The 69840-nt window shown below is 35.7% G+C and overlaps 7 protein-coding genes across 9 annotated transcripts; 5 read left to right on the top strand and 2 right to left on the bottom strand.

Annotated features, from left to right (window-relative positions):
- The first annotated feature begins 6000 nt into the window (after nt 1–6000).
- LOC144543731 (RNA-binding (RRM/RBD/RNP motifs) family protein) lies at nt 6001–12376 on the top strand. 2 transcript variants are annotated; one of them, XM_078292105.1, is made up of 14 exons: nt 6001–6437; nt 6712–6819; nt 7018–7181; nt 7292–7672; nt 7948–8037; nt 8125–8364; nt 8957–9178; nt 9259–9664; nt 10064–10431; nt 10577–10680; nt 10769–10875; nt 11018–11094; nt 11190–11265; nt 12051–12376. In XM_078292105.1, the coding sequence occupies exons 1-13, from the start codon at nt 6248–6250 to the stop codon at nt 11262–11264; spliced, it is 2532 nt and encodes an 843-aa protein (XP_078148231.1). In that variant the 5' UTR covers nt 6001–6247; the 3' UTR covers nt 11265; nt 12051–12376. The 2 variants fall into 2 exon arrangements, with proteins under 2 accessions (XP_078148231.1, XP_078148232.1); XM_078292106.1 differs by having other exon boundaries at nt 11024–11094.
- A 3028-nt stretch (nt 12377–15404) lies between these two features.
- LOC144543733 (translation elongation factor Ts (EF-Ts)) lies at nt 15405–46607 on the top strand. Of its 2 annotated transcripts, XM_078292108.1 has the most exons (9): nt 39884–40015; nt 40279–40543; nt 41247–41419; nt 42008–42091; nt 42273–42447; nt 44265–44449; nt 45363–45488; nt 45891–45979; nt 46292–46607. In XM_078292108.1, exons 2-9 carry the CDS (start codon nt 40297–40299, stop codon nt 46305–46307), a joined length of 1095 nt encoding a protein of 364 aa, XP_078148234.1. In that variant the 5' UTR covers nt 39884–40015; nt 40279–40296; the 3' UTR covers nt 46308–46607. The 2 variants fall into 2 exon arrangements, with proteins under 2 accessions (XP_078148235.1, XP_078148234.1); XM_078292109.1 differs by lacking the exons at nt 39884–40015; nt 40279–40543 and adding an exon at nt 15405–15622.
- LOC144543732 (DNA repair metallo-beta-lactamase family protein) lies at nt 17142–19269 on the bottom strand. Its single transcript, XM_078292107.1, has 5 exons — nt 18942–19269; nt 18129–18337; nt 17945–18052; nt 17568–17859; nt 17142–17462 (listed from the first exon to the last, which is right to left on the bottom strand). Exons 1-5 carry the CDS (start codon nt 19252–19254, stop codon nt 17278–17280), a joined length of 1107 nt encoding a protein of 368 aa, XP_078148233.1. The 5' UTR covers nt 19255–19269; the 3' UTR covers nt 17142–17277.
- LOC144543932 (SAC3 family protein B-like) lies at nt 27478–34974 on the top strand. Its single transcript, XM_078292379.1, has 13 exons — nt 27478–27556; nt 28111–28292; nt 29237–29376; nt 29596–29768; nt 30157–30257; nt 30732–30947; nt 31263–31478; nt 31878–31969; nt 32355–32448; nt 33005–33097; nt 33231–33844; nt 34194–34311; nt 34627–34974. The coding sequence occupies exons 2-13, from the start codon at nt 28161–28163 to the stop codon at nt 34771–34773; spliced, it is 2136 nt and encodes a 711-aa protein (XP_078148505.1). The 5' UTR covers nt 27478–27556; nt 28111–28160; the 3' UTR covers nt 34774–34974.
- Nucleotides 46608–48091: 1484 nt separating the features above from the next.
- On the top strand, nt 48092–52182 carry LOC144543734 (U6 snRNA phosphodiesterase-like protein). Its single transcript, XM_078292110.1, has 6 exons — nt 48092–48337; nt 48418–48501; nt 50106–50355; nt 50946–51042; nt 51151–51216; nt 51928–52182. Exons 1-6 carry the CDS (start codon nt 48166–48168, stop codon nt 52114–52116), a joined length of 858 nt encoding a protein of 285 aa, XP_078148236.1. The 5' UTR covers nt 48092–48165; the 3' UTR covers nt 52117–52182.
- Nucleotides 52183–52815: 633 nt separating this feature from the next.
- UGLYAH (ureidoglycine aminohydrolase) lies at nt 52816–57523 on the bottom strand. Its single transcript, XM_078292111.1, has 13 exons — nt 57375–57523; nt 56309–56431; nt 56073–56160; nt 55883–55959; nt 55068–55107; nt 54673–54733; nt 54379–54464; nt 54101–54182; nt 53848–53904; nt 53671–53709; nt 53488–53558; nt 53311–53364; nt 52816–53078 (listed from the first exon to the last, which is right to left on the bottom strand). Exons 1-13 carry the CDS (start codon nt 57418–57420, stop codon nt 53009–53011), a joined length of 894 nt encoding a protein of 297 aa, XP_078148237.1. The 5' UTR covers nt 57421–57523; the 3' UTR covers nt 52816–53008.
- A 5338-nt stretch (nt 57524–62861) lies between these two features.
- Nucleotides 62862–65951, top strand: LOC144543620 (Mitochondrial import inner membrane translocase subunit Tim17/Tim22/Tim23 family protein). The gene is made up of 8 exons (XM_078291949.1): nt 62862–63321; nt 63452–63591; nt 63857–63956; nt 64178–64285; nt 64399–64749; nt 64863–64955; nt 65056–65262; nt 65476–65951. The coding sequence occupies exons 1-8, from the start codon at nt 62968–62970 to the stop codon at nt 65764–65766; spliced, it is 1644 nt and encodes a 547-aa protein (XP_078148075.1). The 5' UTR covers nt 62862–62967; the 3' UTR covers nt 65767–65951.
- Nucleotides 65952–69840: the final 3889 nt, after the last annotated feature.

Here is a 69840-nt window from a genome sequence, read left to right on the forward strand (position 1 = left end):
TATAATTGTTATTTATTTTATTGATCAAAATTCAGATTTAAAATTAGTTAGTTAGTTCATATTTTTCCAACAACATACACATATTATTCTATTAACATACAAATATTATCATGTCAACATACACATATTATCCTGTGAACATATACATATTATCCTGTGAACATGCAAATATTATTATGTGAACATACATATTGTACTTTAAATTATGGCAGTTTAAAGCGCGTCGTTGCCGGTTATGGCAGTTGAAAGCGCGTGGCCAAAAAAGTACTTCTTCCGTTACCGGCGGTTGAAAGCGCATCGGAACTAAGCTAAAAAGAAAATATTTCTATACGCAAGGATTTTCGGAAGACTATAGCCCGGAAGACGTTACCTTTTCTCAAAAATAAAACGTGGGTAATAAATGAGATTCATCCTTCACCCATCTTTAGCCGTAGCCAAAACGGATCAAATGCTCTCTCCTCGTAGGAAAAGATGTTAAGCATCATCTATAAATTAATAATTGTTTAATTTTATTCTTTAAAACTGTTAATGTTTACAAAAAAATATACTATTAAACCCCTATTAAAATAAATTTACATAATACTTATTTATCCAACCTCTCTCTTATTTCAATTATCTGATTATGTCCCGAATTGTAACCTTCTAATTCGATTTGACTTTAGTATGATTTCCTGCCATCTCGACTTTTAACTTCTGATTGATTAATTATTTTCGGATTCATAAACTTTCTGCAAAATTCATTTCTAAATAATTGTTATTGCCTTGGAAATTTATGGATACCGTATTATACATAAATCTTAATGACAATATATTTTTTTACAACAGGACAGCCTGATCGAAATAATTATTAATATAAACAATACAGTCATTGTACGATACGATTATTTAAAAAAAAAAAAAATGGAACACGACATGGCCTTATCCACAAGACCACAACTATGTAACTCAACTTAATAATTTAATTGTACAGTGACTTTTTCATTAATACAGCTGTTTAGTGTGTTCTTTGTCCCCTAACCTTCAAAGAAATATAATTTTCTTGTACAGCTGGGCCCAATTGTATGTGCTCTTGGTTACCTTAATTATTTCAAAAAAAATTCAAAAGATATATAGGACGGAACTGAAAAAAATTAATTGGAGCGCTTAAATATAAAATGCATAATACGTACGTAAGTGTAACAATTAGAATTTAAATTCAACTCTAAATTTTAACTATTAAATTACGAGTACGTATTTAATATTTTATGAGTGGTTTAAACTATATAAACACTTTAAAAAAATATTCAATTGAGTTTTAATACATAATTAAAAAAAATTTAATTATAGATGGCTTAGTACTTCTAACCTTGCAGTAGACCGAAATTTTTAAATATACCATCATCCCAAAAAAGATAAACCCAAACACCTCGGTTTTAAAAAATTTCGAATTTTGACATGGCCGCATCTAGGGGCAGCGGCCCTTTTTTTTTTTTTTTTTTTTTTTGCTTTTTTCTCATGTGACTTTGAACTGAAAACAGGGTGGCCGCTCCCTCGGAATGCGGCTGTGTCAAAATTCGAAATTTTTCAAAAAAAGAGTGTTTGGGTTTATCTTTTTTTGAACCATGGTATATTTAAAAATTTCGGTGCAGTAGATCCGTGCTCTTGCTTCTCGGTTTGTAGTGCGAGACGCGAGTCCAGTTGACATATTTTTGGCATATTTATTTTCGTGCTCCTTGTTCAAAGTGCATGTTGTGCAGATTTGTGATGTGAAATTTCAAGTGTTTTGAGATTGAATTGGTGCGGATCCTGAAAAACAACGGATCGGAGCTTTTTATAATTGATTTTTTTTTTTTTTGGATCTTTATAATTGATATTGTCTGTACTCTGTAGTGACTCAAAACAAATCCGGACTGTTCAATTTTATATTTGACGTGAATATTAAAGATGTCCCGTAAATTACAGATGTGAGACAAATTGATTCAAATTTTGATTGAACTGACATTTTAATGCCATGATCAAGTTAATACAAGACATTTACTCAACTTTCTATGTGAGAGAATTTAAATTTTCTGGTTCGAAACACGCTTTCTCCTATTCTTTTTAGTATTTGTGTCGAAGTTTGCCTCAAAGTTCAAAATGTGCCCACTTACATGTTCTAACAGTTGGGATAAATTTTGAAAATAATTCGAATTGTTAAATAAATTAATAAGTCAAATTAAAATAATAGTAAAAATAATGGTTAACTGGATCCCATGTGAGATGTTGCTCTTAAGGGTATTCCATCTCTATTATATAAAATATAGAACCGTAACTAAGATAATTTGAGATTCTCTTCTAAGACACGTATATAAAAGCGACAAACAATAACTATACAATATCCAACCATTGATTGAAATTAATCGAATCAGAGATAAAATAATAAGTGAGAAATCAATCGTATTGATTGAATTTTTGGGGAGCCAGAAAAAGGGATTTTAATTATTTTTTTTATGTATTCTTAAATATCAAAGGTTCAACCAACATCACTTGATATCACTGCTTCATTCTTATCAAAATGAACAAGTAAGAAGTCACATTAACTTACAATGCCGGATACGCTGAGACTGCATTTTCTCAGAACTTTAACAAAGGAAGGATTCCCGATTTGAACTTCACTTGTTAGTTGATGAAATCTCTTCTTTTGTTCTGCACCCATTACTAATCTTGGCATATATAATGATTTGTCACCATGTGGCAAGCACTTCTTTATTTTTGAGTGGGAACTTGGACCGACTTTTTTTACTTGTAACATTAACATAGAATAAAAGAAGAAAACTCTAGCTGCCGTTCACATCCAACTTCTCTTCGCCTTGTTTCATTCCTCTTTTCAGTCTGTCACCTCTTTTTCTCTGTCTTCGCTCTATCACCTCTGTCAGCAATTCATCTTTTGTCTTCGCTCTACAATATAACATCATGGATGTGGTCATGAAGGCACAAGACACTGGATAGCAAAAGCATTAACTCAAGATTAAGGATAACATATATGTAAGATTGGTAAAATAAGCTTGAGATTGACTTAAGTGAGGCCTACCGTTGTCACGGTCCAGTGACCATGATAATGGAATAAATAAATCTTGTACAAATCCCGTGACGCATAAAATAGGTTTTAGCGTCACCTAACGCTAATTCTTCCAGAGGATTTTCGTGGTGGGAACCGTTGTAATGGTCATCTACCGTTATCAACAGTGACCGCCGTTACACTCCAAACCACTTTGATTGACCTACCGTTGTGATGGTCCTGTTACAACGGTCAGCACCACTTACTTCCTTTTTATCAGCTCTCTATAAATATAAGCTATACCAAGGTTTGAAGTATCACTCTAGCCGCCTCCAACTTCAATATTTCGTATTTACAGATCTAGAGAAAGTCGTTGTTGCTTTTGCACTCCAACTTCAGTATACACAATAAATCTCAAACTTATTCAATCAATCAACCAACTCCTAGAGTGATCCTGGGTGATCGAATCATTTACTACTTCGAGCCTTGTGCTCATCTTGCAATCCTTGAAGTCCTTGCGACTCGGATTGTCCTGTTAGGACTGTGTGACTTCCCAGAAGAATTGTAAGGGCTCACCGGTTCCACCTTGTACTCCTTTCTCATTGGGTAAAGAAAGGCGCGCCATCAAGAAGGTCGCGAGCCCCAGAGACGTAGGCATTAGTGTTGAATTCCGTAAACAACTCTCGTGTCAAGTGTCTCTAAACTCTACTATTTACTTTACATTTAGTTAGGACAAAGTTATTCTAGTTTCCGCCAATAATAACTTATAGACACGCTAGAATATTATTACTTAGACCAAAAATATAAAAATGCCTATTCACCCCCCCCCCCCTCCTCTAGGTGCCTTTGGGACCAACAATGTTAAATTAAGATGGTTCGTACCTTATTCCACACTCAAGACCTCTCAGTGAGCTATATTTTTGATGATGAGGGTTCAAAAGCACCATTTGTTTGTGCTTCAATATGCTCTATGTTATTTATCTCTATTTTCATAGTTCGAACAGTCGATCTGAACTGCTCAACATGATCTTCATAATAAAATATGCTTAGAGACCAAATTATATATTTTTTAGAATTTTTTTACTATTTTTTAGATAGGTACAGTGTGACTTTATCGAATGGTCCAAAATCTCCTTAAAAAGTGATCATGTATCTATCTTAAAAAATAGTAAAAAATTTCTAAAAAATATAAAATTTGGTCTCCAAGCATTATTTTATTATGAAGATCATGTTGAACGAATCAGATCGACTGTTCGAACTTTGAAAATGAAGATAAGTGATGTAGAGCATATTGGAGCACCAGTGCATTTGAACCCTCCTCATTTTTGATATACACTCTCGGGGTATCATGTTTTTTTTTCTAGCTAGTATAATAGTAACTGACAAAAATACTCCTTTAAATTTCAAATTTATGTTTTAGTTATTAAAAGTTAAGTTAAGACAACACATAAAAATTTATATAGTTGCTAGTTATTTTATAAAAAATAAATAAATTGTGGTTGTGCATCCCTCTTTTTTGAACGCTTCAAAACATGTTAAATTTGTCAATATTAATTATTATCGTATTTTAGGCTGATAAGATTCAACTTATTTAATTAATAATTAAATATATAGTAGCGACAACAAATGTAATGTATTATGTATATATATATATTAATTTGGAATGGAACATATCTTGAATAAAATATAACCATGTTTACTTAAATGAGATCATTAAATGACAAATAACATTCCTTAAATGATATAAAAAAATGGAATGAAATGAAGACATGGCAAACAATTATCAATCAATATTTTTTTTCTTAAATGATATTTAAAAAATAAAAATAAATCAAGACTGATCTGAAAATCGAGTATTTGACAATCAAATAAGCGAAACGAACACGTGTCTAAATAAATTTATTCTATGCATAAAAAAATGAAAAGGAACATCAAAAATAGTTTATTATTTTTTAATATCAGTCCAACATTTAACCTGCTAAAAATTGGGAGATCCTCAATTAAGTTTGATACTTTATAAAATTTAGACTTCTATGGGTAAAAAAAATAAAAGGGAACATCAAAAATAGTTTATTATTTTTAATATCAGTCCAACATTTAACCTGCTAAAAATTGAGAGATCGTTAATTAAGTTTGATACTTTATAAAATGGGGGAGAAAAAACCTTAAAATAATAAGTAAAGCGATTATTTTTGCTGTCCTTCTTTCGTTTCTATTCATCTTCTAAAATTAAAATTAAAAAATTAGATGTCCTTTTTTTTTTTTTCATTCAGGCATTCACCTCGTTTTACAAAATTAGAAGCAGACCATAATAGATCTCAAATCAGCATCAAGTAATTAATAATATTCTAAATATATATTTAATTGTTTATTGGATTTGAAGTTGCGTTCATTAAATTATATAAAAAAAATCCAAGTTAAGTGGCTCTAATTAAAGAAATAAATCAAAGTTCAACTATTACATGTCTATGTTGGACAAAATTCAGCGACCTCTAAAAATAATTACCATAGGCATAACAAATAGCATTCCTTAAATAACATACTAATTTTTTTATTTTATTTTTTACCTTCAATATCAAGATTGTCAAGATATGCAAGGGCACAGGTTTACGAATTCGCGTCCTCTGAGATATCTCATATTTTGCGTGACCTTTTGGAAAATCTAAACCGTTCAAATACGTTCTACACGAATCTCGAAGCTCAAATAATACTGGCCCCTTGGCTACCCCCGAATAGGCACCGGACACGTCGGTCACGCAAAAGTTGAGATATCTCAGAGAATACGCACTCCAGGTTTCCCATGATAAAATCATCCCTGCGCTGGCGGTGCTCCAAGAGCAGACAAAATATAAATCCGGCATCCCCACTCCTCGTGGTTTCATATCCAATACCTGGCCGTTTAGAATTAAATCATAACCGTTCATTTTATTATGCACGAATCTTCAAGGAACTCTCCAATAATCCCGATAGTCTTCAAGATAATTTTGACTCGGCTGGGAGCATTCTACGCTGCGGTACCGCAGAGATGCTTTCTCCTCTCTATGTCCGTACAAAAATAGCAAAGTACTAGTTAAAAAGGCACAGTTTTCTCCTCTCTTTACAAACAAACCCTAGGTAGCAAGTCTCGTCCTTGTTCTCTACACAAAACGGGGTTTTACATAATTTCGGGATAGCAGTTATCGCCTCTGTGTTCTCTTTCTTGCATTCTGAAGTCGGTTTACAAAATTCGTGATGCCACCGAAATCGGCGAGGAAGTCAACGTCTGGTCCTGGGAGAAAAGGAACGAGAAGACTTGTTCGCCCGGCGGAGGTCAACGGCGAGAAATTGAAATTGGATGATGAGATGAAGGACGAGAAGCTGCCTTACGAGGAAACTGTCTCACCCAAGGATGCTACTGCTAGCACGCCTGAGAAATCTTCAGGTTGTTTAAACTTTTGTTATTTATCCCTTTTGATTTATAATTAAAAAGGCTGTCATTTTGTTTGTCTACACAAAGACTTGCGTTACTTTGTTTGAGTTGTAACAAACTTTTGGAATTTGGTCACCGCAACCTCCCAGTTGGTTGGATTTCTTGGAATTGTATTTTGGGAGATTGCTTTTATATGCAAATTTGTATGTATCTGTCATTCCATGCGATTTTCGTTCTTAATAAGTATTTATTTTGACTTTTTTATGTACTTCTTTTGTTTTGACAGTTGAGGTGAGATCAGATTCAAAAAAGGAGGCAATGAATGAGACAAATAAAGAGGAGAGGCACTCTGAAAAGTTCAATTCAACTGATAATGGATATTCGGAGGACTCAAGTATGATCTCTTCTCTAATCAAACCCCTTCTTTTTGAACTTACAGCTGGTGCTTAATAAATAAATAAAGTTGAATAAACAGAACATTGACTCTCAGGGGTATGCATGTTTCTGATTTGGAATCTGGTGTTGATGATCTCATATGGTTTATCTTAATTATTTTGGAAAATAATCCTACAAAATATTTTGCATCATATAGAGGAAAAAGAGAGAAAAGCTGAAACTGACGATGAGAAGGAAGAGCACAAAGAGGAGCAATTGGATTTAGAAGAAGAATACGAACCGGAAGAAGACTCAACTGCTGTTGACTACGAGCCTGAGGAGCTTCATGACAGTGAAGTCCTCATGGAAGAGGAGATTGAGGTATAGTACATACTTGCACTGTACTGGATCTAAATCCGATGCTTTCCATCTGTGCTTTACCTGGTCATTACCCCTTGATAATAGAAGGAAAAAAAAACTGCAAATCTCAGGTAGACGAAGGAGAAGAACATGAATTGTCAGAAGGAGAAGAAGAAGAAGTAGAACTGATCGAGGATGAAATCAGAGATGATGAACTAGATGATGGCAATGCGTCAGAGCCTGAAGATGATGAAGAAGAGGATGATCGAAAAGCACAACGTGAGGTGTTGAAGGAGCATCGGAAGAGGAAGGAGTTTGAGGTGTTTGTAGGTGGTTTGGATAAAGATGCAACTGAAAGTGATATCAGAAAGGTATTTTCTGAGGCTGGTGAATTGAAGGAGGTTAGGTTGTTGACTAACCCCATCACGAAAAAGAATAAGGGGTTTGCCTTTCTGAGGTTTGCCACTGTCGATCAGGCAAGACGGGTCGTCTCTGAGTTCAAGAACCCTCTGGTATGCTCACTATTTTGTTTATTTACTGCTAGTGTCATGGCTGGAAATTTTATGTTTGAACTCCATTAAGCCGGACACAATCCTTAAAACAGAGCCTCAAATGGGAAAAAAAATACTATGATCGATAATCACTGACTTTTTAATATTGATTTAAAGCTAAATAATAAAAAGCAGATGCCCTCGCAGTTGGTGTTTTGTTTTTCTCAGTATGCATTGGTTTTACCTGTGAAACCTGCTTGTTTTCTTCAATAATCTTTCTGTCATTTAATTAATAGATCTGCGGTAGAAGATGTGGTTTGGCACCGAGTCATGACAATGACACCCTTTTTGTGGGCAACATCTGCAAGACCTGGACCAAGGAACATGTAAGATTGCTTCTTCTACTTTAGTTTCTTTTGTGAATTTAGCTAGGTTTACTGTTCTTATTTAAAAACACTGCTATAAAAACGCAGTTGAAGGAAACTCTGAAGGGATTCGGGGTGGAAAATTTTGAAGATCTGAAGCTGGTAGAGGACCCACGCAATGAGGGCATGAACCGAGGCTTTGCTTTTTTAGAGTTCTCTTCCAGAAATGAGGCCATGGATGCACTTAAGCGCCTTCAGAAAAGAGATGTCAAACTCGGGTCTGATCGTGCCCCTAAAGTCGCCTTCTCGGACTCTTTCAGGGAGCTGGATGAAGAGATCATGGCTCAGGTCAGATTGTGTGTTCACTTTTGTTTGTGTATATGTTAGTCTGTACCTAATCTGACTTTGGTTTTGATATGCTTTTGAGTTATGGCACTTATTAAAGTTAAATACCTTAATTTGTAAATATGTTATCTATTGTTTAGACAGGCCATGTGTTAAATTTGGTTCAATCTGGGAACCAATTGGTCATCCATTGTGTGATTTGGAAAATTAACGTCTCAGTTTTATCGGCACTTGATCAGTGTTTAATTGCTTCCCAAATTGCATCAAATTTGATTCATTGTCTTTCTAAATGATAAGGAACAAGTCTATAATTTTACTTTTCAATTTTGATAAATTTTGGTTCTGGTTGTCACAGTTTTATAATAAATTTGGTTGTCAATATTCCTCCTCGTCACAACTATTATCATAGTTCATTGAAGTTGCAAATCAAAAAACAGAAAGAGGAAATCTTGCACAAAATTTATATTGGACTTATCTTGATTATATATAGAAATAGTTTCCTTTCCCACCTGAACTCAAAAAATCAGGGAGTTACCATTTTGGTACCAGCAATGTACCATCTTTCATATTTTATATAAATTTTTGTCAATATCAGGTGACCACGCTTTTCATTGATCATCTTCCCCCTGCATGGGACGAAGACAAGATCCGTAAGTACCTCAGACATTACGGGTCTATTGAGAAAATTGAACTTGCACGCAACATGCCTGGTGCTAAGAGAAGGGATTTTGGTTTTGTGACATTTGACACACATGATAATGCTCTAGCATGTGTTGATGGAATTAATGATGTTGAGCTCACTGACGGCGATAAAAAGGTAATTGTTTCTCCATATTTAGTATTTTGTTTGGATGTATGGTTTCAAATGTGTTAATTAAAATGTAACAAAAATGCCAGGTAAAGTTGAGGGCAAGACTGTCAAGGCCAACAAAGAAAGAATCGAGACCAAGACGAAGCAGTAGCTCTATGTCTATGTTGCACATGAACCCCAGAGTCCGTCCCATGCTGTCTCGTATGGATCGAGTGCGGCTAGCCCCACGCGCACTGCCTCCCCCGCCACGTAGAATACCCCTCCGCCCGACAAGACCCATGGGGATGCGTGCACCTTTCCGTGTGGCCCCACTGCCTAGTAGTAGCTCTTCAAGGGTAATTAGAAGAGTCGTGAGTAGTGGCCGGGACAGACGTCCTCTGGTTACCGTGTCAGAGAGACCTAGAGTTCGGCCTCTACCACCACCACCTCCACCTAGGCCTAGGCATGAGCGGTTGCCCCCCCCACCTCCACTTCCTCCAGTCAGGAGACCTGGTACTCTTTTCTTTCTATCTTTGTTGGTAGAAATACTAGGAATGTGTACTATTCTATAAGAATGAACTAACGAGTAACGATCTCTACTATGACCTGCTTTTTTACTGGTACAACTATGAAAGTACTGGTATCAAGGAATAGGTTGGTCCTGTTATTCTGCTTTTTTTTAGACAATATAAGGATCGTCGTTTATTAGGGATTTTCATTGAAGTTTATACACCAGGATGTAACCTCAATTATCCTAATTCAATCATGAAACTATTATCTTCTTTATTCTTGTTGTACTTCATTGTCCTTGTTCTTGCTAATGTTGTTAGTCTACAATTTTTAAAATACTGCAATCCCTCATTGATCAATTAGTTCCTTCATTAATCAGTTAATTCTTTTTGTTTATCACAGCACCAGTGCATCCTAAGAGCTCATTAAAGAGGGAGAGGGAAAGAGATCGAGAAAGGGACTACTCAAGGCATGAATTACCTCCTCCACCTCCACCACCTCCTAGAAGGGAAAGAGCCCCAGACTACCCCAGCTCGCGGGTCCTACCTTCCAGGCGTCCTTCCTACGAGGATGACTACCGTGCACCCCCTCCCAGTTCTTATGCAGATATGGCACCTCGTGGCTCTTCCCGTGGTGGCTCCGAAAGGAGACCTTATTTGGATGATGATTACAGGAAGCACGAAGAAAGGCCTGTTGAGCGTGGCCCACCTGCACGAGGCGGCCGGGATTATGATTCTGTTTATGGGAGCAAGCGCCCTTATTCTGACATTGTAATTTTTTTTTCTTTCACATGAATGTTTGCACTTAACTTTGGCTAATTGCAACTATGCATTGACAAAATGAAAAATGACTCTGGGACTGTATTGTTGGGTTTAAACATTCAGTTATTAACTATTTTTTGTTTATTTTACGAAGGATGATGCACCACGCAATGGAGATGCAGGACGTAATTCAAGAACTCGCTTGGACTATGCACCAGGTTCCACGTCCAATCACTATGCGGATTCTTACAGTGACAGGTATATATTCTGAAACAAACTGAGTTTTCCTGATTCAACTTTTTTTTTTCTTTTGCTTTAGTTTTCTAAATTGTTTTTATTGGTCAAGGCTTGGAAGGGGACCCACAGGATATGGAGCTGGTTCGGGAAGCAGCCGCACAGCAATGTCTGGTAGTTTATATGGTGGGAGAAATCAAGGCTTGAGCTATCCTGGAGGTACACTAATTGTGTCTTGTCATTTTTTTCCAGCTTTAATATGGATCATGTTTGTGCCAATGCTGTTCCAGTACACCTTACTGTTTATTGCTCTAGGTTTTAGTTTTCCTAATAAATTCAGACTGCACTGATCTTGATGTAGGGTCAGCTCGGGGCAATGATGTTGGTGGTATGTACTCGTCAGGCTTAGCTGGAGAGTACCTGTCTCGGGGTTCTGATGTAAGTTTTTCTATGTGCACTCCCCCCTACCCTTTCGAGATGTATGTATCATCTAATACTGTTGGTTACTTATCTTTAACTCATTTCTCTGGTAGGCTTCTGGCAACTCGTACCCTTCCTTTTATCCTAGCCGAGGTTTAGGTGGTGCTGGCTCTGGTTCATACTACTGAGGTATGTAATCACACGTCTTTTATGTAAGGCATATTCTATTCGCAACCTGGTATAGTTGATATTATGAAAGCACCATGTATTTTACTGGCAACAAATTGCATTTTACTGCATTTTGACGACCAAGACTTAGTTCTCCTAGGCAAGGATTGCTGTACGAGCTTGTTCTTACATCCTTTTCAACATTGGAAAGTAAAAATTCATTCGGTAAGATGCTGTTGGCGACAAAGCCAGTTAAGCAATCTGAAAGCGAGCCCAGTTATCCAAAATTCAGAGGCAAATCAGCAATTTGAATAAGGAGAAGGGGAATTAGTGGTCCCACTGGTGATTAGAAGAGTTTCAAATGGAGAAGAAAGGCTTTACAATAGAGATGAAGAAAGGGTTTACAATACATGGTTTTAACCATTACACGAGGGATTGGGGTTTCTTGGTTGTAATTTTGCAGTTTATTTCTGACCAAAACCCCTTGAATTTGAAATGAATTGTAACTGAGGATTTCAATTTTGTGTTACCAGACTCTTACCGCTCACTGTACTGCAATCCTTGCATAACCAAATTCAATTTTTTAGTACTTGGTGTTTTTGTAATATTGTTGAACTATAGGATGGGGAGAGTAAAGCTAGTGCCTCATTAGCCAGTTTTTTGGGTTGTTATTATCTGTGTTATGTTTGAATTAAATTTGGTTATTGGGAGATTTGAAATCTTCAGGCGGGTATTAAGCCGCCATTTCATGGTTTCTACACTATTGCCCCTCCGTGATCATATGGGATCTATCTTCTATTACACAGATACAAGGAGGCAGATATAGGCCGTATGGGATCTCTATCTTCTATTACACAGATACAAGGAGGCTGATATAGGCTGTGAGAAGCAACTGCATGGTTATCAAAGAAGTTAATTGTTGGAGAGAGTTACTTCTCATTGGTTGGTTTAAAATAACATTTTGTATTATTGGATAAAGAAGCAAGAAGGGTCTTTTCATCTATCTATGGTGTGCTATATTATTGGGATCTTATTTAGATAAGTTGTTTATTAGATACCCCCTACAACAGGGTTTATCAGATGCTTTTGGACAATGTTTAGTTGAAATATAAAATATGTTGGTGCTTTCAGTAAACTTGGCTGATTTGAGAGCATGGTAACATGAAACAAAGGGAGATTTGTACACCATGTATCTACAAGGAAATTCTACATGTCTGCACTGGTAATTTCTAATTTTTTATTACTCGATGATTAACTCGGCTATGTTGTTAGCCCATTAAATGGAAGGATATTGAGAAAGTGGTAGGGAGTGAACATATGGTGTTTGCTTTACTTGCTTTTCTGGGAAATGGTGAGTTGGTAAATTGTGGGACAATCAACAAATCAAGGGGTATATTTCTATAATTTAGGAGATGCATTCTATGCAATACAAGCTACAACTAACATGTGCACATGTAGGGGCTCCATATTGAACACCCCCCCCCCCCCCCCCCCCCCCCCCCCGCCCCCCTCTTCCAAACCCCACACAATACACATAAGGTGATAGGCATAGACTGTTTACTTGCTTTGTTTAGTCACGAGTTCAAAGGTTGGGGGAATTTGCTAGGTTTTTTAGTTCCAACTGACCTTGGGTAGTACCCGAGTTCAAAGGGCAGAGACTCATTTAGTTCTGTCTGACCATTATTTTGCTATCTATTTCCGATTCCAATTAACTTAATAATAACATATTCATTCACCTCTTCTAATCTGGGACTAGTGACATGGCATACAGTCCCTCAAGCTGGGCGCCACATCATAACTGTTGCTCAATACAGAGCTTTTAACTAAATATGAATTTGAATTTTCTAATCATACTGGTGTAATCAAATTGTTACTTCAGTGCCTGTTGCTGCCTCCCCTCTCCCCTCTCCCCTCTCCAATAGCCTTACAACAATTCCTAATTTGTGGAACAAGTGGATTCATTGGTTATCTTTGTAACATTTTGTAATCCTTTGACTTCTATCATAGATTCATAGGTGCTTACAGAGCTAACACTCCTCCCCTCGCACGTGTGCTGCAACCTATCTGTACAGGCAAAAATGCAAATATTTCCAATACTGTTGGATATGATTAGTATGGATGATCACTTTGAAAATTCATGAAAAATATATCACCTCGCATTTATGTCTACAATATATTAGTATCTTACTAATTTGGGGATGTAATCTACTGGAGCAACCTCTCAGCAATTGTCCAACTGCGTTTAAAATGATATATATGTTTTTATGTTTGATTTAACTGAGAGTTGGCAACAATGTCAATAAATGAAGTAGCCTCCATTACAACATTCTCAAATACGGATATATTCCAGCTTCTGTAGAATAATTGTTTATCATAATTTTTTGAATGAAATCTTAGCATTCCATATAATATCCATGGTGTATAAATGGGTTATGCACCCTGGAGCAAGGTATTAGTTGAGAAAAGGGAATCTTAGTTGCACTTGTGTGTAAAATTCATGGCTAATTGTGTATAAAGGGATCATGATTCTGTCAGGCTCTACCTGGACTTCAACTTGCACATATTTTTTACTTGAAATTCTATCTTAAAAGTCTCTCTGACCTGGGTTTATGCTTGGTCTGTTAGTGCATGCTTAAAATTTATATCTTTTGTCATCTTCTTATTAATTTATGTTTATGGGGTTTCGAAGTGAAGTTATGCTTAACAGTCTAGGTTTTACCAAATACATGATGGTACTGCATTCTTTGTACTTTACTAAATGCATGTTATGAGAAGACAATACAACATGATGGTATCCTACAATGCAAAATAAACCTTTTGTTGGTAAAAGCCTTTTGGCAAGGAAGAGTGACCCTTGTTAGCCTTTCTGATGGAAAACAATTTTTCTTCTTTTTTCTGGTCGTATACAATATGTACAGATAGTTTGTATGTAATGTTGATGTAATGCAATATTTGTTATTTTTAATAATCTTAATAATTACATTAATTCCCAAGAAAATATTACAAGGATTTGCAAAAGACATGTTTGACTAGTTATTCTGTAGGTGTGCAAACGGATCGGATATGGTTTTGGATAGTGGTAAAACCATATCCGATCCATTTGCACCCAAGTTATAGTGTGCTTTGGACAACAACAACAGGAGAATTTTTTCCATTTAGCAATAAAACCGAAGTCAGCATTTATTTTTCACAGAGCATAATTTTCTTGCAATCAAAGTATTTTTTTTTGTCCTGTGGAACATAACTGAACTAAATTATACCAAAAATAATTAGTTTGAATTAACCTATCCAATTCTTTAATTGTGGAATAAGCTGTGGCAGGACCTGGAAACAGGTTTTTTTTTTTACCTTGAGCTATAGTTTTCTCATTAAAAAGGTAAGTAATTTCGTAACCTTAAAAAAAAGGTCTAAATCCTAAACCCGAAACACGACTATGTATTTTTCTAATTAAAAAATATTGTATTAATAAGTCATGTCATGGACAAAATACAATTAATTATAAAATGCTAAAAGCCACAAGTGAAAATTTTTCAATGTTCGATGTTAATTGTAAAATAATTTATTTGTACAACATCAAACACGACTTCTGATAAATTTATACAAGTTTTCGTTTTTAACTTCTGAAATATATAATACATATGCTTAATTAATTTATTGTTAATATTAATTGAAAACAGTAAATAGAGATCCGAGAAAAAGAAATAATAGTCCATCTAAATGCCAAAATAAAAGTAACAGCTGGCCAATAAATTCTAATCGACAGACGACAGCCGAAAAGGTCAGCCTGTTTATAACCGGGAATTCATATCACCTGAAGTACCTCATTTTTTGAGTTTGAATCCAGTCCGTTCGTTATATACCAGCACGAATCCCAAAGTACCAACGTGCGTTTCAAGCTTGAATCAGATTGATCCGGAATTCTGATCTGACGGTTACGATCCAAACTCAAGTTACTCTAGGATCCGGACCCATCATCTTTCTCCTCTCAATCAGCGAAACCTACTTTAAGATCCGGCCGAAATCTCCCTGCGATCATCAACCGAATCCACCATTTTCCAATCAGTCGCAAAGAAGGGACGGCGTAACTCGGACAGGATGAGGTGTGTCTCTTCCGATTCAAGCGTTCTTTCGCCCAACAATCGCTCTTCTTCCAATAAGTAGATTTCCCAAAGACAGATTCCAAATGGCTATTCTCTCAAGTTCAGCGAATCGTTTCTGGCTAAAAGAACAGCTTCTTCAGACCTGGTTCAACTGAAAAGGTTTAGTGCTGAGGTGTCAGCTTCTGAGCAGATGAATCTTACAAGATAACTTAGAGAGAGAACAAGTGCTCCTATAAAGGATGTCAAATCCGCTCTTGTTGGATGCAATTGGGATATCGGTGCTTATATTTTCTCTTTTTCTTACATTGTAATGGTATAATTGTGCTTACTTTACGACTGAAGGAAAAATAATGGCATTTTTCTGTAACATGCTTTTGGTATGTCTAAATTCATTTTATTGGTTGATCAGGTAGTGTTATCATATTGTACTGCACCAATTTACTAGTTTGACCCATTGTGGCACTTAAATGGCTTTTCAGTTTGTTTTTTTACTGGTTTTTAGGTGTCCAATCATGGATAAATTGGGCATGACAGCAAAATGAGTGCTTAAACTGAAGTTGGTTGTAGAATTGAGAACCAACTGAGGTTTAATTGCCTTTAATTATTGCCAAAAAAAGGACAATACTATTAATAGTAGGTTCATTTTTTCTTTTGAGGAAGATAATTAGTAGGTTCCACAAGGTATCAATGAGAAAGTATAAGAATTAAGAGTGGGAAATGAGTGTCATTTTTGGGTTGATCTCTTCGCTCTCTCTCTCTCTCTCTTCACTACGCATCTCAGGGTACGTTTGGATGTACTTGAGAATAGCTAGAATAGCTACTATTCCTCGTAAAATAACAAATGTGTGATGTAATGAAAGAAAAAGAGGGCTCACTTTGCTAATTTCCTTAGTTACCCTTTTCCCGCGTGCGTCAGATCTACATTTTCGTTATCCCTCTGCTTTTGTTCTTCTCAGATCTTATTTCTCACACGGTGGTTCTTTATCTCTGTTTTTATGGTCTCCGTTGGTGGTATTTACTTTCCTGGCCGGGTAAGTTCTCAAGAAAACCATACACTGAGCAGTAGCAATGAGTTCTAAGTTTTCATATAATTTTCTATCGTCATATTAGTTTGTGGCTTTGTGCATACTAGCTAAAAAAAATAAGGCATCACTTAAATGCATACCGTTCCCCACAACATCCCTTGTTAACTTCATTAGATGCTAAAATACACGGTTCAATTTTTGTTTTAAGATTTGGGTTTCCATGAAGATCAGACATAATTATAACTCAGAGATAACGACCTCATCTCAATTTCATTCCATAACATAACAATGCATGAATCAAGTTGGAAGCATCTTAGATTGTACTATAACTTCCCAAATGTGTTTAATCTACATTTGTTTCTACAGAGATTGCTCAGACTTCGTATATCATTAGGGACATAGTTTAGATACTTAAAGATTTAACGAAATTGAGAGTTGAAGTTTTTTTTTTTCTTTGTAGTGTTGATTTATGAGTTTTTCAATTTGTAGTTTAGTTCAAAATGCACATTGTGTGTGTATAAGGATGCACATGTGGTGTTTGATGTAATGTCTTGGTTAGTATATAACTACATATGCAATATGTCATTAATTAGGAGCTAATTAGATATACATCCTTTTTGTAGAATTCATAATTAACATTTCAATTTAATATACTAATATTCTTATAGACTATCAAAGCCCCTTCAGTACCTACCACATCTGATATAACAATTAATTCTTTATCACTATTTTTATCTCCATTATCTGTTATGACATTGAGAAAAGCACACTAACTAAACACTATTATCCACAGATTTGCAAGTAAGAAATGTGTTAGACTGAAAACTTAGATAATGTTTCAATCAGTTACTATTTTAAGAAAAAGAAAAGGATCATTCAATTACTAAACACAAAAAGAACAATCAGTTTCATGAACTCCAATCGGACCCAATTTGGACCTCAAAATCGGATGTGCAAATCTCATCGCATTCCTCAATCTTCACACCCCTTCTCTCTTTTCTCACAATATTAACTCTACTCCTTCGCACACTTGCAAGCACCTTTCCTTTCCCTTCTTTCTTTCTCACCTTGAATCCATGTGAACCCTTCATCACTTTAAAATGCAGATTATGCCCTTTTGTTGAAGAACTGATAACATCACACATCTCCGCAAAATGATGCTTTGGATTAATAAGGCAAAAGGATGAAGAAACAATACCAATAACAATTGATGGTCTTATAATCTTCATGAATTCTTCTAATTCTGAGTAGCTGGAATGAGCAGTGTATCGCACAGTGTATGCACCCTTCTCAGGGGAATTTTGGGACCAAGGAAGGCCAGTTGGCATTATTGCAATTGTAGGGTACATTGTATTTAAAGATTCTAGGTTATTCTGTGTTATGCTGTATCGTGGAACGGCTCGAATTCGAGTTTGGCTTGTGTCAGTTGTAAATATTTCATCAAGTCCAAGAAGATCTAATATTTCTAAACGCTCTGGCCAGACCCAAATCTGTATGGAAGAGAAATGTGGGTAGAATGAAATTACAACAAGAACCGAGAAAGGAAAAAAAAAATGAGTTGACATAATATTTAACCTTGGTTTTGAGAGATTCTGATATGTGAAGCAAGAGATGTTCTTTGCCAAGTGAATCGATTCCAATTACAACCTCATGATGAGGGTGCTTTTGTATTATATCAACCACCTACATTATGGCATCACAGTTTAATTAGTAAGTGTTTGAGGTATGAAGGCTGTGCAAAATGAAAATAGTAATGAACCTGCTGAGCTGCATCTTTACGAGAGGGAAAGGAGAAGCATGGATTGCAGTAAGTGTTGTCCAAGTAGAGGATATCCACTTTCTCTCCATTGAGTGCATCAAGGAGCGTGCTCTTTGATAATTTTGCCCTCTCAGATGTCAGTTCCCAGCGAAAGTCACCTGTATAAAGTACACATCCTAACTCACCTTGAAACAGGTACATTACCGATCCTGTCCACACAAACATTCATTCCTTTCAAATAACTTTTATAAACTTGGAATAGTACAAATCAGCATCGCAACGTGTTAATACAATACGTAACATCTTCCTGTTTGTTTATTCATTTGAAAGAATCAATCAAGTATATTATCCTGATTTTCTGTACTAGGAAAAAGCAAAACATGTTTTCTCATCTTCAATATTTAAACAAAGAAAAAATATGTAACCATATTGCAATGTGTTGCTGTACTAATAATTAGTATGATGTTCCAAAATGTCGAAATAGAAGGTAAAGCTATAAATTGGTAATGTACCACAAGGTCTGGTCTGGTACAGTACTTGCTTTGGATAATTGGTACAACTGTAGAAGTAATATTATCAACTTTCTGATAATGAAATTATTTCTTGAATTTTTCAACTTGCTATTTTGAATCCTTATCAGGCAATTGCCAACATAGCTAAAACCCTGCCCCTTGAAATTAACAAAATAAGGAATTTTGCATGCTATTTGACGATAGAAGCTAAATCCATCTCGATCATGGTCAAGTTCCATAGTCTATAGCACACCCAAAGTGTTCGACGAAATGCCCAATTTGGGTGCGGTGCAATACGAACCTGGACAATGATTTGCATCGATTGGGGTGACACGAACCTCAACGTCACCACCATTGAGCGGAGAGATGAGAGAGAAAGTGTGAGTGGAGCCGACCTCGAGATCTCTGATGAGAGAGGCGTCAAAGCCTTTGAACTTGGAGAGGAGGAAGCGGGCGGTGATAGGAGAACAGAAAAGGGGGCCGCGTGACCAGTGAGCGGAGAGGCCTTGCGTGTGGTCCGAGTGTAGGTGGGTGAGGAAGTAAGCCTGGCTGGAATCGGTCCACCGGTCCACGGAGATTAACCCTTCCCCCACGGGAGAGGTAAAGCGAGACATGGAATGGTGTGTGTGTGTGTGGGGTGGGGGGGGGGGGGGGGGGGGGGGGGGGGGGAGGAGGAGGAGGGGCAAGGGCGGAGGCAGGATTTCTGCGGGGAATTGGATTCAATTAATTTATTAGATTCAAACCCATTAGCTAATAGGGTATAATTTAACATAACAAAAAAACATACCAATTATCATAGAGGAGGGTTCAAATGCACCCTATCCTTTTTCTCCGTTTTCAAAGTCCGAATAGTCAATCCGAACCGTTAGATACGATCTATGTATTAAGATGTGCTTGGAGACCAAATTTTACATTTTTTTGGAATTTTTTTACTATTTATTAAGCCACTTTGAAAAAACACTAATCCAATGGTCCAGAAAATGTAAAATCAGCGATTTCAAAGTGGCTTAATAAATAGTAAAAAAATTCCAAAAAATGTAAAATTTGGTCTCCAAGCACATCTTAATATATAGATCGCATCTAACGGTTCGGATTGACTATTCGGACTTTGAAAACGGAGAAAAAGGATTTGAAAGATAAGGTGCATTTGGGTGCACAAAAAATTGGGTGCATTTGAACCCTCCTCATTATCATAATTCAATGAATTCAAGTAAATTAGGGTTCAAGTCAATTTATCCTAATTTCACGAATAAATTAGGGATGAATTCAACGAATTCATGTAAATTAGATTTCAATAAATTAGGGTTGAATTAAATTTACCGTGAGATGCAAGAGAGGCTTGGTGCGCCGCTGGTCAGCTTTGAGTCAGAGAGAGAGAGAGAGGGCTCGGCCAGTTTCCCGAGTGAGAGAGAGAGAGGTCAAATTCGTTTTTGAAAAGGGGCTCCGCCTCAGCCAAAAGGGAGTCAGAGAGCGAGAGAGAGACCATCGCGAGTCAGTCAGTGAGAGAGAGAGAGAGACCATCGAGCGCGAGAGAGAGATCGCGAGTCAGAGCCATCGCGATTCAGCGATTCAGAGAGCGAGGGATGAAAATATTTTGAGCGCGCAGAAATTGTTTAGGTCTGGCGCCTGGCGGGCTTTTTCTAGTATATTTTCAGTTTCTGCATCGTTTCTGAATATAAATAACTAAATTTTAAATTTTAAAAGCAGGAGTTAATTCAGGATGTGTTCCCACTTCCCACTTCTCACTTCTCACTTCTCACTTCTCACTTCTCATACAAATACAATTCATTATTCTAGGCCTATCAAAATTCAACCTAAACTACAAACAAAAAATCATGATGGTCTATCTCGACCAAATAACCTACGAACCTCTACTTATTTACGACCATACCAACAATAACCATTTTACAATGTTTAACCAGTCTAAACTTCCTACTAACTTGTCAATAGATTTTATTCTTTATGACGCTTGGATTACAACATTATAATTGGACTTTAAAATTTATATATCATGTACGCACAAGTTCTTAAATTTGTACTAAATTTCGAAAAAAGAGGGATTCACTAAATTATAGTGATACAGCTTGATATTATATTTTTATGAGTACTTATGAAGGTGTCATTTTAAAAATAAAAGGAATCTAATTACATCATTTTATGGTGATACATCTTGATATTAAGTTGTGTATAAAATTGTTGTTTTCAGACAATTATGGACTATCGAAAAATAATAATTTTCAAAAATTCTAAATTGATAGTAATAAATTTAAAAAAAATGTAAAATTTGATCTCCAAGCACGTTTTAATATGAAAATCACGTTGAGCAGTTCGGATCAACTGTTTGGATTTTGAAATCACAAAAATAACTAATGAAAATACAGTGTTAAGATGTATCACTATAAATTTATAGTGTAATTGGATCCTCCTCTTTTCGAAAAGGCACCTCCATAAATTCATATATAAATTCCTATATTTGACATTATCGTATGCGTTTTTTTTATAACTTGTATCATTTTGAAAATTGTTGCTAACATTTAAAAACAATACATTCATCCAACGACTTAAGCTGATAAGTTAGACTTCTACCTTTCACTTCATCTGCCTTTGCTTAGTGGCGAATCCAATGCAATGCAGGGTAGGGCAACTGTCTTACTTTGAAAATCCAAAATCAGTTTTCAGATACTAATTTTTGTCTACCCTGGAAATCAATTTTTCCTACCTTAAACTCAAATCCAATCTCAAATGCAGTCAAGGAAAAAGAACTTTGTGCAAGCGCAACTCATTTGGTTTAGAAATTAAGTAAGACACAACTCATTTTGTTTAGAAATTAAGATGCAATCCACTTTGTTTAAAATTTGCATAGCTGAAAAAGAAAATCACACAACTCACTATCGCGATTTCCTTTCTCCTGACTCTGTTGAAAAATTCATTGAGAATAGTAGATGAGAATAGTGACTTTTGGAAGAGTGTGAGAATAGTGTTGATGTGATGCTATTCGGAATAGCGAAAATGTTGTTTGGATTGAACATTGAGAATAACAATGGAGGGAATGAATAGTATTATTAATTTATATATATTTTCTTTGCAACTAACTTATCTTTCTTATTTATTGTTCAAATAACTCATATTTTTACCATAATCACCGTCATAAATTTATAGCTTCCAATAAAAAAAAAATTAATCATCATTTAAGATTGTAATTTTAGAAATTGTTTGAAAGCAAAGTCCTACCATTGCAATAAAAATAGTTCAAAAAATATTTTCCAAAATATTTTCTCTTTCCATAATCCTACATTTTAAATAAATTAATTATTTTCATTTAATACCAGTACCTAAATCAATTATTCCATCAATTATTTTATCTACTAATACTCAAATTTGTTTTCTCAATTTATTTGACATGGATCAATTGCCTACTGAACTTTGGCACAAAATGTGCTTTTTTTTTAATTTACACAAAATAACGACAGAAGAAAGAAGAGCAAATATAAAATACAAAAAATAAATGAAATAGAAAAGAAACAATACAAAAATGGCGTTAATTAAAAGGGCAATTAAAAATATCTAACTAGTAATTAACCAAGTAAAAAGTACAATTAAAGAAAATATTTCAGTCATCGTTTAAGTTGTAGTAATGTATGAAAACAAAATCTAATCATTAGAACAAAAATAGTTTAATAAATCTGAAATAGTTAAGGTCTCTCTTATTCGTCAATAATTGCACCTCTTCACATGCATTCAGTAAGATGCGCGACTCGTCAATTTCCCAATTATCGTCTCTCTTCGAAGCTCCCACCTCACCTTCCATTAGGGAACTCCCTTTCTTCCCCTTTGCTTTGGAGGTTGTCCCGAAAGACTTAGAGCATCTACATCCCTGAAACTCTTGGAGTTTCTAATCTGATGTGGCAGTTTCTAAACCAGTTTCAGGGATGCAGATGAGTTTCTTATTTAGCAACTTTACTCCAAAGTTTCTTAATAAGAAACCGTTTATAAACTCTGACGTGACCAAATAATTCGCTAAAATTTTTCTCTCTTGTAATTTATTTGCTGATGTGGCAATTAAGAAACTCTAATTTTAGTTTTAGGGATGTGGAGGTTTAGAAATTTTCAGAGACAAAATTTCTAAAAATTAGTTAACAGTTATTTAGAAACTCCAATAATTTCACGGATGTAGATGCTCTTACGGATTCAATTTATGAAACTAGGGAGATTATTGAAGGTGGGCAAATAATCAACATGCTTGTACCAAACTTATATATCAAATTACATGACAATAGATCTGGTGATCAAATTACAAGGTCTTAATTAAATTACCATCACTACAAGTAATAAGAGTCAACTATCACAAAGAACTAATAATAAGAGAGTTCATATAATTACCTTAAATTTGCTCAAATTATCGCTTGATGATAGTCGATTTGGTCTAAAGCGGTGATCCGACTTTGCTTGCCTCTACCTCCTTTAGTGATCAAATCTGAATTGACCAAAAAAACCTCATAATCAGATCATATGAAACTATTAAAAAACAAATCATTTAGTAAATTTTTAATACTAAGAAGTATATGATTGTGGCAGATTTTTATTACACAAACAAATCGTTTTGTAAAAGGTGAATATAACCTTGATAGAGCACTTGACAATAGGGCTGCTAATGATTAAGATTCGGCTCAAACTCGACTCGGCTCGTCAATTGTAGCCCAATGATTCGGCTCTTAACTCGGCTCATTTTTGAAATAAAAAGCTCAGCTCGACTCGGCTCATGAAAGAAAAAGCTCGACTCGACTCGACTCGGCTCACGAGCCGACTCATATTTTTAATACATGTATATCTTCATTTGTTATGAGGCATACCTTCATGCTCATGTTTAATTAATTTACATGTAGAGACGAGTTTTTTCAAATTTGTAATACATGTATATCTTCATTTGCCATGAGGCATACCTTCCAATTTTTTCATATTTCAAATTTTTTTCAGATTTCAATTTTTTTTCAGATTTCAAATTTTTTCAGATTTCAAATTTTTTCAGATTTCAAAATTTTCAGATTTCAAATTTTTCAGATTTCAAATTTTTTCAAATTTCAAATTTTTTCAGATTTCAATTTTTTTTCAGATTTCAAATTTTTTCAGATTTCAAATTTTTCAGATTTCAAATTTTTCAAAATTTTTCATATTTCAATTTTTTTTTCAGATTTCAAATTTTTTCAGATTTCAAATTTTTTCTTTTTCAAATTTCAAAGTTTTCAACATGTAATATGAGCCGGCATTTTGAAATTATTTTAAAAAAATGATATTTTTTTCAAATTTCTTTAAAAAATAATCAAAGTTTTTCAACATGTAATTTAAAGTCACAAGAATATCTCTATCCCACTTTAATCATTTTTTTAAAATAATTAAATGATCATTTTTTTTAACATGTAATATGAGCCGGCTCACGAGCCGACTCGCGAGTCGAGTCGAGCCGAGCCGAGCCGAGTCGAGTTAGGACATTTTTTAGTTTCGAGTCCGATTCATTATGAAATATTGAGCCGCTCAACTCATTGATTCGCGAGCCGGCTCGACTCATTAGCAGCCCTACCTGACAACCCAACTTACGAGAAAAAAGTCCTTCCAATTCCAAACCAGAAGCCGGACAAATTTATTTAAATATAACATTATCAATACTCAGGATAACGCCTTGAGTTAACTACAGAGACATCAATCCAACCAAAACCCAAGTGTAATTAAATCCCAAACCAGTCAACCCAAATCTAGAAAGATCCAAATCACTGATGAAGATACATCCAGTTGCAGAACAGTTAAAAACTCAACAAAAAAATAATGAAGAAATATTTATGGTACCTTGCCAGAGTTCACATACAGAAGAGGAGGTGGTGCATCTTCGATTGAAGAGAGCAATAAGATTCGCTTGAATAAGGCAGAGAATTGAAAATAAAGAAAATATGGTGAGAAGTTAAAAGAAATGACACCTAAGGTAAATTGTGCACCAGTAAGAACCAGTAACATTATTGTTATTTTTAGTACGGTATTTTTTTCGGAACAACACGGCTTAATCAAATTCTACCACTTTAAGCACACTGTATTCAAAGGCTAACCCAGGGGTAAAGATGTATCAAAATGAATTGTTTGACAATTACGAAATCATAATTCAGAGAAGGGGATTTACCGACGATCCTTGTTCTTCTTCACAGACGGCACGGAGGCGATGACCCTTTTTCTTCGCGCAGGCGGCATGCGGAGGCGACGGTCCTTCTCTTTTTTCTTTTTCTCGCGATACTACGCGCTGCCCTGCCCTGGAGAGGAGGAGCGGCCAGAGAAAGGAGAGGAGTAGCGGAGGTCTATTTGTTCGTCATGAGGTGGAGATTTCGAAACCGACAACCTTTTTAGCTATTTCGATACTCTGCGTTTTTCTCGTCACCTCCATCTTCCTTTTCTTCTCTCTCTTTCTAACGGTAGAGGTAGGTGAGGTTGATTAAAAAACACTATTCTCTCTGTTCTAAATAGCGTCCAATTTTGTTTGGATGATCTGAAGAATAGAATAGCACTGCTATTCTAAAATAACACTATTCTCAGTGCATCCAAACACACCCAATGTTATAAAATTATCCAAGCATGTCTTAGTTGGATCGATAGTAAATTTTGTCAAAAAGCATTTTTTTTTTTTTTTTTGTGAAGGACCAACATGATAAATTTTAAAATTTTAAAGATCAAATAGATGAGTTATACTTTAAGATCACGTACGTAATTTGCTCTTATTAAACAAAAATTGAAATAATTTCATTAAATGAGAAACTTTTTACAAGGTTATTCAAACGACAAATTGAAGCGAGTATATATGCTTCAAAGAGAACATACAAGTGCAGTGACTGTAATCAAGAAATTAAGCAAATGAAAAAATAATAGAAAAATAACAACGACAGAAGTAGTTGTTCTCATTGCAATTTTTATACAAAAAATTTGAAATAGATTATAGATCAGAAATTATACTGAGCATGTTCTTATATTTCCATGAACGATTTTCTGGTATTAGAAAAGATTATATATGTAGAGTAGAACTAGGGTATTCTTAAGTTCAACACATTAACACAAGTTTCTTCATTGACGGTTTTCTAGCCTTCTTTCACCAAGTCCTTCAAATTTATAATTTTTCGAATTTAGTACAAAGTCAAGCAGTCAAAAAATTAACACATCAAATTTAACTTATAAACCATCTTTTTTTGAATGCTTGACTATATAATAAACTAGTTCGGAAATTTAGAAATTTGAAATATAAACGCATCACTCGTAAATTAGATTGGTTTGGATGATTCGGATGAGTTGTTTAAAACCAATCCGATAATTTTTCTGATAATTAGTTAAGTTCATAAAAATACTTGATGAATTTAAGAACACGCTAGTTCTACTCTGAGTTGTTTAAAACCAATCCAATAATTTTTCCGATAATTAGTTAAGTTCATAAAAATACTTGATGAATTTAAGAACACTCTAGTTCTACTCTGAATTATTGTGAGCATTTCATTTACATTTTCATGAAATAGATAATATGTTATTTTATTCCAATGTGATATTTATATTATTTTTTTCAGAGAGACGTGGTCAATAACATTTTTGTTTATTAATTGGTTAATTTCATATATCAATACTTGATTTACAAAAAAAAAACATTGGATGAATACAATATTTACATAATTCATTTATATAAAAGAAACTATATTTTGTCACATAAGATTCGGTAAAATATTCTAAAAAATGTACTTAATTTTAGTAGACAATTATACTAGGTCACATTTTTATTTCACTAATCAAACATACAATTATACTAGGTCACATTTTTATTTTTAATGTTACTTCTTTTTAATAATGCGAGATAGGGAATAATAAAACTTTCCCATAAACCCTGCTACTTGAATAAAAATGCTGACGGTGATGCCATGGCCCAGGTCATCCTCCTCTGATTTTGATACCTATACCTACTAGCTTGGCATAAGAAGTTAAAATGGTATGCTTTATCTTAAACCTTATCTTTACATCATATTGTACCCATTGAGGATATTTTAAGTTATATTTTATGTTCGTGCTAAAATAGGAAAGGTGTGAGGATATTTTAAGTTATATTTTATGTTCGTGCTAAAATAGGAAAGGTGTAGGTTGAGATGCAGCCAAGTTAAGGCAGAATTTTTTTTTTTAGTATTTTTGGTACTCGTGTTTTAATTTTTAACTTGGAGATCGATGGATCCATTCAAAAATACGAGTCATTCTCGGTGGTCAAAGAAGGGAATAATGCAGATTTACTGCTTTCTAAATAAGAACTTTCCCCAAATGTGAAAATTAATTTGTTATTGTGACAGTTGCACTAATCTTTTGTGAAAGTTCCTAAAATTATCATTGGTATGTCTACTTTTGGAAATAAAATATTCGTAAGACGCTTAGATTAGGAAACAATTTAGGGTGAATTTGAGGAATTCGCATCCTCTGAGATATCTCATATTTTGCGTGACTTTTTGGAAAATCTCAACCGTTCAAAGACATTCTACACGAATCTCAAAGCTCAAGCAATACTGGCCCCTGCGCCATCCCCGAATAGGCATCGGACACGTAGGTCACACAAAATATGAGATATCTCAGGGGATGCGCACTCGCATTTGAGGGTATACATGAATTCCCCCTCATTCTTTCTCTTCGCGCTCTCTTTCTTTCTCGTGCTGATCACTTCGCTATCTCTCTCTTCCCGACTCTTATCTCTCCTCTCTCTCTCTCTCTCTCTCTTTCCTAATCTCCTCTCTCTCTCTCTTTCCTAATCTCCTCTCGTCTCTCGGACTCCTGTGCCTCGCCGCCCTCCTCTCTTTCCTGTACAACTCTGGAAAGGCGCTAGCTAGGTCGAGCAACTGGAGGCGCTTCTCTCCTCTTTTCTTCTCCGAGGTTTCTCTCTCTACTCTACTTCGTTTTATTTCTGGTCTGTGTTTAGTTCGTTTATTTTTGCAATTTGTTGCAAGATATAGCAAATGGGAGTACCTCAATTGATTTGAGGTGAATCGTATTAGTCATAATGGACTGTGATTCCACGGACAACCTATAGTGAGGTTGTTTTACTAGTTAGTCGATTTGTATTTTAGGTTTCTTGACACATTCTTGACACATTCTTGACAGATTCTTGACAGATTCTTGTATTTTAGGTGAGTTTATAGATGCATTTATGGTTTTAGTGAATCATCTGTTGCATTCTATATCACATGAATTCCAAGAAGTATTCTTTCTAATTAGCTCCTTATTTCTATTTCCTTTTGCTTAATTAGTTGCATAAAACTGAAATAAATATTCAACTTTAAACCCTTGCATGGATAAACCCTTTTCATTATTCTTTCTACCAGCAGTTGCATGCTGAAGTTGGTGCGATTTTGAGAGGTTTATAATGTATCCTTTTATTCACCTGGGTGTAGTTGTACTGTTCTAAAGATTTGTTCTTTAATTACTAGGTTTCATTGTGCAAGGTAGGAGGGCTGTGCTAAGTACAAAGGTGGAAGACATGTCAGGAGGTAAAGCTAAGTACAAGGGTGGGCCACCAAGGAAGCGGTGGAACCCTAATTTCGTCAACCCAAATCACAACAGCCCCAATTGCAGTTCTGCAAAGAGGAAAAAGCCAAATGACAGCACTCAGGTACCATCTGGATTTGGTTGATATTTTTTTTGTGATTGCTATTTCTGTGAAAACTAATCTTTGTTTTGGGTCTTGATGAAGACCCAAGAGTCTTATATTTGGATGTTTTACTTTTTTTATTGCTATTCATGAGTGGTTCTGTTATTAATATGCCAGTTAGATGTGTTTTATATTGATACTTATCCTTGCTGGGTTCCAGACCACTATAGATTTTCTTGGTTGGATGGACCCTTTTTTTTAACTTTTCTGCAGGGATTATTAAACTTGGTGGGGTTGCCGTCACTAATATCTTCTTTTCCAATCATACTATAAAATGTCACTGACCCAACCGAGCTCAACCCATTGGTCAACCTAGACATGACAATTCGAAGGTTTAAGAAACCCATGGCTTAGAATTATTAGTGTCTGCTAGGAGTTCAGTTTGACTTAGAGACCCCACTCCTGTTTTAGGTTGTTGACCATGCTGGTTATTCTTAACTGGGTACTATTCTAGGCCATTTGGTAATGTTTGATCAAATAATTTACATATATGTAGATTAGAAATCAATGTTCATGTTTTGAACCTTAGAGATCAATGTTCTCTTTATATCTTGTAGGAGCATTCCATGCTTCTATATGTTGTCAAAGTAACTTCTTGTTACTGGGAGTAACTGCTTGTTACCTTTGCTTTAAGTTTATTCTGAATTGCAAGAAATATTATAAAGATTGTGTTATTAATTTTATTGATTATAATAGAGTTGTATATTACAAATAATAGAGTAATTTATTGGTTAACTTATTCTCTGTGTTATTAAATCCCATTTGAAACAAAAAGCATTACACTTCTCTATGAAGAAGTATATATTGTCCAACAGTGAGATATGCTGGTCTAAAAAAATAACGTGGTTGTTTATTTTTTTTTTCAGAAGTGAGTTCTCATAACCACTCTGACATTTATGATTTAGATTAAAACTGAAGAGCTAACTGAAGCCTCCTCCTTTCCTACACAGAAGTCTGGTAAACTTAGTGACCTTAAAGCGCTGCCATCTCCTCTACATGTTGTTGACAATTCTGGGACTCGATCTCCACAGCTCCTGACGGAGAGGTACTCTTTTACTGTTTGTTACTTGTGTATTAAGGATTATAGGACGAATTTGTATATCTGCTACCAAACTGAACCGAGTCCTTTGTTGGGGATGCCTAACTTGAAGCATTTTCCAAACCGAGCTAAACCATGCTAAATTTCTGTCATGTGTGTGCGCGCGCATGCATGTGCAAATTAAAACTTTTCTGTCAATAACCAAAAGTTGTCACAAATATACAGAGAAAAGGAAGCAAAGAAAAGGCGCCTGGCTCGGTTTGGGGCTGAACTGAGCCAACCAGTTGTTGAACTGGTTGAAACACCAGTTAGCATTGCTGAATCAAGCAAGCAGCAAGATGACGTTGATTTTTCAGAGGCAACTGCTATAGTTGGTCTTTGCCCTGACATGTGTCCAGGTAATCTGTGAACTTATATCTCTTTTCTTTTATCTTTTTATTCACTTTTTTATTTTCGGGGGTAAGAGGATGGATAATGTAAAAAGTGACAGCATACTGTGTTGAATTGTCATTCCATGTTTTTTGGTTTCTTTTATTGTTAATACAGGTATCAGATTACTTTAATCTGAGAATGGAGCATCTATTTCTTACCAAATGTCCACTTAAATATACCAATTGTTGTCGTTGCCTATAGCTCTGTACTGATATGTACCAGGCAAAATTGCTATCCTTGGTAATGTAGGGAAAAAAACAGTTCTTTGGGGCATATTCATGTATGGATTAGAAGATAAGTCTCTGTAGTTATTTCCTTGGTGAAATGTTGACGTGATGCTTTTGTATTGACTAGTACCTGAAAGGGGGGAGCGGGAGAGAAAAGGACATCTTGATAAGCACGAGCAGCTGGATGGAGATAGAAACCAAACCACTAAATTTCTTGCTGTTAAGAAGGTAACATACATGCTTTTATTCCTTCTGTCATATACTCATGGGAAAATGTCATGTGCATCACCTGCAAAAATTCAGACAATGATATGTTCTCCTGCAAACAACTAATTATCTAACTGCCTCCATTAAGTACCAGAAATAATGCGTTAATGCCTATCATCTTATATGACTCTATTTACATTGAAAATTAGTGAGGTAAGGAGTAATTTGACTAGATTTGGAGTAGATGGTGAAACCAGTGATACAGGATATTGAATTGATATATTTTTTACAGTTTGCAGGGTTATATTATATGTCAATTTTCCTAGCTTTTGTGGGTAAATCCAGGGTATTTCAGATTCTTGGTTATTTTCAGAGATGTTTTCTTGGGTACACATGAAGTTGCTTTCCAAAACTCTAATTTAGCAGCAAGAAAGAAAAGGTGAAAATTAGATTGGAAGTTTGAAAACTCGTGTATTGTTTTTCTTGTGTATGCAGTATCCTGGGACAGCAGAGAGAGATCCTGATCTGATAAGGCCTGTTCCTGTACTAATGAAAACGATGGATTATCTCATAGAATTATTGAATAAGCCTTACGGCAATGATTTTCTTGGCTTGTACAATTTCCTGTGCGACCGTATGAGAGCCGTTCGTATGGATCTCAGGGTGCAACACATATTCAACCTCGAGGCCATCTCTATGCTTGAGCAGATGGTACCATCTTATCTCTGAACTCTAATTAGAAATTTGTACCAATTTTTGGCTCTATGCTGGTCAGTTCCAGTACTGGTATGATATTCTGCCTACCAAAAAGAATGGTGCTGGTAAATTTTTATTTCTCATTTTTAGATTTTCATGGTCATTTGAGTTATAAAGTTTGGCCTATTATTTATTTATTTAATTTTACTTCTTGTTTTGGCTGTCAATTTATCTAGCCTGTATCAGTGTTTAATTGCATGTTAAGGGTAGTCGAAGCTAAATTCAGTTAGCTGGCTTGACATTGACCTACTATTGTTCTACTGTTACCAGATAAGGCTACACATCATTGCCATGCATGAGCTCTGCGAGTACAACAAAGGAGAGGGCTTTGATGCACACCTGAACATAGAACTGATGAACAAGGCATTGGTCGAGCTGTTCGAAATGTATGAAGACCACAGGAGAAAGGGAATTTATGTCCCTACCGAAAGGGAGTTTCGTGGCTATAATGCGCTTCTCAAGCTGGACAAGCACCCAGGTTACAAGGCAAGTGCATTTTTGTTTTCTTTTGCTTTCTTTTGTTGTAAAATAATGTGTGCCTCGTGTACAAGGAGCATTTGCAGTTCCCATACTCTATGGCTAATGGGAGATGTCACCTATATATTAATCCTAATATTTACCAAGGCAGAGAATCATCTGCTCTTGTAAATTCTGTTGATATCAAGTTCACCCCATATACAATGTCTTCAGAAGCCCTAAAACCCCTCTTTTTCTTCTTTTTTATTTTTATGGTTGGAGAAAGGACAACCAAATGTAATTGGGACACTGTTTGCTATAAATGCAGAGGGAGCTCTGTTTAGATTATTTTTCATGTGTTATGGGGATGCACTTTCAGTTCTTGAATTGCTATTGTTTGATCATTTTCTGCCCCTACTTAAATTATAGGTGGAGCCTGCTGAGTTGTCACTAGATTTTGCTAAGATGTCTCCTGAAGTTCGGCATAGCCCAGAGGTTGCATTTGCTAGGGATGTAGCAAAGTAAGTTGGTGTCATTTAAGGATTTGATTTTGGCTAGTCCATGCTAGCATGAGACAGGATGGTGATGCTTTCACCAATAATGAGGAAGTGAATCACATCTTAATTGCCATGTAGCTTATTTCTTATGCAACCCAAATATGAATCTTTGTGCTAGCTAGTTAAATGATAGTAGCTTTAGTTATTTTTCCTAGTCTTGGTATAGGTTTGATATTCCTTGACTTGTCATGATGTACCTTAATTGTTGCAATTTTAGGGCCAGGATATTACATTTCTTTCTTTAGACTAGCTAGTTAAATGATAGTAATTTTAGTTACTTTTCCTAGTCTTGGTATAGGTTTGATATTCCTCGACTTGTCATGATGTACCTTAATTGTTGCAATTGTAGGGCCTGTAGAGCAGGATATTACATTTCTTTCTTTAGACTTGCAAAGAAAGCCACTTATCTGCAAGCTTGTTTGATGCATGCTCACTTCTTAAAGGTATAACACCACTCAAATGCTTCATACAAACATAGATTGTTGAAAAGTATATTTTACTACATCAGAAAGGGGATGTTTCTGTGGTCCCTTGCTAAATTTGAGAAATATATATGCATCCATTATTCTAGCCTACATATAGAAAATATTCTTAAGCATGCTAAGAGAAGGACTGTGGGGCTGTCATTCAAGTTATGATTTTCAAGAACACTCCATTCAAGTTGTTTTATTTCAGTCGCACTTGAAGTTTATGTTACAAGTTCGAAAACCAGATATCACTAAAAACCACAAGTTGGAGAAGGCAGACATTGAAGTATAATTGAGAATGTAGCTCTAGGAAATTGCCACAATTATCCTGAAAACCACAGTATGTTAATTTTTTAATTACCAAGTAAAGAACGAACTACAAGATGTTTCCATAATGTCTGACTTGGGGCCTAGATACAAATTTACAAACATGCCTCGTTTTTGTTCTGTTACTTGAGTTTCTGATCTGAATGGATGTTTAGTATCTTTTATGAGCGTTATAAAATAATTTCTGTTTATTGTTTGTTTACAGTTAAGAACCGAGGCCCTTGCTTCCCTGCGCAGCAGTTTCCCATGCAATCAAGGGATGCCTCTTGCTCGACTCGTAGAAATGCTTGCTATGGAGGTATCACTTTCTATTTGTTCTCTTTTTTGTACCATATGCAGCTTTGATATATGGTATTCTATATTTGAATATCTGCCATTTCCAACATGTACCTTCTGTGCATAATAGATATGTGTTTCTTTTTGTTATTTAGGGGGAGAATGCTGAGAGCTTTGTGAAGAACCATGGCCTTGTGCTGAAAAGTTTTGAGGAGTTGTACATGGTGAAAGATGGTCCATTTCTCAGACAAGTAGGAGACCATTTAAGCAAATGGTCGCCACTTGTTGGCACCAAAAGGTCTCACATGATAAAATCAGATGTTTGTTTCACTCATGTCTCAAGTAATACGGAAGAAGAGGTTTCTTATTCATTGAAGGTTGGTGAAAGTACTGCCAAAAGGGTCTCACCAAAGAAACCGGGCATGGCTATATCTGATTCTCCAAGGCCAGTTAAGGTTTTAGATCAAACACAATGGGTACCTCTTCCTGTAAGAGGACCTCAGGAAGTGGACAAGCAAGCCGTCTTCATTCCAGAGAGGCCGATTGACGTGCAAGCTGTTCCGCTTCTTCCTCTTCCATTGCCTCCGGTTTGTACTGGTCTTGTACCAGTAATGCATGCGACTTCCAGCGTGAATGCATCCAGACCCAGTGATCAAAAGGTTGCTATAAAGGAAGGTGAGATGGAGATGGAGATGGAGATGGTTCTAGCGGAGAAGAAGTCACGTGAAAAGACGGAGCTATTCAAAGTCAGACTAAAGTCAATAATCAGGTTGGTTATCTTTTGCTTACCTATGAAGAAATGTTATCAGCTAATGAATTTGTAATTGTGGGCTTTCAGTGCTTGTGTGGTTTGCACGAGCTATTTGTAGAAAGAATCACAGTTAAGTGGCGAAATAACTGTTTTTAATGGTCTAATTTTTGCATCGGTATGATGGATTCCGACAATTTGTACTGAATGTTGACTACCCAATAACTCAAATAGCAAATAAGCTGAAAGATAGGTTAACAAATTTGTTAGTTTCTAAGGATGTATTTCTTTTATGGCAAAAACTTGAGAAATTTCCTGGAAGTTACATTTAGGAACCAAATGAATATGGGCTGAATAATTAAATGTGCAGGAAATGGAGGAAGAGAGCAAAGGAGATGAGGCTACTTAGGGAGAAGAAAGAGAGGAAAAAGGCTTTGGTTCAAGAGGCCTTGGAATCCCTACTTAGGGAGAAGAAAGAGTGGAAAAAGGTACGTGTGATCAAATAAGCTTCAATTTCACCCAACGTGACTCCTTTGAACACTCAAAACTTGCAATTAACAGAATTTGTCTCGTTGAGTAAATATGCTTCAATGATATACCTTAAGTTAGCTTTGGTTTAGAACAATCAGGGTTGATAATCTCTCAATTGCTAGTATAAAGAACCAACAAAGCAACTAACATATTAAAGATTTTGTTACTCAGTACTGGACTGATAAGAACCATACCAAAATTCACTTGTATAATTATTTCAATAATTATCTTCTCATAATCCATGTTCCTTCATATATTTTGTTTTTCTGAAGGCACCGAGCAAAGAAACAGAATTGTTAGATATTGAAAGTGCCATACGAACGAGAATGAGAAATCACCGGGGTAAAATTGCCGCTCTTTTTGATCGGTGCACAAGGGTACAAGACGAGATTGACCATAAGCTTTATGTTTTTTTCTGACTTCAGAAAAATGATTCATAGTATTCTCTTCTCTTCTGTAAATAATCTCTAAAATTTTAGGCTTTCTCTGATATGTTATGTTGGTGTTTATGCTTTTATTGATGTTATCCGAGATGTTTAATAGATATTACCAAGAGTTATGAGAATTTATGCTAGTGTTTATGCTTTTTTGTTGTGTTATCTGCGATGTTTTGAAGTCGCTAATTACTAGGATTATTGAGCATGTTTTCAGTTCTAATTTATTGTTTGATCATAAGCAACCTACATAATTTAGAATGTATAGTTTAGATTACCAATTTTGGGAGAACTCATTCCCTCTTACCAGTTCAACGTAAGTTCAGCTAGAAACTAATTAAGCATTTTTCATTTAGTAACAATCATTATCTGTTATAATGAGTTACGATATAATCTCTACAAATTTTCAGTGAACTACTTCCCTCTTATCTGACTGATTTTTTGTACTATATCTTAAACTATGAAAACAAATTTAGCTACGACCTACTTTCGGTAAAGAGCTGGTAAGTTCTACCAAGAACAAATTTTCTTTATTAAATCACTTGCTCGATCATTATTATCATTATTATCATTATTATTTTTTTTATACAAATTTTGTAGTTCTTTTCATATTTGGGCTTTATCCTTTTGCTTTACTTCGTTAACCCAAATTTACTTCTTTTTACGGTTCAAAATTTAGGTACAAGATGAAACTTACAGTTTTAACTTTAATTTTTTTGCCATTGTGTAAACTATTTCGTATATGATAAAAATATTGGAGTTTCACATTTTTTTCTGTAAAAAATAAATATTAGAGGGTTGTTAACAATTTTTAGTTGTTTGTACAGCTATACTTGTTAATGAAATGCATCACTATTTGCATGACATGCAAGACGAAATTGATATCCCTCGTCTAATGAACGATTTATCATTTCAAGCTGTCAAGCAATTTTGTCCAGCTTTTTGAGAGGGACCAGTATGATCATAAAACAAAAACTAAATGAGGCCTACTATGGTTCATATCCTGTAATTCTGCAATAAAATTTGACCGAAACTGCATATGCTGGTAGTTTGTAACAAAACAGTTTGGGCAGCTCTGAGAAACTGGTAAAATGCAAGCTTCATACTGTTTTTTTTTTGCCCTCTAAAAATAAAGTCTAAATCCTAAACCCTAAACTCGAGCATATATTCTTATAATTAAAAAATATTATACTAATTAGGTCATTTCATGGACCAAATACAATTAAATATAAAATGCCAAAAACAACGAGATTAGTGAAATTTTTCAATGTTCAATGGTCATTGAGAAATAATTTATTTGTACAACATCAAACACGGCTTGTGATAAATTTATATAAGTTTTCCTTGTTAACTTCTGAAATATCTAATACATATGCTTAATTAATTTATTGTTAATTTTCGAAATTTGTAATTAGGGTTAATATTAATTGAAAACAGTAAATAGAGATTCGAAAAAAAAAATAGTCCAACTAAATGAAAAAAAAAGAGAGTAAAAGCTGGCCTATAAAATCTAATCAACTCCAAATTTTCGTCAGCATCCTGTTTATGACCGAATTTTTTATTAATAGAAAAAAAATAATTAAAATATCGAAATACAGTATTACTTTTGAATTTTATCCAAAACTAAGTAGAACGGGTTGTTTAAACCCGTCCCGGATTATCGCTAATCACTGTCAACGCTAATCTCTGTCGACGAGAGGAAAAAACCAAAAACCCGGACGGTTCTACACAACCCGTCCTGGATCCGGAAAAAAAAAAAAAAAAAAAAATCCCGGACGGTTCTACACAACCCGTCCCGGGTCCGAAAAAAAAAAAAAAAAAAAAAAGCTGGACGGCTCTATACAACCCGTCCCGGGTCCAAAACAAAAAACAAAAGAAAATTCGGGACGAAGTTTGAATTTGTCGATTGCAACTAATTTATTGGATTTGCAATAATGAGCCTCTAGCAGAGAAGGTAGGCGCAATAACAGTGCGGCCAAGCTAGGGACAACCTCATCAAACCACACTTTTGCTTCATCTCTAGACAAGTGCTGTAGTCAAAATTCAAGGAAAGAAAACATTTTATCCTTATTTAGTAATAATTTAGTGCCAAAGTGCAAAAAAAAGATCAAAGAAATAATTTAGAAACAGCAATTTACTTGATCAAAGAAGAAAGATAAACCATTGGAGGTGGCATAAGCTAGGGGAGGCTGTGAAGAGAAATCAAGTTCATTACGGACGTTATCTATAAAGTCGAAGAATTTGGAGCCCGAGTCGACATGGCTGACAGTGGGGCCCTTGGTCAGGTCACACAGAGACCTTTCGGCTTCCTCAGGCCATGTGAGATGAGGGGAGGAAGGTGTTGGAGAAAGAGATATAGGAAGAAATGGTAAGATTGATCTGATACCGGAGAGGTCATCCATTAAAGAGCAAATTAATATTGATAGATAGAGGAGAGAGTTTAGTTTAGACACTATAGTATGAGAATTTAATTTGCATTAATTTGCTCTTGTGATTTATATGATTTATAGCCCATTAATAAGTGGAGCGAAGGGGGTCTGGCCATCAGACCAAATTCGGTATGAACCGTTCGATCCACTATAAGATTTGAGCAACTGTTTAGGGCGGTTTCTAATTTAATTTTGCACGAATCTTAACATAGATTGAACGACCCAAACGATGCATCAGATAGAATTTCATCCGATGACCAGCGGATACTCTAAGCTCCCATTAATAAAAAATTAATAATCATTGGTTGATTCACTTGCGGAGTGGAGTGAGCGGACTGCGAGCGAAGCGAGAGGAAGCAGGGGAAATAAGTGGGGGACGGGTTAAGAGAACCCGTCCAGGAAATTTTTTTTATTTTTTATTTTTTAACGGATCGGGACGGGATTCTTAAACCCGTCCAGAAAATTTTTTTTTTTTTTTTTTTTTAGGAGTCGGGACGGGACGCTTAAACACGTTCGGGAATTTTTTTTTTTTTTTTTTCCTTGATGCTAGTTAAAATTAAATGAGGATTAACCGGGACGGATCAATTGGACCCATTCGGTGGGACGGGTTATCTAGACCCAATCTACCTACTTTTCGCAAAAACATAAAAGTTATGCTCTTTTTAAATATTTTTTTTATTTTATTTCTATTAATAAAAAAATCGGCTATTTATGACCACCGGATCCCATCCGACCCGAATTTTTTATTAATAGAAATAAAATAAATAAAATATTTAAAAAGAACACTACTGTTGAGTTTTTTCGAAAACTAAGTAGACCGGGTCCTGTAAACCCATCCCACCGGACGGGTCCAATTGACCCGTCCCGGTTAATCGGATTAGCCGTTAACTAACATCACGAAAAAAAAAAAAAAAATTCCCGAACGGGTTTAAGCATCCCGTCCCGAGTCTGTAAAAAAAAAAAAAAAAAAAAAAAAAAAAAATTCCGGACGGATTTAAGCATCCCGTCCCGAGTCTGTTAAAAAAAAAATAAAAAAAATAAAAAAATCTGGACGGGTTAAGTAAACCCGTCCAGAATTTGAAATATTATATTTATATTATATTATTATATTATATTATATTATATTATTATATTATATTATATTATTATATTATATTATATTATTATATTATATTATATTCTATTATATTATATTATATTATATTATATTATATTATTATATTATATTATATTATGATTTTATATATATTATATTTTTTTGTTTTTTATATTATATTATTATATTAATATACTTATATATATATATTATATTATGAATAGAACTAGTTTAGTTGTGCTTAAGTTCACCAAAGTGTTTGGTGAGCTTAACTCCAAAACTTATTAAATCGTTTTCAAATGACGAATCCAAACCGTTAGAACCTGCCTATCTTGCGAGTGATGCATCTACATGTGAAAATTTTAAACGTTCAAATTAATTTAGTATAAAGTCAAGCGGTAAGAAAACGTTCAAAAAATAAATGCACTAAAATTAATTTATTAATCTTTTAATCTTGACCGATTGACTTTATACTAAATTAATTCAAATGTTTAAAATCATAATATAATAATATAATAATATAATATAAAAAACAAAAAATATAATATATATAAAATCATAATATAATATAATATAATATAATAATATAATGAGTATGGCTAACGCGCTTCCTCTAGCATATGGGCAGAAATGCTTCCGGTGGAAATTTCAAATTTCAAAATCCAAAAAGTCGATCTGAACCGTTCATCTTCTTCTCCATATTAATATCTGCTTGGAGACCAAATTTTACATTTTTCTGAAATTTTTTACTATTTATTAAGCCACATTGAAAATTGCTGATCCGACGGTGGCTTCCCAAACAGTAAAAATCAGAAGCTACCGTTGGATCAGCGATTTTCAAAATGGCTTAATAAATAATAAAAAAATTCAGAAAAATGTAAAATTTGGTCTCCAAGCAGATATTAATATGGAGAAGAAGATGAACGGTTCAGATCGACTTTTTGGATTTTGAAATTTCAAATTTCCACCGGAAGCATTTCGGCCCATATGCTAGAGGAAGCACGTTAGCCGTACTCTAATATAATATAATATAATAATATAATATAATAGAATATAATATAATAATATAATATAATATAATATAATATAATAATATAATATAATATAATAATATAATATAAATATAATATTTCAAATTCTGGACGGGTTTACTTAACCCGTCCAGATTTTTTTTTTTTTTTTTTTTTTTTTTACAGACTCGGGACGGGATGCTTAAACCCGTCCGGGAATTTTTTTTTTTTTTTTTTCCGTGATGTTAGTTAACGGCTAATCCGATTAACCGGGATGGGTCAATTGGACCCGTCCGGTGGGACGGGTTTACAGGGCCCGGTCTACTTAGTTTTTTTTTTAATATTTTATTTATTTTATTTTTATTAATAAAAAATTCGGCCCATCCGACGGGAATTCATTTCGCCTAAGGTACCTCATTTTCTGAGTTTGAATCTGGTCTGCTCATTATATACTAACACGCATCTTGAAGGACCACAATGCATTTAAGGCTTGGTCGGATTGGACGGATTCTGATCGGACGGTCTGGATCCAAACTCAAGTTTCTTTGGGTTCCGGACCCTCTTCTTGCTCCTCTCGATCAGCGAAACCTACTACACTTGACGCCAGCCGAAATCACTCTTGCGATCATCAACCGAATCCACCGTTTCAATCAGTCGCAAAGAAAGGAAGAGTCTGCGCAACTCGGACAGAGGTGAGTCTCTTACGATTCAAGCGTTCTATCGCCTAACAATTGTTCTTCCCATTGCTTGCTAATGATACAATGGAGTGACCATTTGTTGCTAATGTTAATATGCTATGGTATACTGTCCAAATTTATTGTACTGTATACTTCACAAACGATACAATAGTTGGGTTGGGGCCTGGCGTATGAATTTTTTGTTATGGATTTTCCTAACCACGGCAACGTTAGTTACTCATTACTAGTCTCTTATAAGTTATATTATCTTCTTTCAGATTTAGCACGATTTGAGAATGGCATATGTTATCAGAAGACCCATGTCTCAATTACTGCAAAGACAAGCACGATTTCAAGCTCACAAATTCAGTGAGTCGTGCCTGGGTAAAAGAACAGCTTCTTCAGACCTGTTTCAACTGAGAAGGTTTAGTGCTGAGGTGTCAGGTTCTGAGCAGATGAATCTTATAAGACAACTTAGAGAGAGAACAAGTGCTCCCATAAAGGATGTCAAATCTGCTCTTGTTGGATGTAATTGGGATATCGGTACTTATATTTTTCTCTCTTTCTTACATTGGAATGGTATAATTGTGCTTAGTTTATGACTGAGTGAATATAATGGAATGAAAGAGCACAGACCATCAAATTAACAGAACTGGCATTTTGCTGTAACATGCTTTTGGTATATCTAAATTCATTTTATTAGTCAATCAGGTAGTGTTATCTCATTGTACTGCACCAATACTAGTTTGACCTGTTGTGGCGCTTAAATGGCTTTTCATTTTGTTTTTTCCTGGCTTTTAGGTGTCCAATCAAGGACAAATTGGGTTTGACAGCAAAATGAGGGCTTAAACTGAGTTTGGTTGTAGAATTGAGAACCAAGCTGAGGTTTAATTGCCTTCAATTATTGCCAAATTACACTTGGGGAATAGTTACTTGAACTATCTGAAATTTCTACAAATTTATAATCCTTGTTTGCATTAGTGAACCTTGACTTTTGTTTCATTTGTGAATTTGGTTGGGAGAGTGTGCCATGTAGTCAGATGTTGACTTAATATTGCCTTCAATTGAGCATTAATTGCTATTTTGTTCCAAGAATTTCAAAACCTAAAAGTTTGAACTGAAAGCTTAGATAAAATGAGAATATATTTGAATGAATGCTGCACATTTTTAGTTCTCTCCTTTGCGATAAAATAGGGTAGACAAGTACCAACTTGAGTTTCATAAATGCTTCAATCATTCATTTCAGATGAAGCTCAGAAGGATCTGAGAAAGAGAGGCGTTGTAATGGCTGCCAAAAAGTCGGCCCGAACTGCAGCTGAGGGTTTGCTTGCAGTTGCACAAGATGACAAAAGAGCTGTTGTTATAGAGTTGAATTGCGAAACTGATTTTGTTGCCAGAAATGACGTTTTCCAATACTTGGTACGTTTTACTTCAAAAGAAATTGTTTGTGGTTCATCCATTTGGGCCCAGATTGGATAGTGGTGATTGTTTATGCACTTGTTTTGACAATACTTATGCAGAGTTTGTGAAATTTGTTATACACGAGATTTGTGAAGCATCACTTGGTTCCAGTTTGGTCTCCCTACCATAATTTATAAAAAAAGACAATCCTATTAATTTTGTTGGACATTTTTCAGTTCAAAAAATCAGTCAACAATTTTGTTGACTAGGGCTTTCATTTTTCTTTGAGGAAGATAATTAGTAGGTTCCACAAGGTATCAATGAGAAAGTATAAGAATTAGAGTGGGAATGGGTGACATTTTTGGGGCCATATCTTAAACTTTTCTCAGTACTTGGTAATCTATTGCAGTTAGTACATCATATACTAGAAATAAAAAAAAATACTCGGTAACTTTTTCCTCATCAAGTGTAAGTGAGAACTGCCTAAAATACCATTTTAGAATTATTTGTCCTGTCTGGATATGCCACATAAATTTGGATGTTCTATATGGTGTGCATACTTGCATTGAAGCTTTTTTTTTCTTTCTTGGCTGTTTGTTATTGCAGGCTTCTAGTTTGGCAAAAAAAGCATTGCTGATGGAGGGACCCACCTTTCAATCAGCTTTTCCCTTTGGCCCTGAATACTTGGAGGTAATTCACCTTCAAATATCCAATTGTTTTGTATTGTTTAGTTTTGTGTATCTTTGGATTCCTTGCTTAATATCATTGCAAATAAAGTCGGTATTAAATACAAATCCCTAAACCCTACCTTTATTAGCTTCGCCAAATTATCAAATTGCTCATCCTTTGTTTCTTTACATTTTTGAAATAGAACATGACAATAAATTTGGAGCATCCTAAACTTACCGGAGAGACAACTGTACAAGGTGCAGTTACTGAGGTGGCTGCTATGGTGGGAGAAAATGTTAAATTTAGAAGAGGCTTTATTTTGTCTACTTCCTCTCATGGTGTTGTTTCTACTTATCTCCACACCTGTCCTCAGCCAGGTAAAGAGAATTATTTGGAGGGAGTTTACTGTAAAATTTGTTGTTTTGGACTGTACCATCCAAGCAGGTTCATTTTTTTTTTTAAAGAAGTGGCCATGCCACCGTTTTCCATTAAAATGAAAACCAAAGTATTAAACAGTAGTACTGGTACCAGTGACAAACGTATCGAACAGCCTACATAGGTATTAAGCAAATACCAACACCAACACATAACCTGCAACAAAAAAATAAGGAACATCGACAGCTACCGAGTGTATCCTACAAACTTCAACATAGCAATACATCCCAGTTCAACACACAAAACAAACATCAACCTACAAATCATAACAGCTAACTAGAAAAGTAAAATAGCATTTAAAGTCCCTGCAACTTCCATATTCTCCCAAGGCACCAGCTGCAAATCTTCTTCACCAGCCAAAGTTCTCCCTCTTCCACTCATACGGGTTGTAACCTGAGTATCCTCTATGGAAATTGCCAACAAGGTACCTGACAGGGCCTTCACATCACAAGGAGTAATTAGCTTAAGTTGATCAGTTAAATCACTCTTTTGTTGAGATGCCAAAAATAAGCTAGAGATATAATTTTTGAACCTAAAGCTTGAATATTCAAAATATTGCCATCGCGAAAAACAATCTGTTTCTATCCAACCAAATAGACCACAGTACTGCCCCTCATATTATTTCCACCAGATTAGCATCCTTTAAAGGAATACAATAACAATGAATTTGCGAAAAGAGCACTTATTAGTAAAATTGGAGGTCTCTCGTTGCAATTGACATATAATGCCTTTCATTTTGGCTGTGAAAAGTAGCCAACCATCAGAAACCCATTAAGGCATGCCAACGGATGACAAAATTTGCTCTTTTATGTAAGGATAGGTTACATTGACAAATCACATTTGATAACCATGACAACCAACACGATATTCATCAAATAAAAAGTCAAAATGGTAGATAAGTTCTCTATGAATTAGATGAGCCATGTTTCAAACTTACTGCAAAATGAAAACCTATTGGTCAATCTTGAAGTTTTTGAAAAAATATTGGTTCAGTTATTTGTCGGCATTGATTGGTGACCAAATGATTTTTAAATTGCACCAAACTAATTTCGGAGGCAGGAGTGAGTGGCCACCGACCCAAGCAAAATCGAGTCAATGCTACAATGGTCATTTGATACACGCAAATCTAAGTTATAAAGACAAAATCTACTATTTTAGTGTTTACTTCTACGAATTGAATTCGTTTGTTGCGGTTGTCAAACAAGCTTAGTTGTTTGACAGCTTATGGTCAATCATTTTGCAAGCTCTTGATACCGATCAAAATAAAGTAGAAATATCGTAATCTTTTATGTGCGTAGAGAAAATGATATAGATCAAATCTAACGGTTTTTATTTTGATATTTGAGTTTAAATTTTAAGTTATTGAAATTTAAAAAATGGAGGCATTTGAACCCTCTTAAAAGTACCTCTCCAAGTTAGAATATATATTGGTGTTTTCTTTGCAACTATTTAGTTAATCCCAGATGTAAGAAACTTCAGAAATAATAGTATTTTAGACATCGGTTGTGGTTGGCAAAAGAACTTCCAAACTCTCAAGTATGCCATCTGGAAGTTTGCATATCACTATCTACAGGAGTAGGTGATATTTTCTGATATTTTTTTTTTAAGTTTAGTAGTACAAAGTTTCTAATCTAGCATACCAATGATTATTCATTCTCTGTACTACTGTACCTTCAGAGTTAGATGACACTGGTTTGAGCTTTTTTTTTTAAACATTTTTACAACCATTATTGTTCATGGATTTTTCCCACTTTTGTAGGATTGGGTCGGATAGCAGGTTTGGTAACACTAGAATTAGAAGATGGAAGTGCCTCACTTGATCCATTAAAAGCTGTGGGTTCATCCCTGGCCATGCACATAGTTGCATCAAAACCCCTATTCTTGTCAAAGGAACTTGTGCCAACGCAGGCTTTACAGAGTGAGCGTGAAATTCTGAAAACTCAGGCACACTTCTTTTTCATTTTTCTTTTATATTTTTAGGATAATTTACATTCATATTCCCATATACCCTCGCTTCCAAGCATTGCCCAATTTCCCGAAACTCCACTCTTGTAGCCATTTTCTTTTTATAATGGCAGTACCAACACCAGCTAATTTGTTCGGTATACTTAATATCATTATGTTTGACTGAATCTAGTATGAGTTAAAGCTCACTTGGGTACTAAACAATGGATCGGCTTCATATGACAAGCTTGAACCGTCGATCTTGATCTACTTGATGAGCCAATTGTTTTAATTTCAATATTTTTACTTTTTAGTTTGTTTTTTATAAGATCAAAATGTTAAAATTGTTAAAAAATGAATGAACCAAAAAAAATATTTTTCAGCCTCTTCATCTTATACAAAACGAACCAAAAAATGAAGAATTTGGAAATGTGAAAGTTTGGCTTGTCAAGGAGATGAAGATTAATAGTTTGAATTCTTCATTTGTATAATGATGGTTTTTGAAGTAAAGCCCACAGATCCCTGGTGATATCCGGATTACTCATGTTTTACCTTCACATTTGTTTTTCTGAAAAATGCTTCAAACATGCTCAATGTATAATTTCTCCATGTAGGACCATTTAATTCTTGAAAAGACATGCCCAAACTAGGGCTCATTTTGCAAGCTGTTGCATATTTTTATATACATATTTATTTATTCAGAAGACAACCCAAACTATCTCGTTATTCCTCTATTTTTATCCTTAATCCATTGAAATGATATTTAGTTTGGATGGTGTTGAAAATTTCATGATAACGTAGTTTTTGGTTGCAACAATAAAACACAATAGTGAGTTGCAAAGGAATGAAAAAAAAAGGATAATAAAACACAATTATGACAATTATTTTGTCTCTTTGTATTTCTACCTATTAGGCAGAAGCTTCTGGAAAGCCTCAAATGGCGATAGAGAAAATGGTGGAGGGGCGTTTAAGGAAATACTTTGAAGAAGTGGTGCTTTCAGAACAAAAATTTGTCCTGAACGACTCCAAAAATATCAAGGTTTCTCTCACTTGTACTACAAATCATCTCAAAGGGCAATTGTAGTCCTGACTCAAGTGTTACTTGGTTCCTGTCCAGTAACTCATTGAGTAATAACTTTAAACCTCACAGGGAGATTAATTGGTCTGAACTTTATTCAATTTGGCCCAATTAAACACTCAATTGTAACTACCCTTAATTATGCACTTGAATCTTGATTAAGCCCTTTTAATTACCCTTGATTTAATCCGATTGTGCAATTTGGTAAAACTCGATCTTCGGTCTCACCAAACTTGCTTGTACATAACTGTTAAAACTGATATTGGACTGATTTTAGGTCTGCATTCTTTTTTTCCCTTTTTTTCTTCAAATTGACTCTTTCTAATGAGCTATTCAATGGATGTTTTTTTGTCCCTTTCTCAGACGGTGTTGAACGAGTTATCAAAAGAAGTTGGTTCAAAAGTAAATATTGGGAATTTCATGAGAGTGGAAATAGGAGATGGAATTGCCAGGTAGTCAACTCAATTTTAATAAATAGTATCTTTTGGTTATATGTGTAGATTATCTTGGGTGTTGATCAGAAAATATAGCAACTTTTCGTAGATTCTCATTTTATCAGCTGCCACCTATATCAGAAGATTCTGAAGCGATAAAGTTGTAAATAGGAGTTTTTTGCTGACTGATTTATGGTCTTATTAATATAAAAAAATCCAAATAAATTATTATCCCAATAAATGATAATTAATAATCAACAGTATATACCAGTAAAGTCACAAAGTTCCATTCTGTTGAGAAATCTGCTAATTGTACTGTTAAATTTACAGGTCAGACTCAGCTTGAGGCAAATTAAGCTTTGGACCTCAAAAACTATACTTTTGACAGAGAGAGAGAGATATCTTCTTTATTTATGTTTAAAATTTTTATTATTGTGAAATTCATAGTGTCCCTGTTAAACTTTAGCAGAGAGATTTTCGGGACTTCACTGAAGAGGGCTGAAACAGCTTGTGTGACGGATCTAGAGTTTTCTTTGTGTGTTTTAGCACTGATTTTATTTCAGCTAACATAAATTAATAAGATGCAACAGGTTTTCAATACAATACTTTATCTAATTAAGAGAAGACCTAGACCTGTTTGTTGCTACTTGTGCATTGATACTCTCTCCCTCTCTCTCTATCGGAAAATTAGCAGATTTTTACCTTTCCGATACTGATATTGAGGCAAGATTATCGTTCTCTGGTGTGGTGCTAAGAACTTTATAATCTGTGCGCAAACCGACAGTCCTCTCTGAATTATTACTTGACGGGTAGTTAATTTCTACTTCTATTTTTGTTTGCTGGCTCGAGTTAGTTTAAAACTGATGCAAAAAAAATATAGTGAGGCCTTAAAATAGTTCCAAAACATATACTGCAAACAACAGACACCAACAATAATACAATGTCTTAAAATGGACTAAAATTGTTTTGGGGCCTCCATATTCGATTACTTTTGTTCTGGGCCGGCGGATAAAATTACCCATCTTCACGCCACTGATCCAAGGAAAGACCCTTTCTCTACGGAATCGATTTCCTCTGTATCTGTACCGAGGATAGAAGGAATGCGTATCCCCTGAGATATTTCAACTCCTGCGTGACTGACGTGTAGGGTGCCTATTCGAGATGGCGCGGGGGCAGTATTGTTGTGCTTTGAGATTCGTGTATAACGTATTTTGACAGTTGAGATTTTCCGAAAAGCACTCGAAGGATGGGAATTCTGGATTTTTTATTCATAGCTAAAAAAGATAAATTTTGCCTAAGGTTACTAAACTGTATTTTGTCACGAATTGATCACTCAAGTTAGATTGTTTCATTTAAATTACTAAATTTTTTATTTATTTCAATCAAGTCACTCTATAACTTTTTCGTTCGAAATACTAACGGAATATTCTCATCCCGTTAGTATTTTGGATGAAATATGCTTATTCCGTTAGTATTTTGGATGTAATTAACATATTCTATTATAATTTTGAACAGAATGATCATATTTTGTTAGTAATTTAAAAAAAAAATTTATAAAATGACTTAATTTGAACAAATAAAAATTCAGCAACTTTATTGAAACAAATCAAACTTAAAAAATCTGAAACTTTGAATGAATAGTTAATACTTAATAGTGGGCTAGGCTACTATGACATTGGTGTTATTTGAAATTAAATAACACCAACTTTTAAACCCTTAGATCTGCCTTGAGATTCTTACAAAATAAAGTGCTTGAACAGTAAAAGCGGATATTACGAATCTCAAGGCAGATCTAAGGGTTTAAAAGTTGGTGTTATTTAATTTCAAATAACACCAATGTCATAGTAGCCTAACTCCTTAATAGTGACCTCTAGTAAAATCTACTCAAAAATTTTTTTTAATAAATATTATCAATTTCGTTTTATACCACAACCGTGGTATAGTGGTATAGATGTACTGATTAAATAATTCGGACCAAAAACAATTTGATGCTGGGATTAGTTTTGAGATTCGTTCCAGATTTAACCGGATCTGGACGACTCAGATCTCATTCTACACGGTCGGGTGTTGCACTGTATCTGAATTCACCTCGGTTCAGCAACAATCCACTCAAAATAGTTTCTTTTTGGTGCTCTTGCTGTGTACAGTGTACTGCTCTCTCTCGCTCTCTTCGCGCGTAAACCGGGCATCGCTGGTTCGAAGAAATGGAGGCTCTAAGAGCGTCGTATGGTTCCGACTCAGACGAATCCGACGGCTCTCCTTCGACATCTCCGATCCGCTCCAACGGCGAAGATTCCAAACGAGCGGTGAAGACCGAGGCGTCGGATCTCCTGCCCCCTCCCCCTCTGGATCTTCTCCAGCCCCCGAATTACATAGGCAAGTTTGTGCTTTTCACACTTCATTTAAAATTGCTAAATGGTTACTGAGTAGGTTTCTTTAGTGTTATGTGTTTTTAGATTACTCGTCTCTGACTCAAGGGAACCGTGCTAGAAGCTTCCCACATGTAGAAGGAATTTATGCGCTTCATATCTACATTCCAGGTACTTTAATTGATGCAGCCTTGGTTGAGAAATTGTTTGCTTAATTAAGACTTTTGTTAACAATGTATACTATTTTGAGGATAAGCCAAGCAAAATTATAAGGACGAAGTTCAATTAAGGAATTACAAAAAAAAAAATTGAAGGGGGAGGGGAAGGTAAGGGAGAAAATGGAAGGAGATGGAAAATTTCATTAAATCTAATTTACCTCCTCTACCCCCCCATTTTGAAGGAGACAAATTTTGTTTGTTTGGAGTAGAGGTGAAATTGTCTCCTTCCCCCTTTAAATTCTGTGGTGCATGTAACAATCAATTTGTACCCTCTCATTCCCACTTCACCTCTTGTAAATCTAATTTACGTCCTTTACAGCTAGGAGTGTAAACGGTCAGATATTGATCGGATAGTGGTCAAACCGTATCCTTATATGTTATAATATTTCGGATAAGAATACGAATACGGATAGTCTCGGATATGGATACGGATCGGATATTAAACGCTACGGATAATATCGGACGGATACGGATAGGATATGAATATAATTTAGATAATTAAAAATAAATTACTAATGTACATTCTAGTAAAGAATGACATCTAAATATAATTTTTTCATTCATAAATAGATCTAATATTTTTCATAATAAGTTTGTTGGTTACAAACCATATATCATATTATCAAAATATTAGTCGCTAATCATGTTATAGTGTTATATTGTTCATCAAAATATATATGTATATGCAATTTAATAAATTATTGGTATGAATATGCAATTTAATAAATCAATTTAAGAACATAGAGTACATTTGCTGTGGTTTAGGGGTGTAAACGGTCGAATACGGATAGTTAAAAATCTTACCGTATCCTTATCCGTTATAATTTTTCGGATACGGATACGGATACAGATCTAATATTTTAAGTAATTTTCCGGATTCGGATCCGGACGAAATCAGATAATATCCGATCTGTTTACCCCCCTATTTATAGCCCATTTTGGAGGATTGCTTGTTTGGAGAGTAGAGGAGGTGAAAGTTTCTCCTTGCATCCCCCATTAAAGGGAATTTCATTTCACTATTGAACCTTTCTTTGAGTTATCAAAAGCATAATTGTAAAACTCAGTAAATTTGGGCAAAATCGAGTTGGATTGACAAAGCCTATTATAATTTGCACAGCAAGTGTAAGTATAGTGACAAATGAATTATTCGGGTTCGGTTCGGCGAGATCAAAAATTCGTGATTCGGGTATAATTCAGGTACAATTCGGGAATGATTCGGAATTATCTGGATTAGAAATCTCAGTCCTGCAAGGGAGCAAAAAAATAAAAAACCAAAAAAATAATTGTTCTTGGAAAAATTCAGGAAAAATTCGTGAATAATTCATGAATAATTCGTAAAATTCGGGAAAAGTTCGTAAAATTCGGGAATTATTCGGGTTTAATTCGGTCAAAGTTCAGTCAACCGAATAATTCGGTGTTCGGTTCGGCATCACCCCAAAAAAGAATTAAACGGGTATAATTCGGGTATAATTTGGGTATCTTGTCACCATGAGTGTAACAAGTCTACAGTACATGCTAATTTATTTATTTTTTCTGTTTTTAATTTTCCTGGCTCAGTTTATATACCAGCTACTGCAAGGAGACTGATGGTACAAACCATTAAAAAAGTTTCTTCTGTAGTACCAAGCCTATATGCTGTTGATACCGACTTCGCACTAAATGAACTGTGCAAAGACGATTGTAAACTCGAGAAGGTGCTTCTTTCTAGAGAGTTCCATATTAGTCTGGGAAGAACTGTTGGGATTCAAGTAGATCAGATTGACTCTATTGTGGCCATGCTTCGTACCAAACTCCATTCTCAGAGACAGTAAGGAAACATTACCATTTAATATGATTGGGATATTTTTTTTATCTTAGATGTTTGATTTCTTTAATTCACTATCTCACCCCAAAGGAATACCTGTCATGTAAAATAGGAATAGATATTTTGTGTCAACATGGTATGACCTCTCTAAGGTCAGTGACCTTGACTTTGCTACTGGTAATGGTAATTTATGTTCTTAAGAAGAAAGAGGGATGGGATTCATTGAATCTTGACAATATTTTCAATAATAGAAAGAAGTTTAGAGACATTGTTGGCCATATAGATTTGTTATGTATCAAATTTCATGCAATGTGAGTTTCATTTAATATTCCATCAAATGTTGTATCAAACTTCAAGGTGTTTTATGGATGGTAAAAGTTGCATCAAAGTTCATCACTTTTATGTGTATGATATGAATATATTATAGATCCTACTCCTAATGTGAGATTTCAAAATCAGAAGTTATTTTTTACCATCATCAAGATTGCCAAATTAATCCTTGGTCAATGGCCCCAACCTGGAAAAAAAGAGAGGATGTGTCCACATAATATAACTGTGGCATAATGAGTTCTTCTACATGGTTTGGAGAGTAGGTACTGGATAGAATTCGACAAGTGGGAAGTTTTTGTTAATGATGATTCCACACGGTCATTTCTTTCATTGGAGATCACTGGTACAGGCCTACAAGAGGTATCATAGATATTGTTCAACTTATTTCCCCTGTTAGTTTTGTTGTCTTGGTTAATTTAAGTTGGACTGTATCTCATTTTTGTTTGTTTTTCCTTTTCTCGCGCTCAGATTACACAGCAGATCAATGTTGTAGATGAGGTTTACAGATTGCACGGCCTCCCGGAGTTTTATAAGGTAACCTTTCTTTCCTTTTATTTTTATTGAGTGAGGCTATATGGTACTATGCATGGCGCATATTGGTCTGTACTATGGATCAATATCTCCATTTTTAAAGTCTAAATAGTAGATCTGAACTATTCAACATGATCTGCACATGAAAATTACTTGTAGATCAAATTTTACATTTTTTAGAATTTTTACTATCTTTTTAGATATGTGGAAAATCACTTTATCTAAAGATTTTAGACCATTCGAAAATACCAACTTTCTACCTATCTAAAAAAATAGTGAATTTTTTTTAAAAAATATAAAATATAGTATGCAAGTAAATTTTCATATGGAGATTATGTTGAACGGTTCAGATTGACTGTTTGAACTTTGAAAACAAGATATTGATCCATAGCACGGGCCAATCTGTGCTATGCATAGTACCATAGGCTCATTTTTTTTTATTGTTTTGTAACTTGGACAGCATGCATAAACATGAATTCCTACTCCGAGCGAGCTCTCTTTGTTTGGGCCGACTATTTCACTTGGAAGAAAAAATGATAGGGCTTTATCAATTTTGAATGATCAAATTTCAGTCTTATCAACCAGGTCTCGGGTTGAAAAGCACAAATAAGCCCAAAAAGCTTTAGGTTGCTATTATAAGATATTTTGTAGAAGTGTAATCTTATTAATTTTGGACTTATTTGCGAACTTTCTTGTTTTTCGTGGTCATGTAAGGATCCGAGGCCTCATATTTCACTGCTGTGGGGACCTGGTGATATCAGAAACAATTTGATGCAAGCAGTTGTGCAAATTGATAGATCTCGCAATAGTACAGGCTCATCACAGGGATATAACTTTAAATGCAAGTTCAGCAGCATTGTTTGTAAAGTAGGCAAAAAATCATATGACATTTGCAAAATTTGAGAGCAACTTCTTTTAAAAAAAAATTCCCCCCGTACTTATTTGTTAAAGCAATCTTTATTTTGCATTTTTTTCATGCTAGTAACGGTATTTTGTTATTCCAAACTTTGAATGTTAATTTTATCTAGTGAAAGCCACGTTCTGGAGAAAAAACCATAGTTTTCAAATTTGACTCTGACTGGATATATTTTTGTGTGGCTTTCTCCTCGCCCGTGTATCTCTCTACGAGTAAAAAAGAAAAAGAATAAAATAGAATAAAATAAGCACATGACATTGTGTTTTTATTGACCTAGGGAATTTTCATTTTCTTAAAAGGTCGACATTTTGTAAGACCGCTCCCTCTCTCTAGCTAGCTATCTATCTATCTTCATGCGTAAATTTAAGGATGGGCATGCCGGATCCCTTGTCCCCTCTTCCTCTGAAGCTCCTCCAGCCCCAGATTTTACGGGTAAAGATTTTAACAAAGCAGTTTTTTGCTTCATGCAGTACACAGATTATAGAATCAAAACAACAACAACGTTGCATATGATTCATATGCTGTATGAAGCCAAAACTGCTATCTTTACCCCTGATTTACGTAGGTGAGTTTGTGTTTTTTGTTTTTCATTTTAAACTGGTAAATGAGCAGTTTTATGTCCTGACTCAAAGGAAGCACAGTCGGAAGCTTTCCCTGTGTTTAAGGAAAAGTTTGCTTAATTAAGATTTTGTCAACAATTTAGACTTTTGAGGACAAGCTAAAAACAAAATTGCAAAGATAAATGTCAATTGAGTATTTAGTCTCATTGAGGCTCAATGCATCATTATTAATCAGCTATACACCACAAATCTTGTTAAACAATGAAGCCGACAAATTATCGCCAAATACTGTTGAATTCAAATCCGTGCTCATCTGCACTCACAAGGGATTCCGATTTACGTCCTTGTAGAGCAAGTACCTGCTCCTATTTTTCCCCAGAGCACAGTACCTGAGACAGTAACATGTCAGATTTATGACACTTGTGGTTGATTTGGTAACACATAAATATAATGTAATTTATCTCATTTTGTACAAAATATGGATCATCTGCTGCAAAACCAATATTCATATGCACAGACTACTTTTATTTATTTGGTTTTAATAAAGTTGAATCTTTTATGTCTCTGGTATAACTAGTCTCAAATCAAATCCAAACACCAAAATTTAACATAAAATCATACCACTGAGGAACAAATGGCGCCATCCAAATGACATCACCAGCTTGGACAGGATACCTGTAAGAAAAAGATAGGAACAAAAAAGCAAAAAGGAGATTTTTCAACAAGCTTAAATAATAAATTTTATGACCATATATTGTAGAAGCTAATAGTGTAACAATATATGGAAAACAAAAGTACCATTTATCACCCAACCGATAAATCCCCTGGCCCTCTAGCAGAAGTAAACCATGCTGATTGTAATGCACCTCCTATGTCAAAAAAGAAAACAAGATATTAAAATCGGAAATGAAATTAGTACCAGAAAATGCTAGCATATATAATATTAATAAAATAACAGATGTATGTATGAGTTTGACAAACCTTCACATTGAGATATTCTCCTGGACTGAAATCCATAATCTGAAAATGAGGATGCGAAAATAAGGGATAACCATCATTTTATCACATTATTTGTAGTGCCAAACTTTTAAAATAAAGGTCCATGCAGATATATCAATAGTTCAATAGAATATTCACGTGTGATAATGAGAATCTTACATGAATGTTGAAATCATAAGGGACGGAGGTAGGTAACAGCTTGCGCAGTTCAAATATCTAAACATAGCAAGAGAAACATGAGAATTAGGCAAAAGCATAGAATTATTAATTCTTTTGGCCTATTATGAATCTACTCGATCCTTCCCTCCATACTCTCTGATGAAATTATAAATTCAATTGTACAAGTGAAACTGGGATGTATTTTGAGTAATTGTTCTTAAAGAATTAAAAATCAAGATAACATTATACCAACCTCTCCAGGAGTTTCTAGGAGAGGATGCTCATCAGTTGAACCTATTCTCAGCTCCGGCACATTTGTTCCAATCTGAGCATATCTATATGTACAAGAAAATTCTATGATTATTACAGGTGAAATTTTTTGCCATACATGACAACTTTAGTTATGATAATTGGGGTCTGTTTTTTCCCTTTTTGTCTTTTGAAAGCCTCAATTCTTCTTAATTGGCATCATAGTTTTAGTGAAAGCCTTGATGAAAATAAGCAATAACCAATAGAATAAAAGAGTACTACCTTCGCTCAAAAATAACAATAGTTGCCAATTCGTCACACTTCATTGAATGCTCTGTATTAGGTGGCAAATATGCATATGAATCCACCTGAAAAACAGAAAAATAAAAGGTAAGGATCGCCATAAAGCCCTTAGCCAAGGAATAATGCCGGACTAGCAATGTATTGGTAAAATTAAATGACTTTCATATAAGTTTTTGGTTTCTGTTATATGTATTTTTTGGAGTAATTTTTTTTATTTTATAATAAATAAATAGGTTAGATAAAAGAAGTAATATAATGAGAGAAAAGCCTTACTTTTAGCTTATGAAGGGCCCCAGCTTCCAACGCAACACTGCCCTGAACCACAAAAACAAACCTGAAAGAGGTTTTCTGATAAATGTCAGTACACATCAGAATAACAAAACTTATTTAATTTAGTTTGTTACAGTATTCACGGAAAACTAGTAAAATCTCCAACATTAGAAGTATTATTATGTATTGCTAAGTACAGGTGCAAAACACTTTCTATTTGTGCGCAACCAAACTATACCAGTTCCAGCAACAAGTTTAGGTGGGTAAAATTTTTAACAGGTGTTTAAACATCAGATGTTGAAGAGAAATTTCAGTGTTTGGACTTCATAATTCAATCTTGGCTGCTATTTAAAGAGAAAAAAAATTGACAGTTTGATATAAATTTAAGATGGATGCACCTTTCAACATCTTTCGGAGGGAGAGCAGATTTTGAGTCCTCTACAGTCAGTACACAAGAAATAAAAGATCAGTGAAACTTAGCAGCCCATTGGTATCTTAAACTAAATTATGCGAACCAAATAAGGTTATGTTTGGTTGCTACTTAAATTTAAGGAGGATTAAACTCATACTCCATCTTACTCCTGTTTTACACCACATTTGGTAGCTTAAGTCATGGCTTAAATTAATTCGGCTGGTGAAGTAAGATATTGGGAAATGAATTTCTATCTATGACAATGGGCCCTACATGTGGAGTAAGTGTGAAGTAAGTTAATTCGCCTAGAGAGGAGGTTTAACTTACTGCATCTTACTCATGTTTTACTCCTCGTTTGACAACTTAAGTGTTGAGTAAGGAGTTTACTCCAACTCTTACTCCACAACCAAACATGGCCTAAAGGATTAAGAATAACTGCAATAGTTATAATAATTTATCTTGTACCATCTTTTATCAGTTTAGTCACAGTTACAGGTATGACAGCAAATGTGAACTGTTTAGCCATCTTTTTTATGTTGGTTTCTCTTTGTACTACCAACTTTTGGGGTAAATGAACTTGTGTAGAAGCTTCATTAATATAGTGAGGCTCGAGTGAGTCAAGTTACAGAATTGAGGATAATTGAAGCAGTGTCGGGCCTTGATTGAATGGATTACCCAAGCGACAGTCAATTAGGCCCATTGGTCTTATTTGATAGTAGATTTGTAGGTACAGTCTGACATCATACGTAATGGGTACCAAACTAGTGAATTGTATGACATTAAAAAGTGGCAAAAAGGTACCTTGCATCTTTGCCAAGTACATGACAAAATGTGCACCTATGGCTGGTGTGATGAGATATGCTCCTGATGTGTTGATCCTGAAAATAGTTCAAATTTTATTGAACCGGCACAAGAATATATTGTTCAAATGCTGAAATTAGAAAATAAAATTAAAAATAAAAGATGTAATTAGAGAGAGAGAGAAGATTACCAATCAGGGAGAGGACTGAACACTTGGCTTTCAGGTGTAATTAAAGCATGGTCCCGCTCAAAGACACTACGGGTGAAACCTGGTAAATCTGCAAATTTAATACAAGAAAATAAAATTGTAATTAGTGCATGGTTCAACTAACTTTTATCATGTTATGCATCAAACTGCAATGCATACTCTTGCACCCTTCCTGATTTTACTTCAAATTGGTTCAAAAATAAATATTGTACTAGTACCTTGGAGACAAGAAGGATTAAGAGTTGGATTAGTGACCTTGACATAATGGGGTTTAGAGTCATGGTCACAGCTCGGTGCAGAGACTGAGCATATTCCTTCGTCGGCCTTCTTCCCTTTTATGACTAATAAAATTGTTACAAATATGAAAGGTCAAAATCAGAATGATAATTGTGCCATCCAATTAATCAATCGAAAATTGTTGATATGAACACAAATAATAATTCAGAAAATAAGAAAGCCTGGTAATGTCTGGATGGACCAGTAGCAACCGTGACGCAATAATTATTAGGTCATGTATTACTACTGGGTCTTTCATTTTATGGAAAGAGCTCTACAGTTAGGTACTTGTTCTTGCTTTATAGAAAATTATTAATACCAATAGTACAAGTACTTCCATTAACCAAAAAATAAAAAATAATGCACCATATTGGCAATTGTCAGAATTCTTCTTTATCTTTGATATCTGTTCTGAATTTTATTACTACATTTGTCAAGTGCTACTTGATCAAGACATCAATATGATATGGACAAAGAAGAAAGATTTTCTACTATTTCTTGCATAAAACACAAAAAACATATTTAAAGGAACATTAAGTTTTGCAAAAAAATACCAAAAACCATAGATGAATTCCAAACCTCGATTGAATCTGGACCTTTTGAATCTATTAGAGGGTTTTTGGATCCTTAGAGGGTGACAGTAGTAACCATAGACTGACTGGTACCAACAGGCAGTTACCAGTGCCTGACAGGAGATGCTATAAGAAAAATCAGGCATTGCGTCGTTCGGTATCAGAATCAAAATTAACAAAGGAACAATTACTATAGCTTTATTCCTGATTTCAATTACTGTTAACAGGAATTATCCACTAAACCTCGTTAAACAAGCTAATATTAACCCCTCAAAAGATGATCCATGTCTCAAAGCGATCAGCTACGAGCTTATGATTTAGCGGAAAATAAATTAGCAACAAGCGATCAGTGACGAATATAATTGCAGAAATACCAAAAGAAAAATGGAAATAACGACTGGTAGTAGTACAATCAGTGTCGGAATTTTATACTAACCAGAGAGGAAGAGAAGGAGAGGAAGAAGAAGAGAGCGAAGATTCATCTTGCCTTTCAGTGGTGACTGGTGAGTGTGGTCTCTATCGCTCGAGCTACGAGAGGTATATTCTACTCAGCCCAGCTGTTTAATCTGAATATTAATTTATAAACGAAGAATAAGTGGAATTTTTTTTTTTAGAAAACATAAATGAAAAAATAAATTTTACCAAACCTAACTTATTGTTTTTTTTATTTTTTTGCAAAACCATAAGAATTAAAATGCTATTTCGGTCTCTCTTTTTTTAGGGGACCAAAATAACATTTCGGTCCTATTCATTTTCACAGATTTCGAGAAAAAAATACGTTAAAAAATTATAAAAACATCTGGGACCGAATTGCCATTTCGGTTCAAAAAAAAAATTTGGGACCGAAATAACATTTCGGTCCTTGTAGCTTTTGTAAAAAAAAAATAATCATGTTGGTTTCATAAAAAATCTTTTTTCTAATTATGGTTTATAAAAAAAATTCAAGAATAAGAGCTCTTTTTAATTGTTTTGTTTGAGATAGAAAAATAGAGATCTGGTTTTTTTAATTTTTATTTCATATGTATAAAGAATTTTTATACGGATTTCAAATTTACAATCTTTTATACATAATGTATTGGTTTTTGTTATTAGATCAAAATGGTTCTTAAAAGTCTCTTTAAAAATATCTAAAAAATCGTAAATTTGATCTATTTTTATCATTATACAAAAAATTAAGAATTTAAAATATATCACATTATTATCTGTAAATAATAATGACAATAATAAGTGAGCTAATGAGTTTTAGAAAGAAAAAAATAATATTCGAATTTTCTGTGATGTGATTATATAAGAATAACTAAAAATAAAAAAATTTGTGATTATTGTCACATTTATAAGGATATTTTTAAAGGAAAAGTGCATCGAAACATACAATTGTATTTATTTTTTTTAAATTGAAAAGGCTGCTTCCTTCCTGTCGTGATTCGTGTCTTGGACTCATGAGGACAATTGTTGAATTCACATCCTTTGCATCAACTCAATTTTTTTTTTTAAAGTTAATGCATATAGACCGTCCAATTTGTTTCAAAAACTATATGTCATGTTTGGTTGTGGAGTAAAGTTAAACCGAATTAAATTTCTTACTCAAAACTAAACCGGAGTAAGTTAATCATGTTTGGTGGAGTAAGTTAAACCACCTCTTTAGATGGTATAAGTTACTCCGGTTTAGCTCAAATTTTACTCCATCTTAAACCACCTATGTTACTCCTCGTTTGGCTCCTTAAATGTGGAGTAAGGGGTTTACTCCACCTCTTACTCCACAACCAAACATGGCCATACAGACTAAATTTACATTAATATTAATAAAGCTCTTGAATCAATAGAATTGACTCCATTTGAAATAAGAAGGCCGACATACTTTAACATAAAAATACTCTTTCGAGTTAATGCGACTCACAATTGTTTTTGTAAAAAGAAACCACGCACTGACGCACGCGCCAGTGTATTTCTACTCGGGCGGGTACGGGTACCCCGGGTATACCCGAGTCGGGTACGGGTACGGGTACATCTCGGGTACGGGTATACTCGGGTACAAGGGTATACGGGTAAGGGTATCTCGGGTATATTTTTCAAAATCCATACCCTACCCGTCCTATACCCGTACCCGTGTACCCTTGACGGGTAGGGCGGGTACGGATACGGGTATTTTTATTTATTTTTTTTTTTTTTGCTGTTTTTTTTTTCTGGTTTTTTTTTTCTGTTTTTTTTTTTTTTTTTGCTGTTTTTTTTCTCTGTTTTTTTTTTCTGGTTTTTTGTTGGTTTTTTCTGTTTTTTTTTTGGAGGGAAAAACAAAATTTTTGAATTTTGAATTCGGATGAACAGTACTCGGGTATACGGGTACAGGTACTAGGGTACTCGGGTACGGGTTTAGTCGGGTACGGGTAAACTCGGGTAGGGTATGGTCGGGTATTGGTCCAAAAAAACGGGTCCGGTCCGGTTTTTGCCCGTACCCGTGTACCCGAGTACCCGACCCATACCCGAGCTCGGGCACGGGTACCCCAGGCGGCGGGTACGGGCGGGCACGGGCGGGTATACCCGAGTCGGGTTTTATTAAAGCTCCGGCACGCCTACCAGCTTCACCTTAAAAAAATAATAATAATAAATAATACGCAGGACTGAGAATATTCCCTCCCATTTTGTTCACGACCGCAGAGAAGTTATCACTTCGGGACCTTTTTCTGTACGCTTTATGTCTGAAAGATGACTGCATGAGTGCATGGACTCCAGTTAGGATCCGACCGTTCGATCAGAATTGTACAAATATTGAAGGCCCCGTGAATTACAACCTGGGAATTCACATCACCTTGAGTAGTTCAATCCATCGTATAGCTACATGTTATTTATATACGAAGTATTTTTGTTGCTTTGTAAAATAAAGAAAACAACCACGGGGTCCACGTCGTTGTGGAAATATTTAATTTTTTTTTCCAAAATTCAATTCAAGAAGAAAATATTCTTCAACACCTCATGATTCTATTGTCATCGTCTTCATCGACCTCATTTATTGTTAGTATACAACACCTACGATGTGTAATTGTGTTTGATACTAAAACAACTAATGTATAAAACCATCAACGTTAATTTAAATGTTTAGATATACCTTTAACAGATCATTTCTTATTGAGTTATTGTTACAAAAATATTATTATCGTGTAAAAATATGATTGACCTATTTGTTTTTCTCATCAATAAGTTCAACAGAAATTTTATTTCCACCATTTTCTCAAAAAAAATAAAAATAAATCAAAACCCCTGATTTATGAGGAATTCGAAATCTATCATGGCCGCAGAATACCGGTGCGGACCCAAAAACTGAGATCTGCTCCATGCTGATATGACTCTAGACAAGGATCCACATCGGTGTTCTGCGGCCCCATCATTTTTCTTTTCTTTTTTGTCTTAAAGAAACAACATTTTGTTTCTTGGAATTTGCATCCTCTAAGAGGAATCAAAATTTTGCAGGCCCCAAACTGCCTTACATTATTTATGCATATTTTGTATATATCAAAGTTAAAATCGGGGTAAGAAGAAAAAAAAGGTTGGGCCACAGAATACTGGTGCGACCTCTTGTCCTCAGTCTTTGGGTCCGCACTAATGTCCTGCTACCGTGGTAGAACTCAAATTTCCTATAAAAGAGGATTTTTTAGTTTTTTTTTTTTTTGAAAAAAATATTACAAATAAAATTTTTATTTCGGTAACTTCGAGTTATATAGTTTTGCTACTACTTTTCATGACCTTCCTTGCTTAACTTCTACGTTAACTAAGCTATTATGAAATGGAAACTTTCAAGCAACAATATGCAAGTAATTGATTGAGATTGGGGCTAATTGATCCATGCATAATTGGAGGCTTTGCTGCTTTTGGCAGATTCCATACCCCCTCAATTTACCCGAGGATATAATTCTTAAATCCGGACCGTTCTTTAACGTAGCATGAATCTCAAAACAATTTTCCTACCTAGATATTTTTTAACCCGCTGAAGTTATGTTCAGATTGTCTATTTCTAAAAGTAAATCTGGTTGGATTGAGAATATATTATTTTTGAAATTAAACTATTCAGAATAACTTATTCAGTGTTTCATTAAATTAGAATAGTAAAATAGTAAATCTAAATTTTTTATCTTATTAAAAAAGATTATTTCTAAAAATTTTCAAATTCAAATATTTTAATAAGATAAATAATAGTTATTTTTAATTTAACTAGCTTTTTATTTTACAATCAATATGTACGGGGATAATGATTCTTTGCGCATGCGGACATTTGTCCCTCCAGTCGTCTGGTGCGGCTGAGTCACCATCCCAAAGCCTCTTTAATAAAAGACAAAGGGACAACTGGACAAGAACCCAGAAGATCAAACAACTCTGTTAAAAGTATAAACAACTCTGTGCAGATTTGATCTTTTGTCCAGATCAGACGGTTCAAATTTACAATTTCAATTAATGGAATGGGTCACTAGTCAACTGTAATCAGTTAATCACTTGACTAGCAACTGTATTTCGGCTGTATCGGGCCATGTATTGGCGCACCGTGTTTAGGTGTGTTCGGAACAAGACCATGCCGTGCTGATATGTCAAAAATTTAGACGTACCGTCTTGTGCTATGTTGTACAATGTAATATCGAATCGAGTTTAAATAGTTTATCGGATTTAAACTCATTAACTAATTGAGTACTCGATAAAAAATAATGTTTTGACTTATATTTTTCAATACACTGACTTATAATTTCTGATTCTATAACTTATAATTAATATTACCAATCATAATTCAAGAAATTTATTTTGATTTTAACACTAAATTTAACCCGAATTACAAATCAAATATCCATAGGGGGGCAAAAAAATTTCCAGGGAAGGACAAAGTCGATCGGTACCAATAAATCACCACTAAAACTCGAAATCCAGGGGGGCGGCTGCCCCCCCTGTGCTACAGTAGATCCGCCCCTGACAGTGTCAAAGATAAACACAACACGGCACAGTTTGATACGACATGTTTTGATGTACCATACTAGTACTTTAGACATGTCGTGTCAAATATATTTTTTATATTTTGATAATTTGTTATTTTAAAATTGTATAAATGTTCAATTAATATGAAAAAATATTCAGAAAGTCGGAAAAATAAATTAGATTATTTTTAGTTTTTTCTTTTAATACTTTGTAGCATTTTTTGTGTTTTGAAACAAAATTCAAAAAATATCTTAGAAAATTAAAAAATTAGATGTGTTGTGTTGTAATGTACTTGTGACATATCCGTGCCTAAACGTGATGTACTTAACAGTGTCGATTTTAAAAAAAAAATCCAACACAACATGGTTAAGAATACAATAAAGACATGTTTTAACATGGCAAGCTTAACAAGTTAGCCGTGTTCTTAGCCATGCACAGAGGCACACGTTCCCGACACGCCGTACTTTTGCAATACATCAGCCTAGAAATGATATCCTCTGCGGAGTTTTTTCATGCGGAGCTTTTAATCTGGTCCGTTCGTTTCGGATCGGACAGACCGGATTAAAAGTTCCGCAAATTTTGAGAAAGTTTTTTTTTTAAATTCAGGCAAGATCTGATCTGGTCCGTCCTATTCGAAACGAACGGACCAGATTAAAAGCTCCGCACGGAAAAACTCCGCAAAGGATACGCTTCCCATCAGCCTAGCCATCCCACTCAGCTGGTTGCTGAGTTACAGATCTGTACTTCGCACAGATGACAATATTGAAAGCGCCGTTTTGCATCCTCTTTCATAGACTTCTTTTTTAATATATTTTTTTTTCCACTTGCAATTAACATCTGCGGACGAAGGTCAAATTTTGGAAGTCGTGCTAGAGTTCAGATGTGTAGAATGAGATTTACATCGTCCGTTTTAATCTGATACGAATCTCAAAGTGGTTTCTATAATCTAAATATGCACCGAAATGATTTTGACTTGGGTGGTGCTTGCGACATAAAATTGAATCACATCGAGCGAGGAAGAGAAAGAGAGACTTCTGAACAAACAAAAGTGCAGTGTAGGAGATCTCTCAGTACAGCCCACCATGCCTTTCCTCTCCACCCCCTCCGCCTTCGACCTTCCCTCCATGGACTCGTCAGCCACAGGTGAACCCTCGTCCGGCGATGACGCTGTCGAGCGCCGGCTGAGGGAGGCGGAGGAGCGGTTGCGAGTGGCAATGGAAGAGCTTCAACGCCGAAACCACCGCCGTGGCGCTGGAGGTGACGGAGCTGTACGGTGCATTCACCATGGACCGGACGAGTCGTGCATCGCACATGCAGTGGGAAATATGTGCCAGAGCTTTTTGTTGAGTTATGGCGTTAGGGTTGGAATTGGGATTTTGTTAAGAGCTTTCAAGCTTGCAAGAGGCCAATCTTATTCGTCTCTCCTGGATCTTAAGGTAGATTTACGTGCTATAATCAGAATTTCGATGTAATGTTTTTGTCCTATCAAACTTCAGTCCAGGACTGATGTGAAAACAATGAATTATGACTATGCACTTGGGTAACTGTTTTATTTTCTGTTCATAGCAACTTGTATCTGAGCAAGATCTGATAGTAAGAGAAGAGGCTTGTCGAATTGGATTGCTTTTTGGAGGGTTTACTGGATCTTACCATGTACTTAGATGCCTTCTAAGGAGAATCCGGAAGAAAGAAGCACCACTTAATGCGTAAGTCTGAGACTATCTCCACCAGTAATAGTAGTAGTAGCCTTCTGGTATAATACTTGTTTTGCCTGGTCCATGGTAAGTACAATTAGTATCCTTTTTAATCACTAATCTTAATCTTGTTAAATATTAAACAGTATAAGAACATACTTGCTGTGAAAATTATCATGCTAAAATTCACCAAATGTCGCATTTAGTTAGAAGAATAGTTATGCAAATTTTGCCTCAATGAAATTGATGGAATTAATTGAAGGGGGTAATGGAGCAGAATTATAGCGGGGTCAATTGCGGGTCTATCTGTACTGGCATTGGATGATTCGAGCCGTCGGCGCACACTGGCTTTATACCTTCTTGTCAGATTGGGTCAGGTCAGAATTATTATTTATTTTTAGAAAAAAAAAATTGGAGAATGGCTTAATTGTTGTTTATTTATTTAGTTGTTTGTTATTTCTGTGCTAAATTTGGGAACTTGAGGCTGATTTATACTTTGTTAGTTTGAGGATTTTGCATGGGTTGGAAACTTGGTTGATCTAAAGGACTTGTAATTGCAATTTTTTGAAATTTTTTATGTTTCTCCGTATGGTTTCAGTGTGCATATAACTCAGCCAAGTCAAAGAATAGGTTTCAGTTATGGGATAAATGGGATAACTATTGGAGGCATGGTGATTCTTTGCTCTTCTCTCTGGCTTGTGCACAGGTAACAAAATTTCACACTTATAACACAAGAACACAAAAAGGATGTCGTGACACCAAATGTATTACCTCTTATATATACCATATAAAAATATTCCTTCATTACTTATTTATCAGGTGATGTATGCCTTTGTCATGCGCCCAGAGAGCCTCCCCAAGTCGTACCAAGACTTCATCCAAAAGACTGGGCCTGTTGCAGAACCAGTATATCGGGCCGTGCGGGAGTGCTGCCGAGGAGGGCCAGTTGACATATCCTCTCTCTCTGCCTTTCTGTCTTCACAGAAGCGGGTTAATGGGGCCTTAAAGCTAAATAAGTACCCGCCCATTATTCCGTGCTCCGTTATCCATCCAGAAACATCTTCTTGCGTTGCCAAAAATTTCTCTGCTGGTTGTACAACTTTTAGGAAAACGTTTCCACTTTACTTTTCTCTGACTTTTGTGCCTTTCGTGGTACTACGTCTTCACAAGGTATTCAGTTTTGTGCATTTAATACCTTGTCTTCTCTTTAATGTTCTTAATGTAAAGTGATTTCTTTATTTATGTGATAAAATTTGGTAGTTTATCTGTGAAACAAATTGTAGTTCTTGGAATCACCTGCAATGACATCCTGGCGTGCGCTGATTGGTGCGGTGCGCTCAACTGCTTTTTTATCTGGATTTGTTTCCTCCTTCCAGGTCAAAATAATAAATTTACTTTTCTCAATTATTTAATGCATTGTTAATCAAGTTCTTCCTGTCTCTATCACTTCTGATGGTTAATATTTCTTTTTTGTAGGGTGTAATATGTTTGCATAGAAAGGTGGCAAGAAGAGACCACAAGCTGGTATATTGGTTTGCAGGTGCGATAGCAGCCTCCTCCGTGCTTCTAGAAAAGAAAGCACGTAGGGCTGAGCTGGCGCTATATGTACTGCCTCGTGCTGCTGATTCTCTTTGGTACATTTTAAACAAGCGCCACTTGATACCTAACATAAAAAATACTGAGGTCTCTCTCTCTCTCTCTCACTCACTCATGCACGTGCGTGCTGTGCATGTATGTCTGTTTTTTGTCGCTCTGTGTGTGTTCATGCACACAGATTAAAAAAATAAATATTTGGCACAATGACACACCCAGTAAGACAGGCAGACAGGATTTGCCATCATAATTAAGTGTTTACTGGTTATCAAATTATTGAAATTATATATGAAACTATGACAGGTGGTGCTGTTCTGTGCATGCATGGGAGGTGTTATGTACTACTTGGAACACGAGCCTGACACCATGGCCCCATTTCTCAGAGGCCTTATTCGCAGGTTTCTGGCAAGTAGAATTAGCAATCCAGACCCACCCGTCACCGGGAATAACTCGTCTGCTTACTTGAATTCACTTGGAGTAGAAAGTCCCACTTCTAATTCTGATTCTTTCCGTTCTGACTCTCGGCAGCAAAGGAAGGAGAATGAGCACAATACATCTGTGACTTATAATCTCGAATCTATTCCAGGGCTTTAAGAATTATAATTCTTGAATAAATGACTTGTTTAGTTTGATATTCTTTGGTTTGTTTACCGAAATGAGGGCCTTTGGATGACCTGTTATAGAGTTTTTTTTTTTTTTTGCTCAACTATTATAATAAAGTAGCATCCAGAGATGATTGTGTAGTAGTTATACATTTAGTAAAGATTGTGATTTATTAAGATATTGTGTTATGTGAGTAAAATTTTGTATAAAACGCCTGTAATGATGTAACAAAAATGCAAACCATATATGGGACGAAAGATTTTTTTTTTTCCTCTTTGGGAGCTTGTTTAATAAATCAAGGAAATAGTGCTGAAATAGTCTTTAATTATTCGGAAGAGTGAAAATTTTGTTTGATAGAATATTTGGTGGAATAGTAAAATGGTTTGTGGTATAAAATATTCAAGGGATAATTGATTATTAGCCACTCTAAAACTTTCAAACTTGAAATATATCATCTCAAAAATTTGAAATGGTAATAATGCCACTCTAAACTTCATTAATTTTTAATTTTATCACTTCAAATAATTAATGATTAAAATGTCCTCGGGCTCTTCTTCTCCATCCGACCCTCTTCCTCTCCTCTCCTCGCCTGATACAGTGCTGTTCATCTCAGCAGGTGTGTTACTATCCTACAGAGGAATGGAAAAAGGTCCATGTACCAGCGAAATGGTTACGTTTTGAAGGTGTCTCAGGTAGAGTACTCTGGATGCGATGGGGAAGAAAGCAACACTAGTTTTGTGTAAAAAAGGAGGATTATCTTTATTAATCAAGGGTTAGGCTTATATAGAGCCTTACAAACACTCTTACAAATAACCCCCTCAAACTATCCTAATACAAAGATAAACATAACAACACTCCCCCTCAAGATGAGCCTACGGACGAAAAATATCCACTAGGCCCATCTTGTCACATAGTCTCGACAAATCCAACGAACTAAGCCCTTTAGTGAGACAGTCAGCCACTTGCTCTCTAGTAGCTACATGTCCCAGCTCAAGTAACCCGCTATTCAGTTTTTCTTTGATGAAGAATCTGTCGATCTCCACATGCTTGGTCCTGTCATGCTGCACAGGGTTATTAGCAATGCTAATAGCTGACTTATTGTCGCACCACAGCTTCATTTGTGCCCCTTGGTCCATCTTGAGCTCCACCAACAGAGCTCTCAACCACATCATCTCTGCAACACCTAAAGCCATGGCCCTGTACTCTGCCTCGGCTGTGGACCTCGCAACTACCGACTGTTTCTTGCTCTTCCAGGAGACCAGATTGCCTCCTACAAACATGCAATATCCAGACGTGGACTTCCTATCATCGGCACAACTAGCCCAGTCTGAATCACAATATCCCTCAATATTCAAATGCCCATTCTTGCGAAAGATCAACCCCTTGCCTGGTGCACTCTTCAGGTATCTCAGGATCTGGTACACAGCATCCATGTGACCCTCCCTAGGGTCATGCATGTAGCGACTCACCACACTCACCGCAAAGGAGATGTCAGGACGAGTGTGGCTCAAATAGATCAATCGACCAACTAACCTCTGGTACCTCTCCTTATCAACTGGCTCTCCTGCCTCAGCACTTAGCTTAGACTTTTGATCGATCGGGGCCACCGCAGGCTTGCACCCTAGCATACCTGTCTCTGTGAGCAAATCCAGCACATACTTCCTTTGAGACAAAACAATCCCCTCTGCACCACGAGCTATCTCAATCCCAAGGAAGTATCTGAGTTGCCCCAAGTCTTTCACTTCAAACTCCTTACTCAACCTCTTCTTCAGTGATGCAATCTCACCCTCATCATCACCAGTGATAATCATGTCGTCCACATACACTGCCAGCATCGTAATGTGAACTCCATGTCGCCTAAAGAACACTGTATGGTCTGCATTGGTCTGCTGATACCCCATGCCTACCATAGCCCTCCTAAACCTGTCAAACCAGGCTCGAGGGGACTGCTTCAGCCCATAAAGAGATTTCTTGAGTCTGCACACCTTACCCTCCGTTTGTTTCGTGCCAAAACCCTGTGGGACCTCCATGTACACCTCCTCCAACAACTCGCCGTGAAGGAAGGCATTCTTCACATCAAGCTGATGTAACTTCCAACCCCCATTCGCTGCTAAGGAAACAAGTGTCCGCACTGTACTCATCTTCGCCACGGGTGCAAAAGTCTCATCATAGTCAATACCGTATGTCTGACTGTACCCCTTTGCCACCAACCGGGCCTTGTAACGCTCAACCCGACCCTCTGGGCTTTGCTTCACAGTGAAAACCCACTTGCATCCAACCGCCTTCTTTCCTGGTGGTAATGGCACAAGCGTCCAGGTTTTGTTCTTTGCGAGAGCCTCAAGTTCCTCAAGCATGGCGGCTTTCCACTTTGGATCCTCCTTAGCAACCTGCCAACACTTAGGAATAGAGACAATGTCCAGAGATGCAATGAATGCTCCATGTGCAGGTGAGATGTGAGAGTAAGAAACAAACTGGGCAATATCATGTGGGAAACCGTATCGATCAGGGGGAACTCCCGCATTGAGGCGAGAAGTCCTCCTTACCGACATGGGAGTGGGAGGAGTAGAGAGAGGAATCATATCACCTGTGTGCTCTGAGTCAGTGGATGGTGTCTCAGAAGTCGGGGTAGGAAGGGACAAGGGACTTGGCACAAGCGGCACTGTAGGCGCGGTATCCTCAACCTGCCTCCTTCTCCTCGTGTACACTCGCAGCTCCCCTTGAGCTTGAGTGCCACCATTATCGGGATCATCCCCGCCTCGTTCCGGCACCACAGCCGATTCCACAACAGTCGACTCCTCAACTGTTGGCGCGCAAGGGACATCGCTCACGCCCACCATCCTCCTCTCACTACCACTGCTACTCTCCCCCTCTCGCCTCATACCTCCAGTATCGAGCGAGTCTCCAAAAGGTGATGTAACCTGAGAGGAGTAGTATGGCTCATGCTCTCGAAATGTGACATCCATACTAACAAACAACCTCCTCTCCACGGGACTCCAGCATGTGTAGCCTTTTTGAGTGGCCGAGTACCCCACAAAGATACATTTGACCGCTCGCGGATCCAGTTTTCCCACATTTGGTCTGTTGTTCTGCACGAAACACACACAACCAAATACCTTCAAGGGGAGACTATCACTAATCTCACCTTTCAATAACTCAACCGGGGACTTCCACTCCAACACACGTGACGGCATCCTATTGATCAGTCTCGCAGCTGTCAGGACTGCCTGTCCCCACAAGTACTTTGGTACATTCATTGAGATCATCATGCTTCTCGCTACCTCAAGGAGATGCCTGTTCTTTCTTTCTGCCACTCCATTCTGCTCTGGTGTGTATGGGCACGTGGTCTGATGCTGGATTCCCTGGGAGGATAAGTATTCTCTGAACGCATTGTTCGTGTACTCTGTCCCATTGTCAGACCTCAATACCTTCACTATTGCCCCATATTGAGTCTGAGCCCCTTTGTGGAAATCTTTAAAACAAGCAAGCACATCATTCTTGTTTTTCATCAAATAAAGCCAAGTAGTACGAGAAAAGCAATCAATGAAAGACACAAAATATCGAAAACCATTAACAGAAGTTGTGGAACAAGGTCCCCACACATCAGAATGTATCAAATCAAAACTACAGGTGCTCCTACTACCTGTACTAACATACGAACTCCTGGTGTGCTTGCCAAGCTCACAAGCATCACAAACAAGTCTCTCTTTATTAGCTTTTTCAAACATAGCTGGATACAAACGACTCAAAAGACTAAAAGAAGAATGACCCATCCGCCTATGGTAGAGCAACAACAAGTCTTCCACACTACTCCTCACTCCTCCAGATCTCTCCACCACAGATGCGAGGGCTGAGTCCATCCCTTCTCTCTCAAGGAACCACAATCCGTTACGCCATGTGCCAGTCCCAAGCCTCTTGCCCGTTCCCTTCTCCTGGAAGATCACCTTGGGAATATCAAAAGAAACAACACATTTCAGTTGGAGGATAATAGCACTAATGGATAAGAGATTTACTGGAAAAGATGGAGCATGTAAAACATTGGACAAAGTCAAGGAGTCGGTACATCGC

The sequence above is a fragment of the Carex rostrata genome, chromosome 25 (assembly GCF_964058835.1).
Source record: "Carex rostrata chromosome 25, lpCarRost1.2, whole genome shotgun sequence".
Taxonomy (NCBI): domain Eukaryota; kingdom Viridiplantae; phylum Streptophyta; class Magnoliopsida; order Poales; family Cyperaceae; genus Carex; species Carex rostrata.

What these genes read in the sequence shown, in the direction of transcription:
- LOC144543731 (XM_078292105.1), top strand. Translation starts at nt 6,248, where the DNA reads ATGCCACCGAAATCGGCGAGGAAGTCAACGTCTGGTCCTGGGAGAAAA. An exon ending in AGACCTGGACCAAGGAACAT is followed by an intron (nt 8,038 to 8,124) that starts GTAAGATTGCTT and finishes ATAAAAACGCAG; the next exon opens with TTGAAGGAAACTCTGAAGGG. An exon ending in AGCGCCCTTATTCTGACATT is followed by an intron (nt 10,432 to 10,576) that starts GTAATTTTTTTT and finishes TATTTTACGAAG; the next exon opens with GATGATGCACCACGCAATGG.
- LOC144543732 (XM_078292107.1), bottom strand. Translation starts at nt 19,254, where the DNA reads ATGTCTCGCTTTACCTCTCCCGTGGGGGAAGGGTTAATCTCCGTGGAC. An exon ending in CGATGCAAATCATTGTCCAG is followed by an intron (nt 18,338 to 18,941) that starts GTTCGTATTGCA and finishes TTGTGTGGACAG; the next exon opens with GATCGGTAATGTACCTGTTT. An exon ending in AAGACCATCAATTGTTATTG is followed by an intron (nt 17,463 to 17,567) that starts GTATTGTTTCTT and finishes TGCATTTTAAAG; the next exon opens with TGATGAAGGGTTCACATGGA.
- LOC144543932 (XM_078292379.1), top strand. Translation starts at nt 28,161, where the DNA reads ATGTCAGGAGGTAAAGCTAAGTACAAGGGTGGGCCACCAAGGAAGCGG. An exon ending in AGCCAAATGACAGCACTCAG is followed by an intron (nt 28,293 to 29,236) that starts GTACCATCTGGA and finishes TTTATGATTTAG; the next exon opens with ATTAAAACTGAAGAGCTAAC. An exon ending in TTTGCTAGGGATGTAGCAAA is followed by an intron (nt 31,970 to 32,354) that starts GTAAGTTGGTGT and finishes TTGCAATTGTAG; the next exon opens with GGCCTGTAGAGCAGGATATT.
- LOC144543733 (XM_078292108.1), top strand. Translation starts at nt 40,297, where the DNA reads ATGGCATATGTTATCAGAAGACCCATGTCTCAATTACTGCAAAGACAA. An exon ending in TTGGCCCTGAATACTTGGAG is followed by an intron (nt 42,092 to 42,272) that starts GTAATTCACCTT and finishes TTTTTGAAATAG; the next exon opens with AACATGACAATAAATTTGGA. An exon ending in CCACACCTGTCCTCAGCCAG is followed by an intron (nt 42,448 to 44,264) that starts GTAAAGAGAATT and finishes CCACTTTTGTAG; the next exon opens with GATTGGGTCGGATAGCAGGT.
- LOC144543734 (XM_078292110.1), top strand. Translation starts at nt 48,166, where the DNA reads ATGGAGGCTCTAAGAGCGTCGTATGGTTCCGACTCAGACGAATCCGAC. An exon ending in CTGGTACAGGCCTACAAGAG is followed by an intron (nt 51,043 to 51,150) that starts GTATCATAGATA and finishes TCTCGCGCTCAG; the next exon opens with ATTACACAGCAGATCAATGT. An exon ending in GCCTCCCGGAGTTTTATAAG is followed by an intron (nt 51,217 to 51,927) that starts GTAACCTTTCTT and finishes TGGTCATGTAAG; the next exon opens with GATCCGAGGCCTCATATTTC.
- UGLYAH (XM_078292111.1), bottom strand. Translation starts at nt 57,420, where the DNA reads ATGAATCTTCGCTCTCTTCTTCTTCCTCTCCTTCTCTTCCTCTCTG. An exon ending in CTTATGATTTCAACATTCAT is followed by an intron (nt 53,710 to 53,847) that starts GTAAGATTCTCA and finishes CCTCATTTTCAG; the next exon opens with ATTATGGATTTCAGTCCAGG. An exon ending in TATCGGTTGGGTGATAAATG is followed by an intron (nt 53,365 to 53,487) that starts GTACTTTTGTTT and finishes TTTTTCTTACAG; the next exon opens with GTATCCTGTCCAAGCTGGTG.
- LOC144543620 (XM_078291949.1), top strand. Translation starts at nt 62,968, where the DNA reads ATGCCTTTCCTCTCCACCCCCTCCGCCTTCGACCTTCCCTCCATGGAC. An exon ending in CGTCTCTCCTGGATCTTAAG is followed by an intron (nt 63,322 to 63,451) that starts GTAGATTTACGT and finishes TTCTGTTCATAG; the next exon opens with CAACTTGTATCTGAGCAAGA. An exon ending in TCTCTCTGGCTTGTGCACAG is followed by an intron (nt 64,286 to 64,398) that starts GTAACAAAATTT and finishes CTTATTTATCAG; the next exon opens with GTGATGTATGCCTTTGTCAT.